The 68,997-nt window shown below is 50.7% G+C and overlaps 2 protein-coding genes and 1 non-coding gene across 3 annotated transcripts in view; all 3 read left to right on the top strand.

Moving 5' to 3' along the window:
* The window catches only part of HSPA9 (heat shock protein family A (Hsp70) member 9), a 24,979-nt gene extending 11,924 nt beyond the window's left edge, over positions 1–13,055 (top strand). Inside the window, exons 11-17 of the mRNA XM_054389154.1 lie at positions 1,514–1,741; positions 2,448–2,552; positions 3,936–4,053; positions 6,640–6,734; positions 9,302–9,394; positions 11,530–11,670; positions 12,262–13,055. Coding sequence (XP_054245129.1) covers positions 1,514–1,741; positions 2,448–2,552; positions 3,936–4,053; positions 6,640–6,734; positions 9,302–9,394; positions 11,530–11,670; positions 12,262–12,321 — 840 coding nt within the window. The 3' untranslated portion in view covers positions 12,322–13,055. The remainder of the gene's footprint in view (positions 1–1,513; positions 1,742–2,447; positions 2,553–3,935; positions 4,054–6,639; positions 6,735–9,301; positions 9,395–11,529; positions 11,671–12,261) is intronic.
* On the top strand, positions 1,977–2,048 carry LOC128973214 (small nucleolar RNA SNORD63). Its single transcript, XR_008489284.1, has one exon. It is a non-coding gene; the product is annotated as a small nucleolar RNA SNORD63 (small nucleolar RNA).
* Positions 13,056–19,699: 6,644 nt separating the features above from the next.
* Positions 19,700–52,810, top strand: ETF1 (eukaryotic translation termination factor 1). The gene is made up of 10 exons (XM_054389123.1): positions 19,700–19,785; positions 37,050–37,225; positions 38,271–38,410; positions 43,459–43,597; positions 44,499–44,689; positions 45,193–45,322; positions 46,659–46,814; positions 47,388–47,452; positions 49,006–49,153; positions 52,630–52,810. The coding sequence occupies exons 1-10, from the start codon at positions 19,700–19,702 to the stop codon at positions 52,710–52,712; spliced, it is 1,314 nt and encodes a 437-aa protein (XP_054245098.1). The 3' UTR covers positions 52,713–52,810.
* Positions 52,811–68,997: the final 16,187 nt, after the last annotated feature.

The raw sequence follows: 68,997 nt of genomic DNA, 5'->3' as shown, positions 1-68,997 counted from the left end.
TGGTTGTTTTCTTCACCCTGCTCAGATGGAACAGGCCTTCTTTGGAGCACTCAAGGCCAGTGCTCCAGGAAACCCACTGTGGGTGGTTAGCAGTAATGTTTCTTTTGTACTCTAAAATATGCCTCTAGAGGCAAAGGCTTGCACTTAATTATCTGCTCACACATTGTCTTCCTCTGCAATGAGTACTTCCAGCAGATGTCTCTTGGCTGAAGTGCAGAGGAGCTGGACATTTGCTTCCAGCACAGTTTTCCAAGCACATCACTCTGTGCCCATGTGTGCCTGGGGAGGGGCAGCAGCTGTGAGCAGGAACCAAATCCCACACCCTTCTGTGAGGAGGAGGAGGAGCAGCAGCAGACTACTGAGCTGCGCTCTGGAGTGGACACCTCACAGCTTTCCCATCTGGATGCTTCAGCAGTGAAATGTGTTGCAGTCATGAGCACGTCCTACCCAAAGGGCAGAGCAGGGCAAAGCTGATAACACAGCTCAGGCCAGCTGCTGGCACAGCAGATCTGCTGCTGTGGTGAAACAGCCCATTAAATAGAGTTCAAAAATGCTGTGCTTCATACCAGCTCCTTTTGACCTTTGTTACACACAGGGAATCACAGAATGGTGGGGTTTGGAAGGGAGCTCTAGAGGAGGTCAAGTCCAACCTCCCTACCAAAGCAGGATCACCTAGGGCAGGTCACTTAGGAACACATCCAGATAGATCTTGAAAGTCTGCAGAGAAAGAGGCTCCACAGCCTCTTTGGGCAGCCTGCTCCAGAGCTCCAGCACCTTCACAGTAAAGAAGTTTTTTCTCATGTGGAGGTATAACTTGATGTGCTCCAGTTTATATCCATTGCCCCTTGTCCTGTCCCAGGACACCATTGAAAAGAGACTGGCCCCTTCATGACACCCACCCTTCAGCTGTTTATAAACACTTAACAAGATGAACTGGCTTTCTGCTCTGGATTTTTATCCTCTCCCCTGTGCTCTGTCTCTGCAGCATTGCCATCCTGACAGCTGTGTTCTGCCCAGTGCTGGTTTGTACAAGTTCCCAGGGAGCAGTCCTTGACTCCTGTTTGATAAGCATGGAGTGATCCCTTCTGACTGTGGACAGGACTGACTTCTCTGGGGACTTGTAGCTGGCAAATGTGGCTGCAAGAATGTCTCCAGTGAAGGTTCTCTAGGCTGAAGCAAGTGTGGCTAACGGGTGCAGGGAAGCTTGGAAGCCAGGTTGGATGGGGCCTTGAGCAACCTGGTTTAGTAGGAGGTGTCCCTGCTCATGGCAGGGGAATGGAAAGAGATGGTTGTTAAGGTTCCTTCCAACCCAAACCATTCTGGGATTCTAATATGAAGGATTTGGGAGCAGCCACAGGCTTGGAGCTTAGTATTTCTATTGTGCCACAAGGTTTCACAGCAGCAGGAGCATAAAGATGCAAACCTTTAGCTGTGGCTCCTGTCTTCCTGTATCTACAGCATGGGATGGCAGTGGCTCCACTCAGCATCTGAGCTGTGCTTTCTCTCCATTCAGGTGCAGCAGACTGTGCAGGAATTGTTTGGCCGTGCTCCCAGCAAAGCAGTTAATCCTGATGAAGCTGTGGCTATTGGGGCAGCCATTCAAGGTGGTGTCTTGGCTGGTGACGTTACTGATGTGCTGCTGCTGGATGTGACTCCCCTCTCCTTGGGCATTGAGACACTGGGAGGTGTCTTCACAAAGCTCATCAACAGGAATACTACCATACCAACCAAGAAGAGCCAGGTACTCACTCTAGTTGGGTGGGTCTTCAGTGGGTTCAAACACCCAGTGAAGGCTACACAAAGCATCCTCATGGATAGTCTTGTCTCCTCTGGCAAGGAGGAGCAGCATAGAAATGGTTTCATGTCAGCCACTGAATACTTCTGTTAATTATTAGCGTGCCTAAGAGGGGGATAAGTTGTGTTTATGTGTGCCAAGGTACCCCAGGATGTTTGTGGCCTGGCCAGGATTACAGTGTGTGCCATGATGCTAACTGTCAACACATCATTCTGAAGAAGAATTGTGTGGAGACCTTCTGTAACTGAGCACCACACCCATCCCAGACCACCTTTGTTGGTCTGCATGATTGTTTTTTCCTGTTGTTGTAGACTTTCTGTCTTTGCCTTGCCTGGGTCTGCTCCTGTGTGCTCTTACTGACAACGCTTCTGGCTGGGGCATGAGGCTGGGACAGGAGCTTTGCTCATGGTACTGTGGCTGGGTGCAGCCTGCTGCTGCCATGGCACTGCCACTTTTCCTGTACTCAGTTGCATACAGGACAAGGTGCCAGTGAGCTTGGCTGTTGCTGACCTTGTTTTAACAGAGGAACAAGCATTTAATGGTTGTCTCTTCAAAGGAGCTTCTCTTTCTTCCTTGTTTAGTCAGCCTGTAACCACAGCAGTTCATGTGTTGCCCTTGACTGGCTCTCCAGTAACTTTCTGTTCTTCCACAGGTGTTTTCTACAGCAGCAGATGGGCAGACCCAAGTGGAGATTAAAGTGTGCCAGGGAGAGAGAGAGATGGCAAGTGACAACAAGCTTCTTGGCCAGTTCACATTGGTACGTTACCACTCAGTATGCATGACCTTAGACTTGACCTTCTTTGAGAAACTCAAAGCCTTCTCCATTTCATTTGACTCCTGAAGGCAATGTTGAGGGGGAGTCATCTTACAGAAGACATTTGACCCTGTTTGTAGTAAAAAAAGCAGTCTCCAAAGGCACAGCCTGCTTCTGGGATAGCCTTTTAGTGGCAGGGGAGAGCAATTAAAATTTAAGATGGAGCTCAAAGTTTCTGAGCAGTCTTATATGGCATAGGGAGTTGAGGGCCTGGTCACCTAGAAGGGCTCTCTTTACTCAGGAGGAGAAAGAGCTGCAAGAGCTCTGTAGCACCAGGCCTGTGCTGCAGATAACCTGAATCATGGCCCTTTATCCTGGGGCTGGAAAGAGAAAACTTGGGGCAGGCTCCAAGAGACCTTTGGTAACCCATTTCTGGCCTCATACGTTTTTTCCATGAATGCCTGTGGAACTGCCCTGCCTCCTGGAGAGCAGACATGCTCCAGGGATTCATCTGAACAGTGTGGCTGCCCAACCAGCTCTCTGCACAGAATTGGTTTGGTCAGTGTGGGCAGTGTCTGGCACTGTTACAACTGTTCAAGCTCATTGTTGCTAGCAAGAGCCCTGCAGAAGGGAAGGGCTTTGTGTTTCACAGATGCCATCGGATTGGAAGGGACTCTCAAAGGTCATCTTGTCCAACCCCCCCTGCAGTCAGCAGGGACATCTCCAACTAGATCAGGCTGCCCAGGGCCACAGCAAGTCTGATCTTGAATGCCTTCAGGAATGGGACCTCAACCACATCCCTGGGCAGCCTGTTCCAGTATTTCCCCACCCACGCTGTGCAGAGCTTCCTGCTGATGTCCAACCTAAATCTCCCCTGCTCCAGTTTCAAACCATTGCCCCATCCTGTCACCGCAGGCCCTTCTCAATAGTCCCTCCCCAGCCTTCCTGTAGGTCTTCTTCAGATACTGAAATACAGTTCTGTGGTCTCCCTGGAGCCTTCTCCAGGCTGAATAGCCCCAACTCTTTCTCCTGTGCTTTTGAAAGTAGCTGTACTGCCTGTGACTCTTAAAATGCCATTGAAACCTAGGTGTATCCAGAATTACAGCACCCTGTCACATCCATTGCCATGGAAAAGAGGCCTGCTTAGCAATAAAGCAGAACCTGTGTCACCCTGAAACCAAACTGGTTTTATGTGCAGTTGTCCTGAAATCTCTATCCTCTCAATTCTGCCAAGGTGCAACTCATTAACCACGGGGCACCAACAGGTATTTAGAGGACTCTGGGCTGTGGGTTGGTTAATGGCTGATTGAACTGCCAGATAAAGTGCCCAGCCCTGCTGAGCTCAATGCCTGTGGGAGCTAATGTCTAAGCACTTCTCATTCTCAGGTTGGGATTCCCCCAGCACCCCGAGGAGTGCCACAGATCGAGGTCACTTTCGACATTGATGCCAATGGCATCGTGCACGTCTCAGCCAAGGACAAAGGCACCGGACGCGAGCAGCAGAGTAAGTGCTCCGGGGTGCTGCCTGGCCATGAGGGGAGAAAGGTGGAGCAGTGATGGGGCTGTAGCATGCTGGGCTCCCAAGGTGACACTAGGTGACCCCAGAGCTAATGGGGTGCTGCCCCCATAGAATCATGGGATTGTCAGTGCTGGAAGGGACCTCAAGGATCATATAGCTCCAACCCTCCTACCATGGGCAGGGACACCTCACACTACAGCAGGTTGCTCACAGCCACATCCAGCTTGGCCTTCAAAACCTCCAGGCATGAGGCTTCCACCACCTCCCTGGGCAACCTGTGCCAGTCTCTCACCACCCTCATGGTGAAGAATTTCTTTCTAACATCCAATCTGAATCTACCCATTTCTAGTTTCGCTCCGTTCCCCCCAATCTTATCACTCCCTGACACCCTCAAAAGTCCCTCCCCAACTTTCTTGTAGCCCCCTTCAGATACTGGAAGGCCACAAGAAGGTCTCCTCAGAGCCTTTTCCTCTCCAGATCAAACAGCCCCAACTCTGTCTGTGTCCATAGGAGGCAGACTGATGGACATGCCGCAGAGCAGAGGTGGGGACTCTGCAGCATCTTAGTTGGTTAACAAGCAACCTGTTGCCACTGCAGCACAGATGGCAGCTGAAGTCCTCTCAGCCTGAGACCCTCTTCTGGAAAGGAGGGCTAAGTGTTACTGCAAAATGAAATAAGGAAGGGGAGGAGTGACAGCTGATGTGTGATTTTTTTTTTTTTAATTATTTTTTTTGTTGTTGTTCTGAGGAGGCCAAGCCTCTGTGAATACCCAGCACTCCTCTTAGCCTGCTAACAGATTGCCATCAGTGGATGCTCTCTCCTTGCACCTTAAAGATGAAGCAGCTGCCTATCCCAAGGTCAAGGAAGTCCTCACTGGCAGGGTTTCACCACCTTCCAAGTCATTTTGCACTGTGACAATCCTCTCTTGCTGTCTGCTGTGATCACCACAGTGATGGTTTATCAGGGTGTAGCTGTTTGGGGGTTTCCTGGATCAGCTGTGCCTCAGTCCCAGGGGAGGTATTGGGGTACAGGTGAGCTATAGATGGCTCACAGGAGTTTGTGGAACAGTGCTCGTCATGCTCTGTAGAAGTCACCTGTGTCACTGGAGGAGCTTGGAGCAGTGACATTCTGTCCCAAAGGGATAGAAATCAGGGTTTGGGACTCCAGGTTAATTGTTTTGGGGCTGTGCTGCTGGGCATGCTGTTCCTTGCTTAACACAGGGTGGGATTGCTGTGTGTCTGAGGCTGCCTGTGAAGGTGCCAGCTTTTAAGGAAGAAATCAAATTGGGGAGATCTCTGCTGAATCCAAGGCATGTCACATACAGCCAAACACATCAGCCCTGTGCCCAGCCCCTGCTTTGCTCCAAATTACTCCATTAGGAAGGGTTTGAAATTCAAGTATCATGCAACAGCAGGTATTTTGTGTAACCACCTTGTTCATTTCCAGCCATTTAAGCTGTAAACATCTCTAAATGGCAGGAGGCTTGGGGACTTCAAGCTGTCAGGAGATTCTGCTCTGCAGTGCAGGGTGTGGTGTTGTGGGGTAATTAACCACACAGCTGACATTTTCTAAAGCACTGCTGTGGGCTCACAAAATTAATTTGAAGCATTTGTAGATTCCCCTGCTGTAAAATAAATCTCTTTTGTGCCTCTAACTGGGAAGCCTCTGGACTGCCCAACAGTTGTTTCTTGGAGACAGGCACTTGAATGTGCTCTTGTTAAGAAAAATGTTGTTAATTCTGGCCTGGCACCTGGAAGGGGATTTTGCTGCCCTTCACCATCCTGCTTGGCTACTAGCATAAAACCACACTGCTTGTTACTCTGATTTCCTTGTGGGTTTGCCTTCTGTGGCAGCCTTCTACCTCTGAGTAAGCTGCTCCTGATAAGAGACAACCAGAATGCTTTAGCTGCCTGTCTGTATGCAGACCTGATGTTAAAGCTGATTTCCTCATACCACATCTACAGCCAGAGCACACACGTGGTGGTCCTCTGCCACTGAAATTGTTTCACTGCAGAGCTTTGCTTGTGTGTAGGCTCTATTTTTGGGAGCTTTTTGGCACAAATGGAGATGATTAGGGGACCTCTAAGACCACACCTGTAGAATCATGTCCTCTTGTCTTATCCTGCTACCAGCTTGGGCTGTTGTCCAACATGGACAGGAATCTGCCCTGGTAGAATGATTCCTCCTGTCTGGATTTTTTTTGTTGGTGGTGTTTTCTTTGTGCAACGTTTTTAACCTGCTGGAAGCCTCTTTGGTTTTGGAGCTTTGTGTCCTCTGTTTCCAGGAGGAATGACTGAAGCACTGTCAAAGTGACTTGTAGGCCAGTGGACAGGAAGAGGCTGGCAGAGCTGAGGAGCTCATAGATCTAAGATGTCAAACTTTTGTTTTGCCAGCAGCACCACTACCTCTTCAAAGCCTGGCTGCCTTTGTACTGCCCACAGGGCCCTCACAGGTGCGGAGCCTCCCAAGCAACAGAGGGCCTGGTGCCAGTGAGAGGCTTTGGGAAACAAAACTTTTCCTTTCCCCAGAGATGAGAGCAAGTTTGTAATCAATGCTTCTTCTCTACTGCAGTTGTTATTCAGTCTTCTGGTGGCCTTAGCAAGGATGAAATTGAGAACATGGTGAAGAATGCAGAGAAATACGCAGAGGAAGACAGGCGAAGAAAGGTAATGTGATCATTATGGGATGTTCCAGCTGGCAGTGACCTGCTGTTCTGTGCTGCTAGCTGGGCTCATCTTGGAAGGAGCTGTAGGCTCTGGTCTGTGTTGTTTGTGCAGTTACCCAAATACCTGCTTGCTTCCTACACTCCAGAGCTGCAAGGTGTAGGCAGAGGCATTTGGGTTTGGTGACCCTGTGTGCCCAGTGTTGTTATTCCTCCCTAAAGAACTCCTGGGATGTGGAGGCAGCAGTAAGAAAGTTCACCTGCCTTTTATCATAGAGCCACAGAATGGTTGGGGTTGGAAGGCACCTTAAAGATCCACTAGTTCCAACCCCCCTGCAACTCAGGGTGGACTTTTTGTCATCCATGCTCTTTACTGTCCACCTCATTATCTTGGATGTTCATTTGAATCACACAATCTCCCCCTGGTGGGGGATGGAAGGGACCTCTGAAGGTCATCCAGTCCAATCCCCTGCTCAAGCAGGGCACCCACAGCAGCTTGCCCAGGATCACAATGGCCAGGGGGGGTTTGGAAGCTCTCCACAGAAGAGTATTCCACAGCCTCTCTGGGCAGCCTGCTCCAGGCCTCCAGCACTCTCACACCAAGGGATTTTCTCCTTCTGTTCCAATGGAACCTCCTGGCTTCCAGTTCTTGCCCATTGCCCTTTGTGCTCTCCCTGGGCACCACTGACAAGAGTCTGGCCTCATCCTCTTGCCCCCCACCCTCTAGCTATTGATCAGATCCCATCTCAGGCTGCTCTTCTCCAGGCTCAACAGCCCCAGGGCTCTCAGCCAAGCTAACTGGGTTCTCACAGAGATGTTCCATTTAAGTGGAGGCAGAATGGGGATATTTAAACTACTTTTGAGTTTATTTTGAAACTTAATTTATAGAACCTGCCAAGCAGAGCTGCACCTGAGCCTCCCCTAAGTGGGAAGTTGCTTTCCACAGCAGTTAAATCTCAGTGTGTTGTCTGCAGTGCTCTATTCATCTGAGGACAGAGTTTGCCCTCAGCACAGGTCAGGCCTTCAGGAGGTGTTTGAAAGCCTCACTGACTTTGTCCACAAAAGGCTGGCACTTACTGTGGTTGAGTGACTGAACCTGTGATATACATAGGATTAATGGTTGGAACTAATTGGTTTAATCAGGGTAGTCCTAATGAATTGTGCTACTAAATATAGAGCATTGATTGTTAAGCAGACACAGCACAGGTCTACCTGGGGATGAGACACCAACATATGTTCAGTGATTCCTGAAACTGGCACACTGAATTGGTCCACTTGGTGTTCTCCTGGCCTGTAGAAATCTCTCTGGTGTTCAGGCAGCTCTGTAAGTCTCACCCTCAACAGTGAAGGGATCAGAAAGAGGACTGAAGGTGGGAATGCATGGAATAAATTCACATGAAGCAGCATCACCTTGCCTCAGAACCTCTCAAGCCACGAAGCATTGGCTCAGTAGCATTTGTAGGTCAGATGGAGAACCTTTGAAGACCTTGGTCTGGAAGTCCCACTGTTGAAATAACTACATTGTTGCCCTGAAGCATAGGTGGTGGCCTAGCATTTGAAGAGGCTGTACTGAAGACTCTTCCCTGTTGCTTTACTTTGTGTCTTAAATTGCTGAGGAATTTCTTCCCTCTTGGTAGTCCTCATCTCTCTCCAGAGGCCCATCAGGTGCAGGTGATTAGGTTGTTTTCCTAACAAACACTTCTCTACACCTGCTGTAGTTTTCAGCATTCCCTCATTAGACCCTTCTGGCCATGGTTTTCCTGCCATGGAAGTGTCATGAGTGCATGCACAGAGTTATCACTCTGCTGGTCTCTGCCTCCTGGTGTGAACTTTGGCATCCCCCAAAGATGTGTTGTAGAAGCAGCATTATTTGTCATCAGCTTTCCACTGTAGGTGGTTGGTGTCCTGAGAATGCTATCACAGCCTTGTTGAGGTAGACTTTTCTTTCAGGTGGAGAGGGCTGGGTGTCCCAGGGAGTGTTGCTGGTGACACTGGGTATGAATTATGTCCCAGTGAGACTCCTGCTCCTCTGTACCTAAGCCTGCCCTGTCCCCTGTTGTCTTCACAGCAGTACCATTAGGAACTGGTATTTCTTAGCTAGCACATCAGGGTTTTGCACTGTTCCACAAGCATTTGCAGTAAGGGCACATGGTAAAACAGCCCAGCACTTTGTCTCCAGTGCCCTTGTTGCTGGAGAAGCTGAACAGGAGTCTCCAGAAGCTCAGCTGCTTTCCTGAGGTGTGGAGCAAGCTGTGTTGTCCTGCACTCTCTGCCTTCTTCAGTGTGCCAGCACTCACACTGCTGTAGTTGCTTCCACTTCCAGGGAAGTAAGCAGGAAGTGCGAAAGCACAAGGATCACCTCACACAGGCTGCCTGTGGGGGCTTTCTGGTGCCAGAGCACATCTAGAATTGGTTTGCTTGCATTTCTTCTTGCCCTCCTGCTGTGCAGAAGGACCCTGGGTGGAAGCTGGAATGGAGTTTGGCAGTTGAATGCCAGCTGCTAGTTCATAGGTGGGCAGGTTGTGTCAGCAGTGCTGAGAGCAGCAGCCCCTTATGAGCTCTCTTCCCCAGGAACGGGTGGAAGCTGTCAACATGGCTGAAGGCATCATCCATGATACAGAGTCCAAGATGGAGGAGTTCAAGGATCAGCTGCCAGCAGATGAGGTAGGTCATTTCTGGTCCCATAACAGTGAAGGAGGTAAGATTCCTTACTAAGTTTGTGCTCAGATTCCTAACTCCCAGCTGGCTCTGCTCAGTGACACCAACTCTCTATTTCTGTGGCACAGTCATCAGCTCCTGGTTTTTGCACTTGAGTGGCATGAGGGTGGCTGATGGGAGGATGTAAGGACATGCTTAGAGGAGCACAGTGTGGATAATAGCAAATATCCTCTTTCAAAGTGTGAGTTCAGTGTCACTGAAGATCTAAGAGCCTGGGAAGCTGTTAATGAAAAGCCTTCTGTGTGAATTATGTCCTTGACTTGGCCTTGGTGGTGAGTTGATAAGGGCTGTGCTGTGGCCTGTGAGAGGAGAGTTTAGCTGGAGATTGAGTAGTGCCTGGCAGTGTTAGCAGAAGGACAGAGCTGCAATGCAGGCCCAGCAGTACAAAGCACCCAGGAACTTGGAGGCAGTGACAGTGATTCTGGCTACTTAACTCCCATTTTTCTTCTTTGGAGAGGATATTTAGCATCAGAAGAGTGCTTTTCCCATCAGTCCAAGGACAGTTTCATTTCTGCATTCTGAATACCAGAAGCCAAGTTTAAAACAGATTGCACAGCCTTCAAGTGATCAAGTCTTGGAAGCAGAATCAGAAGGCTACTTGGGGCTCTGTGAGGTGTTTGAAGGAACAAGGTGTAGCTTCTGACCAGTTCAGCTGCTCCTCTCTTCCAGGGTGCATATTGCCTGACTCTTGGGGGTTATGATCACTGCAGTTTCTCTCACAGGAGCACAAAGCCTAAAGCCCTGTTCCCTGTAATGTTTGGGGGTTTTTGGGGGTGGGGGGAATACCAGGGGAAGGTGGGGCAGTGCTGGTCCCTGTAATGTTTTTTGGGGGGGGGAATACCAGGGGAAGGTGGGGCAGTGCTGGTCCCTGTAATGGTTTTTTGGGGGGATACCAGGGGAAGGTGGGGCAGTGTTGGTCCCTGGAATGTTTGGGTTTTTTGGGGGATACCAGGGGAAGGTGGGGCAGTGGTGGTCCCTGGAATGGTTCTTGGGGGGGGGGGGGATACCAGGGGAAAGTGGGGCAGTGCTGGTCCCTGGAATGTCTTTTTTCGGGGGGGAATACCAGGGGAAGGTGGGGCAGTGGTGGTCCCTGGAATGTTTGGGTTTTTGCAGGGGGATACCAGGGGAAGGTGGGGCAGTGGTGGTCCCTGGAATGTTTGGGTTTTTGCAGGGGGATACCAGGGGAAGGTGGGGCAGTGGTGGTCCCTGGAATGTCTCTTGGCGGGGGAAATACCAGGGGAAGGTGGGGCAGTGGTGGTCCCTGGCATGTCTCTTGGTGGGGGAAATACCAGGGGAAGGTGAGGCAGTGCTGGGAGGGAGTCCTGTGGTGTCTGGGTGGAGGTGGTGACCTGGCCAGGAGGTGTCAGTCACCTTCCCCTTGCTGGGTCTGGACGAGAGCCTCTGCCTGCGGTTTGCCTGCAGACACTGCTGGATGTGTGCTGCCAGCACCACTGTTCCCCAGTCACCTCACTGCTCCAGGCCTGCCTCTCCCAGCAGTGTGTCAGTCTGAGAGGGACATGCCAGGCTGCATGGAGGCTTTGACAGATGGCTCCAGGGGTTGGGGATGGCACAGTCTTGCTTTTGTTTGCCTCTTCACTCCTTCTCCCACATGCATCAAAGGGATTAAACAGGGTGGTGAGCAACCTTGCTCCTTGGCTTTCTGACAGTGCCTTAAGTATGGATGCAAACCAGCTTTCTCTTGCCTTTACCCTGGCTCCTGGGGTGAGTGACTCAGTGGTTGAGGTGTGCCAGGGAGAGTGGCTCTCATCCTTGGCAGGCTGCTCAGTCTCTGCAGGGCTTTCTGTCCTTGGCGCCTCTGCTGAGCCGGCAAACAAGGCGACCGATTAATGCCAACTGTGGCACGTTTAGTCAAGTGGATAGGTGCCCAGTGGGATCTGAGCACAGTCCCAGCCTCTGCAGACTCTGTGGCTCAGTTGAGTCTCAAACTTCATGGCTTCTGGACAAGAAGAACAAAAAACAAAAGGCAGTTTTGCTGTGGCAAGTAGGTGATGAAATGACAAGGAGGAGACTGCCCGAAGTGCAGGATTTCATCCTGGCTTGTTTTGTGTCTTTACTTGCAGTGCAACAAATTAAAGGAAGAAATTGCCAAAATGAGGGAACTTCTGGCTCGTAAAGATACTGAAACAGGAGAAAACATCAGGCAGGCAGCAACCAACCTGCAGCAGGCTTCCCTGAAACTCTTTGAAATGGCATACAAGAAGGTAGGTTCACGGTCACCTCTGTGGTCCTCAGATGGGGCAGTTGGGACATCACCCATTGAGGCAGAGCTGTGCTTGGAAGTAGCACTGAGTCTCAGGGCTTTCCCTGTGGTGTGTAGAGTGCCTAAAGAAGTAACATGGACTTGTTTTAAAGGTGATTTTAAAACAGGCTACCTAAAACCACAGTAATAAGGTCATTGGGGCTTGCTTCTCATTGGTCTTCCCAGTGAAGGGCTTACCTGAAGGAACCCTGGCAGATGTGTGCTTCACCTCTCCAGGGAAGTCTCCCAGGATGGAAGTGGCACTCCCTGCCCAGGTGACCTTGGTATTGCTAAGCTCTCCTCACAGTGGGAAGCTGCTTTTCTGATAACAAACTGAAAACCTAGATGCTTTCCTTCCTCTTAGCAGCAGTCAGGCAGAGATGAAGATTGTTTCCATTCTCCAGTGGACAGTTGCTCTTTTCACCGAATGAAGGGTGGGGTTTTTTTTTCAGGCTACAACTAACCAAAACAGTTAGCTAGGGAAGGGAAAAAAGGAAAATGTCCAGGAAAGAGTTTTGTTGTTACAACAACTAACAAATCACCTCTTTCACAGATGGCCTCTGAGCGAGAGGGTTCTGGAAGCTCAGGGGATCAGAAGGAGGAGAAGCAATAAGAAGTCTCTGTCTTGCCTTGACCAGAGCATGAAGAGGTCGATTTTTCTTCTTGAAGCTTGGGAGAGAAGGGACCTTCCTGAGCAGCAGTGGGCAGAATTCAGACTTACTGTGTTTTTGCAGTATTCTATATATAAAATTCTTTAATGTATAAACTTAGTGATGTGTCTGCTAGATAAATTCTCACCTGATGAAAGCTGATTTCGTGCCAGACAAACTCATGAGCGTTTGGCACCCCCACACCCCCTGTGGGATTTCAACTGTGGCACTTGGGGACTTGCTGATCATTTTATTTCTGATACTTGACACAATGGTGTATTAAATCTGATCTCAGAGGTTGGAAACCATGTCACTAAAGGAAAGGGTGGAGATGGAAGTCCTGCTGGAACCAGGAGGAGAATGGCACCCGTGTGGATTTCCCCTCCTTGTGGATCTGAGTACTTGTGAATGGGTGGTGTAAGGCCTGTGAGCAGCAGTGCCAGGGCTGGTCGTGTTGCTGGAGAACATTCAGATCTGCAGCTGGGGGTAGTGCCCTTGTTGAAGGAGAGGAGGGGTTACTTCAAATTTAGCTGTAACATTATCTCTTACAAGAAAGGCTATGTGGAAGTTCAATACTTTGCTTGTCTGAGCCTTCTGCTCCATCCTGTGTCTGTTCTCTGCTATGGTAAAACAATTTCCTAAATAATAAAACTGTTACTGGATCCATCCTGGATTTTTTTAAAATAAAAGCAGAAAAGTGTCCAACATGGAGTTCTTGGTATCCTGGCCTTTGAGGGAGAACATCAGTGCCTTACCTGCCCCTGAGAGCAGAGAGTTGTGCTTCATTCAAGTGCAGGAAAAAGGTACCTGGTATCACATTAGGGTCCATCCTTCTGAGAGCAGCAAGGAGCTGCCTGGAACTGCACTTGCAGGCTAGCTGTGTCCTAGGCTGCATCAAAAGCAGCGTGGCCAGCAAATGGAGAGAGGTGATCCTGCTGCCTGGGGAGACCTCACCTGCAGTGCTGCACCCACCACTGGAGACCTCAACACAGGAAGGACATGGAGCTGATGAAGTGGGTCCAGAGGAGGGCCACGAAGATGATCAGGGAGTTGGAACACCTCTGCTATGGGGGACAGGCTCTGGGAGCTTGGAGAAGAGAAGGCTCTAGGGAGATGTAATAGCAACCTTCCAGTACCTGAAGCGGGCTACAGGAAGGCTGCAGAGGGACTGTTTGCGAAGGCCTGCAGGGACAGGACAAGGGGCAAGGGTTTGAAATGAGAGAACAGATTTAGGTTGGATGTTAGGAATGAGTTCTGTACTGTGAGGGTGTTGGAACACTGCAAAGGTTGCCTGGGGAGGTAGGTGAGGCCCTGAAGCTATTCAAGGTCAGATTTGACAAAGCTCTGAGCAGCCTGATCTAGTGGAGAATGTCCCTGCTGACTGCTGTGGGGTTGGACTAAATGACCTTTGGAAGTTCCTTCCACCCCACATCATTCCATGATTTGCAGTAGTCGTGGGACTTCATCTTCAGGCTGAACCTCCTGAAACAGGCTCTAGTTGCCCACTGCTGCTTCTAATGAGCAAGCCTTCCATGAAGGTGCAGTCTGCTTGCTACAATATTTTACCTGCTTCTCATTTATTCTCTCTGTGGGGTAAAGTGGAAAGAAAAAACCCAAACTTTAGAGAGGCCTTGTCCTGACACCTTGGATCCCGGAGACAGAAGAAAGGATTTCTTTTTAGTGGCACTCTGGACAGTTCCCTAAACAAGAGGAGCTGTTGAGGAAAGCTACAAGTCCTGATTCTGTGAACTTTTAAATTCTGGACAAGGAGGGACCGAGACTGCTTTAGACACTGAGCTCTCCCCAGCAGTCCTAGTAAGAAGGATTATGAGGTGGTGGAGAGGGTCCAGAGAAGGGCAATGAAGCTGGTGAAGGGTGTGGAGAACAGGGCTGGTAAGGAGCAGTTGAGGGAACTGGGCTTGATTAGTCTGGAGAAGAAGAGGCAGAGGGGAGACCTCATTGCTCTCTACAGCTCCCTGAAAGGAGGTTGGAGTGAGGTCTCTTCTCCCAGACAGCCAGTGATAGGATAAGAGGAAACAGCCTTAAGTTGCACCAGGGCAGGTTTAGGTTGGGCATGAGGAACCATTTCTTCCCCCAAAGGGTTATCAAGCCCTGGAACAGGCTGTCCAGGGCAGTGGTGGAATCCTCATCCCTGGAGGAACTGAAAAACCATGGTGCTGAGGGACACAGCTTCGTGGTGCCCTGGCACTGCTGCATTGATGGCTGGGCTCAATGATCTCAAAAGCTCTCTTCCAACCAAATGATTCTCTCCTATGTCTGGAAGCAACTTCCACTTGGGAGCAAATCATAGACTCATAGAATGATAGAATTATCAGGGTTAGAAGGAATCTCAAGGATCACCCAGTTCCAACCTCCTCAGCCATGGGCTGGGACACCTCATACTAGATCAGGTTGCCCAGAGCCATAAACAGCTGAGTCAAAAGCCAGAGCCAAATCAGCTGAGCCAGCTGACGTGCACAGGGACAAAGGAGTGAGTAGTGAGTGACCTAATGGTAAAGGGAGGGGAATCTTGGAGTATTTTGGCCTGGACATGAAGAAGGGGCCTGGTGCAGCCATAGGAGGAGGTCAGAGGCAATGCCTTGGGCACTCAGCCTGCAGCATGCTTGGTGTGCTGTGGTGGAGGAAGCAGAGGGCTCAACAGCAGTTCCAAGGGTTGAGCTGTCTGGCTTCAGGTGGGCTGAGGAGATCCAAAATTCAGTGCTTTGCTTTTGCCAGGGGAGTTAGTGGGGTTCTGGGGATCCTCCCTGCTGTGGCTGTAGGGAGGAGAGCAGAGTGCAGTGCAGCAGGTCAGTGTGTGGGGCTGGTGGTGTGACCACAGGTCTTCCACAGGTGGCCAAAGGACACAAACAAATGGATTGTGTGTGGATCCAGCTGCTGGTTTGTTGGACTGCTAAGTGGCAAGGCTTTGTCCCAGGCATGTAGTGACAGGCTGTGTGACCAGCATGGTTCCCTGAAAGTTTTGAGGAACATCTGGCCCAGGATGTTCACAGCAGCTGCTGCCCCCAAGAGCTGTTGGTGCCATCCAAGTGTCCACAGCATAACCCTGCTCCTGCCCTACCTGTGGGTTTGGTAGTGGCAGGGTGCACTTGGCTGTGCATCTCCTGAGAGCAGTCCTCACCAAACTCAGCTGCAGGTGACTTCTGCCCTGCATTTCCCCTGCTGCTGCTCCTGTCAAAAGTGACACCCTGTGTAAAACCACAGTCTGGAAAAGAGGAGGAATTCTTCCAGCAAAGGGATTTGGGTGATTCAGGAGCTGAAAGGAAACATCCTTAAGTGAAAGGTTAAAAACTCATCTTTTCCTATTGCCTCCCTGAAATTGCCACCAGATGTTGGTGCAGCAGAGCTGGGGACAGCCCAGGACAGTGCTGCTGCCCATGGGGGCTGCTGTTCGCATGCTCTTACCTCTGCTCTTGGCCTGTAGTGCTGCCATGGCCAGTGGGTCATCACCTTGGGGTCTTCAGGCTCCTGAATCATTAATCAGAGTTGGCTTTTGCTTCTCCAATGAATTCTTTTCACTGTCGCAGCTTAAATACAGCTCTCAGAGATGTTATCTTTTAATGAGCCTTTCTTAGCTCCTCCTTTGTAAGATAAATTATTGACTTGGGGAGGCAAAAGTGAAATTAGGTGATGTGTGTCATGCTGAGAACAGTTTCCTGCTGTGAAAAACTACCAGGAAGGCAGAAATGAGGCAGCTGGGCTGTTACCTCTTGAGCAACTCCTGTCCTGAGAAGTTAAGTGCTGCTGTCCCACCAGGGAGGTGTCTGTCAGCAACAGGAGAGAGGGTGTTTGGGCTTCTTTGTTGTTTTCTGCCTAGGCTGACAGTGATCTGTAGCCTCAGCAGTGCTGCAGCTCTGGAATAAATCACTGGGCTGTCCATGAGAGTAATTAAGGCAAGTTTTGCACATATTCTTTTGGGGGAAAAAGCGATGGAGTGAGGTTTGTGCTTCCTCCTGCACACATCCTCTGGCAGTGTTCTCTGTGGGCAGGAGCAGGTCAGTGGAAGGCAAAGCCTGCTTGGTTCTGCTTTCAGATAACAACATCCCATCACAAACAGCACAGGGACAGCAGATTCCAGCAGCACAGCTCCTGCCTGGCTTGAACGGGGAGGGGGGAGGCTGCGATCTCAGGTCAGTGCATGGCATCTTCACTTGCTGCAGTGGATTGTTTTCTTCCCTAACAGCATCTTCCCTCCATTCAGGACAGCCACAGCTGTGTTTGGGGAGCATGCCTGCTGTGGACAGAGACCTGCTGTGTTGGCTCTATGGGCAGGAGATGCTCAACTTCCTTGGAGACTGAAGGAGGAAAATGAGATGGAGCCTCCCAATTCTCCCCAAGACAGCGACTGCCAGCAGGCTGTGACAGTGCAGGTCTGGTTTAAATGGCCTCTGTCAAGAGCAGAGTGGTGGATTGAGAAAGTTCTCTCTGATTCAGTGGCTCTGCCCCTATAGCTGCTCTCAGCTCCCTCCTAGGTCCCAGAGGGATGTGGACATGGGCACTGCTCAGCATCTCTGCCAGCTGGCCATGGGCTGCTGCTGGTGGCACCTGTTGTGTTGAGAAGGCTGGAGCAGAAAGTGCCACAGCACAGTGGGTGCATCCAGCTGGGAGCTGGCAACTGGGATACTCAGCAGGCAGGTTTTGGAGCAGAGTCTCTGGATTGACCTGGAAAGGCAGGGAAGGTGCATGGGGTAAGCTGTTGTTGTCCACTTGCCCATCTGCATACACTGTCCTTGTCATATCAGGCACAGAAACTTCCATCTCAGCAGATCATCTCCTAAAGCCAGGCACAATCCACTGTCTTACTGTTCTGAGGAGGATTATAAAGGGCTGTGTGGGACCAGATGCCCGTGGGAAAAAAAATACTGTAAGGGTTGAAATTGCTACTTGCTCAGCCCTCAAAGAGAAACAGGACCTTAAATCTAGGCAGGTAGTTCAGAAATGTACAGTGTCTCCTTGGAATGACCCTGTCAGTAGAGAAAGCCAGCCTCAGGCTGAGCCCCAACCCAGTCTCTGCTCAGCTAACCATGCTGCCCAGCTGTGCCCAGTACCCAGCTCCTGGCATAGCTTCAGTGAGCCAAGGATCCAAGAGGCAGCACAGGAGGGAGAGGGGGCTGCAGTGGGCTCAGAGCAGTGGCAGCACTTGTCCTGTGAGCACAATCTCCCCACAGCACAGCACGGCACAGCACAGTGTGGAGGCCTGGCTGCTCCAAGGCAGGACAGGGCTGGAGACCAGGCTGATGGCAAACATCAGAGCTGGTTTGTTCCAGGGAGGCAGAAAATTGGGCTGGAAGGACACCACAGCCACAAATCACCACAGCTTCCAGCTGTTGGTGCCTACTCAGCATCACCAGGAAAGCATCATCCCTGCTGCCACTTACTAAAACAAACAAATAAATGGCTTTGGTGCCATTTTGTCACTGTTTCCAGCAGGTCCCATTTCAGGCCATCCTGGAGGCAGACCCAACAGGCTCCCTGGGCTGTGGCACTCCCAAACCCACTGCCTGGCATCTTTGGGGCAAAACAGGCAGGTTGTGGGTTAGCAAAGCTGGACATGGAGGTTGTGGGTGTGCTTAGATGCAGTACTTGGATGTGTGCTCAGATATGCAGAGCTGGGTTGGCTCCTCACAGCCCTGCTGTCCTTGCAGGCAGTGGCACAGGGGTGGCTTTGATGGCTCATCAGTGCAATGTGCTCTCCCAGAGCCAGGAATTGCTGGCGTGTATCACCTTAAAGATGCAGTAATCCAGGAATAATGCAATAAGATGAGAAGCCCCAGCCCACGGGTGCAGTGGGGGCACCCAGGGCACTCTGCTCCCCATGCCGAGCCACCACTGTCCTGGGGAGGGGCTGCATTGCCCCCTGCTTGTCTGACAGAGGACAGCCCTGGCCAAGCAGGGCTGCAGAGCCAGGCTACGGCCACACCGTGTGGCGGGGAGGTCTGCGCCCCTCGCCCAGGGACACCAGGCAGCCCGGTGCTTATCTTCGCCGTGCAGGACCGGGCCGCAGGGGCACAATTTCCCCAGCCAGGCACTGCCACCTCCACCCTGGGCTCGCTGGGACCCATTTCCCCAGCCTTCCCTAAACCTCTGGCCAGCCTTGCTGCCCTTCTCCAGACACCGACCAAGTCATTGGTGCCTTCAGAACAGCAACCTGAGTGCACCACTGAGCCTGGCCAAGACCTCTGTGGGCATCACAAGTTGCTGCAGCTCTCAGCCACCCCCGGCGCCGATAAGGACAGCACAAAGGTGATGTTTCCAGGGGAAGGGAACATGTGGGATAATCCTGTGGCTCCATAGAAAATTCCATGTGCCCCATCTCCTTTCCTCCATGCTTTGCTTCCTCCAAATGTTTACGACCAAGGGACGGGAGGGACCAAGTGTTTCCAAACCCCAGGCGGTGGGCTCTAGCCTCAACGTGGGACAGCAGCGGCACTGGGACAGGATGGAGAGCCCTGCCTCTGTGAGGAGGTTGGCCGCAGACCCCCAGAGCAGCGATGTTGGGGTTGGGGGCTGGCCCAGGAGACCCCGAAGGGAGGGAGAACACGCTCTGCTCCCTGCTCAGGTGGCCTGCCGGGGTCTGTGGAAGGGGCAGCGAGGGTGGCACGGGGTGTAAAGCAAGTGACACAAGGCCCAGAGGATGATGCCGCCAGGGCGGAGAGGGGGTAAGGTGGTGTGTGTACCAGCGTCAGAAGCCAGGCCCGGGTGGGGCGGCCCGTTCGGGAGCAGACCCGTTCCCAGGTCGCCACCACAGACTCATACCCTAGGCCATGCCGCTCCCGCCCGCTGCGGGCCCTTTAAGCGCGCCCGGGGCCGGCTGCGTAGCTCTCGCGATACCGGCCGCAGCGCCCCGCCCCGCCCCGCCGAGCGCAGCGGCCGGGCCGGGCGGGCCGCGGACTACGCGCCCCATAATGCCCCGCGCGGAGCCACGGGCCAATAGCGGCACGGGAAAGGGGCTGTGGCGGCGGGTCGGGCGGCCTATGGCGGGGCACCCCGCTCCCGCGCGGGCGGGGCGGGAGGCTGCCCCCCGCCCCGGTCCCCCGGAAGTGATGTCACAGGCCCCATGTGAGCCGATTGCAACACATGCAGCGCGGAGAGGGGGAGCGCGAGCAGCCGGTGTCCGACGTCAGCGCCGCCGCCAGCCGCGCGCCGCCGGGGGGGACCGGGCCTGAGGTGAGGGCGCGGCGGGCAGAGGGGCGGCGGCGGGGCCGGGGCGGGCCGGGTCTGGGGCTCTAACCGCTGTGTCTGTGCTGCCGGCCCGCCGCAGGCCGCCGCAGCCGCCGCCGCAGCAGGAGGAGGAGGAGGAGGAGGCGGAGGAGGAGGGAGAAGATGGCGGACGATCCCAGCGCTGCCGACCGCAACGTGGAGATCTGGAAGATCAAGAAGCTCATCAAGAGCTTGGAAGCGGCTCGCGGGTGAGCGGCGGGGCCTGCGCCGCCTTCGGGGAGGCCGCGGCGGGAGGACGGCCGCGGGGCGGGCCGGCGGGCAGCGGGGTCGGCCGCCCCGGGGATGGGGAGAGGAGGGTCCTGGTCTTAGCGGGAACCGGAGCGAGGGGTTGGCCGCCCGGCCCGGCCGGCTCCGGGTCCCCTGCCACGGAGGCGGGAGGTGGGCGAGGCTCAGTCTCGGCCCGACTGGCCCCTTCCCGGGCCCCGGTGCCCTTTTGTTTCGCCGCGTGGTGAAGCGGCCAGGTTTCTGCGGCCGCTCAGGGGTTTGGGCTTGGAGAGAAATGCGGGTTTGGGGTTCGGCAAGAAGGGCCGGGACGGCCTTGTCCCCCGCCCGGGGGCACAGGGGAAGGCTTAGTGGCAGAAAGGAAGCGTAACCGTATTTCCCTCACGAGAAAAGGGCAGCGCCTGTCGCCGAGCTCGGCCTGGCTGCCGCTCGTCAGCTGGGTTTCCCTCCACTCCCCTAAGCGGATGAGTTCCCTGCGGGGGTGTCACAGGTGTGTGTCTCTGTCCCGGCCGGAGGACAGCGGACGCGGGCCCATGCTGCCTGCGGAACTCCACGTCGCGCCCGGCCTCGCTGTGCCCACTGGCTGCTCCGTGCCAGCTGGCACCGGGGAACGGCGGATTCCAGCGGGAGTAGACGGCTCCTCTGCCCCCCGTGCAGGCTTGGGTTCTTCCCAAGGGACCAGCTGGCTGGGGATGGCAGGAGGAGAAGGGCAGGAGGCAGGGGCCCAGGCAGCAGTTACTTCATTACTTCTCGTACTGATACTTATTTGCTTTTTCTCATCCCCTCACCTGCCAGTGAAAGTGCTTAGCTCCCTTTCCCCAAAAGCAAACTATTCCAAAGTTTGGTTAGTATTAAATTTAAGGTCTCTGATCCCGCTTTTATCATCCTTGCACTATGATCTGGGTTTTTTCCCCTCCAGAAGTAAAACTGCTGGGTGTTCTTCTAGCCTGCCCCATGCCAATGTTGACACGGTGTCTGTCTTGGTAACTTGGCAGCTTGTTGCATGGGTCAAGAAGCCACTTGAGTTTGAGTTACTGTACGAGCTCTAGGTCCCACATCTGTAAAATAGCAAAGAAAGTGTCTTGTTCTGCCACACAATAAAATAAAAATGAAGTGTGCCTCCTTTAGCTGCCCTTGTGGCTCCAGTTTCCATGGGCTCATTTGACCCACAGTTCCTCTAGCTGGGGCAGTGCTGGCATTGTGCTCTGGTCACCCAAAAGGCAGGTTGCCTTTGGACAGCTTGCATGAGCCAAGCTGCTGTCTCGTTCTGTCCTTAGTGCTGGCTTCTGTTCTGGGGTGTAGAGTAGGTCAGGGAAATTGTTCAGCTGAAAACTCACCCAGTCAGGAGGAAGAATGGGAGGAGAACACAAGCCACATTAGGTCTCCCTAGTTTTATTTTTTTTTTTAAATCCAGCTTACTGTGTAGCTCTGTGTGGGATGAGGGTGTAGGAAAAGGGAGTGGGGAGCCAGAGCTTTCCTTCCCTGCAAGAGTGGACTTTGGCTGCTGAGGCTGATCATTCAGCTGTGCCTTTGCATGGCACTGACAGCAGGCACTGTACTCACAGGGAGGTCCCAGCAAGCAGGGGAACGTGTAAATGACTCGTGCCATGAAGCTGCAAGGCCTTGGGGAGCTGCAGGTAGCTTGTGGAAAGTGCTGTGGGTCTCTGTAACAGCACTGAGAGAGCTGGGCTGTGGTTTGGAAATGTACAGTTGGCTTTTTGGGTCTCCCTGATTGGAAGGTGCTAACAGAACCATGTCTACCTCTCATGTTGGATGGATGCATATTGCAGAGAGCTGGGTTAAAACTGGTGTTGGAGAGCTCCAATGAGAGGTGAGGCTGAAGGGCTAGCTGGGAGTTGGTGGCTGTTAGGGCTAACTGCTTCTTGGGGCCACAGCCTAGCCTCATCAGTGACATCTTTACTTAGTGACAAAGAAGCTGCAGGTGCAGTCAGATGCATGTAGGAGGTTCAGCCGAGCCCTCTGTATCCAGCATATCTCCTTGATGTTGTCATAACTGCTGCTCCTTAATTTAATGTGTGCTAGCTGCTCAACCACCACCTGATGAAGGCTGCTGATGCCAGCAATCCTTGCTGTGAGCAAGGTTATGCTGGTTGTGTGTAAATGCGCGTCGTGCTTCCAGGGAGTCCTAGCTAAAATTATCCTAGCCTGGGTTTCAGGCAGGGGAAGGGATGCTGCAGCTTCTGCCAGCAGAAGCCTTGGGCTCCCTGGCACCCGAGGTGTGAGGCAGTGGAACAGGCTTTTCCGGCCTTTGGGAGAGTCGCTTCCTCTTCCTGCCAAGTAGGAAGACCTGTTCTGGGGTGGATGAGGGGGCAAAGCCTTTAAGCAGGGTGATGTGGAGGGCCAGGGGCTCCTTGGCGTCTCCACCTTCCCTTACTCATGTACTCCTGATAGTGACCCAGCAGCAGTGCTCCAGTTTTGTGTGCCGCTTGTTTCTGCAGCGGATCAAAGGGATGGGAAAGGGAGGAAGCTGGAGCTAGGCGTTCAGTTCACGTGTGGTGCTTGGGGCACCTGTGCTGCTAGCCTGCTGCTTGGGTAGAACCTCAATGAAACGTGCAGAACGTTATCAAAGTGTTAAGTGAGCACAAGGACAAGGAAATGCTTTTGTCCTGTCTGAGATAGATGAGGTAAGTGGCAGTGTCTGGTCAGAAAACCAGGGGGGAAGATGAGAGCTTCAGCTATGCCAGAAGCTGATCAGCTAGAGGCCAGCAAGGGTAAGACCTCTTCTCAAACTTTCAGGTGATATCCTAGCAAGGATGTCCTGTGTTATTTTTCCAGCCCTGCTTAGGAGTGCTGGCTTTATCACTGATCCCTGGATAGCAAGAATCTGGCACATCAAAGCAATGAAAAGTTATTTTTTAAATGCCATCAAACCCATCCTAAAACCTTCTCTGCTGGCAGAGAGTAGAAGGAGCTTTTGTCTCTGTCTTGCTTCCTAAAACAGAAATGTCTCTTATTTCTTTCTGGCTCTTCCAAAGTTGGGTTGCAAACTGTCTGACACTACAAAGTCAATGAGTTGATCCTTCTGATTCAGTGAGAATGGAGGGAGAAATAGCTGAGTGTGTGAGTGAGAGCAAACGGGGTCCAACTTCTGTTCCACAGGCAATTAACCTTTCTAGCCAGAAGACGAGGGTAAAAGGCTGGTGATAAGGATGTTAAGCCCTTGTGAGCACTCTAGCCTTGTCATTCATCTCTGGTAGCTTGAAGTGCTGAGGCATTCATCAAGCACCTCCCCTACAAAGGCATTCTGCTTCCAGTCCATCTAGGTTTTCTCAAAGAGTCTTGGTGAAGGCTGTGCCTCCCAGAAGCTGCAGCTGTGTCTTTGCCTGTGGGTGTTGCAGCAGCACAAGGAGAAAAGTGGTATCAGCCACTGTGTTTTTTCCCTTCATCTCTCTCTCAGGGCTTTTCTGCTGTTGCTTCACACAGTTTTCCATGTCAGTGTTGAGCTGACAATCACTCTTTGTTCCTTTGGTCTCTGCAGTCTGAGTAGTTAGCCGAGCTATGGTCACTTATTTCTGCTATCCTAAGTTGTAAATGCTTGGTGAAATCAACTATCAGCAGCAACTGGCAGGCTTCTTCCAGGCTTGGGCCTGAGAGGTCCCATCTGAATCACATCTGGGAAACTTCTCCATGTCTTGGAGATGAGGGCTTGCTTCCTGCCAAGGGCTCTGCTCAGGAACAGTTGACTGGCACCTCTGCTGGGCAGATGGATGTGCTGACCCCCAGTGAAAGCCCAGCAGGTGCTGGTTCAGGGTGTGGAGCTGCTTTGCAATGGTAAAACCTGCATGGTAAAACCTTCAGGAACCTGCTCTCTTGAGACCTTTTTCCTGGCTTGAAGTTAAAAGCAGGGCTAGGCTTCAGTTCAGAGCAGTAGCCCTTATGAGTTGTTTGACTGAGGCAGGGAAGGAAGAGGCAAAGAGAATGGTGTCTTTGAAGGCTCTGTAAATACAACTGAGGTTGGCTGTGATGGAACCAGGGCATCAGCAGCTACTGAGCAACTGCAGAAACAAAGTCTCAACAAGTAACTGCTTCTGGTTGTAGCTGGAAGGAATATGTCAAGGTGGGAGAATGGAGAAATGGCAAGAGAAGAGGAAGTCTTGGTGTCTGCAGAGCCATGGGAAAACAAAGCAGTTTCCTGCTGGGGTTTGGGTTCTGCCAGGCTGAGACTTCCATCTGCTATATGGGAGAAACCAAACATGAGACAAGTGAAAAGTCACCAGAAAGGACAGAGGCCTGAAAATGTGTGGGAATTCCTGCAAAGTGAATCACATAGTAGTTCTGCTTGAGGGTGGAAAATCTGACCTGTTGTTTAGATGTGAATGATTTGCCCAGCTTGTGTTGCAGAAAGCATCATTTGCAGCTGGCTTCTCCTGCAGTCCATCTGGAGCCTTGCTGGTCCTGATGGAAGGGCCCAGCTTTGGAATTAGCTTCAAGCTGCTGCTGTTTCCCAGTCTTGTGTGAGAGGAGGCTGCTGGGGAGAAGGTGGGTGGGAGGGCTGTGCATCTCTACACCTTGTTCTGGGTGTCTTGGGATGGTGTTGCTGTTGTGATTGGACAAGTTGGCATAGCTGAGATGTGTTTGGACGACTTGTGGGTTCTGGAGAATGAAACAGTCTTGTCCTGTTCTGTTGTTTAGCATGGTAGGCCTTTCCAAACATGACCTGAAAGCTCACCTTCTTCACACTGCAGCTGTGAATGCTGCTGTGATGCATGTGGGGAATAACTGAGGTAACTTACAAGTAGATGTCCTGTATGAGTTTTGCCTTGTTCCTGATTTCTTCTGAACAAAGTGCTGTGGAACTGGTGGTTTTGGGGTTATCTTGTGCTGCACCCATGAGCTGTGTCTCTCCTGAGATGAGCAGTGCAAATACTCAGTTGCTCCTGAGAGTACCTGCAGCACTTGGCTGTAGGGGGCTTGTTCTGTTCTGCTGATCACAGGTGCTGCACAGCTTTGTTGCACTGAGGTTGCACCTGTGCTGGGGTAGCTCTTGGATTGTTGGTTCTTAACTCTGGTATACTCTACTTTGTGTGACTGTAAGGACACCACCATGTCTAGGCAAGTGCCAGTAAAACTGTCTTGTCTTCAAGTGATGTCACAGCTCAGGAGGAGGGTTTGCTGTGGTCTGTCATCACTGGAACTGGTTTCTGGCCACACTGCCAGAGATGTGCTGGTTCAGAGGCCTCCTCCTGGGCTCCCAGGCTGGCAGCAGATCTCTTTCCCTTCCTTTGTCACTGGGATCTGTGGTTGTGGCTGTGCCTCTGGGAAGCAGTTTAACCACTGATAGAGGATGTGTTTCTGCAGAGCTGAAGCTTTCACCTTAGGAGCTGGTGTCTGATGGAGACCTTGAGCTGGGCCTGGGTGAGCTGCTCTGTCTGTGAAGGGCCATAAGGTACAATTTGGCTTTTCAACTTGTTAATTAGGTTGCAGTGCTGATGTGTCATGCTAGTGCCAGTCATGGGGTAGGCTCGAGGATCTCTCCACAGCAAGCTGATGTCTCCAGTGGACCTCCCTCTGCTTCTGCTGGAATCTGGTCTGGGCCAGTTTTTGGATAAAGGACTGCCTTGCACTCTGCAGGGAGTGTGAAACGTGAGTGGGACAAGGACTGGAAGGGCAGTGTCTGCAGGGTGGCACATGGAATTTTCCTGACAATGAGTTTTCTGCTTTGGCTTTATGATCCATCATTAAGATGTGGAGTGTTTAGGGAAGGGGGGAGGGTTTGTGTTCTTACCTAAGCTGAACTACTTCCTGGAAGTTAATGCTTTGTCAGCCCACTTGTCTTAAGGGTAGTTTCCAAAAGAGGTCATGCTTCTGTTACAGAAGTAAAGGCTGTAATATTAATGCTGCCTTTTGCTGCTGCCTTTTGCTTCTGGGAGTGTGAGGAGGAGGAGGAGACATTCACAGAAGCTGGAGTAGGAATAGTCCAGGGTAGAAGTGATACCTGAGGGCTCCGTGGCAGGTGATCATGTAGGATGTGCTGTAGCTCCTTACATGCTGATTCCATGCTTTTGCTATCAGAGTCTCTCCATAGTGCTGGGGTTAGAAGCTGAGTGTAGATTTGACGTGAACAGCCTGCTCAGACCTCTCAGATCTGAGACAGAGCCTCTGCAGAGCTTGTGCTCTGGTGGTCTCCTGGGTAGGTGGTCTGAGAAAGCTACCCTTTCCCTGTGCCAGCTGAGAAGACAGAGGGAGCTGGGGAGGATGTCTGAAGGGTTGTGATGTCCTACTGGTTGCCTTCATCTAGTTGTAAAACATTTCCAAGGCTTTCTCATCTGCCTGCTCTACCTGTCCCTTTTTGAGTTACAGCCATGATTAGGAAGGGCTTTTTGAGAGCACACACTAGCAAGTGGCAGCAAAGGACCCAAGCTGGCAGGACAGTGACGTGTCAGCCAGCAGCTCAGGTGCTTTATAGCCCTTGGTAGTTAGCAGCCTGATACCCTCCTTTACAACTGCCTGAATCATTAGTGAGCAGTGTGATTCATACACAGATCATCATTCACACAGAGCTAATGAATGAGCCCTTGCCTGCTGGAGACAAATGATGTGGTAGAAGATGGCAATGAGCACCTCAAAACAGGACAGACTTATTTGGCTTTGTGGCAAGTGGATTTCTTTCCTCCCTCCCCCCCTGCCAACTCCTCTCTCAGCTCCCTATTCCCATGTAGCTCTGAGGCATTAACATCTTAACAAGCAAATCTGGATTTGTTGCTTCCAGTCCCTCAGTGTACATCTTGTACCCAACTGGCCCATTAGCATAATGCAACAAGTCTTTTAAACTTGGAGCATTAATAATTGGAGAGGGAGAGGGGAGGGCAGGGGAGCTGTGGCAAAAGCAAGCCTCCCAGTGAGTCACAAACATCTGAAGTGCAGCAATGTCTGTGCCACTTACTGGTAATTGGGCATCCAGGCTTTCTGCATGAGGTCAGGCCCAGCCAATGGGGCCTGTTCAAAACATGCCTACGCAGTTGTGTTTGCTCATGTCTTGCCTTTGATCCAAGGATTTCTGAGTGGCATTGATTCACCTTCCCAGTCAGGATCTGCTCCTGCCACTGCACCACCAACTTGAGGTCTGGGTGCTGGTGAACACCAGCTGGTTCCAGTTGGTTGGGGTTGGGATGGGACTTGCAGTATGGAGCTGCTTGTGTTGACCTCTGTGCAGGTAGCACCTGCTGGACCAATGGGCAATGTTACCTGCTCCCTGTGCAGCTTTTGGACAGGTGATACCTGGCCAAATTCTGCTATGTGGAGAAATGGAGGGCTGTGACCTGATTATTCTTCCACCTCCTTTCTGTCCCTGGGGAGAGATGCATGCAGAGCTCAGGAGGCACATCCTGGCAGCAGGCCAGCAACTGCTGAGGGAGGGGAAAGCACTACCTTGCCTGACCCTTGGTGAAACACTAGGCAGTCTGGCCTCTGCTCCTTTGCTGAAGCAGCCATTTGCTGCCTCCCTGTGGGAAGCTCTCCCTTGCTGCTGAAGCAGGAGGTGCACTGGGGAGAGCAGCCTCACTTCTCCCTCCCAGGGTGGGTTCTGCTTTGGTGCTCCACTCCTCAGCTTGCACTTGATAAGCCTCCTTGGCATCTGCAAGCTTTTCCCCATGGAGAAGGGCTCTAAGTTAGGGTGGGAGGGCAGAGGACCTCTTCAGGACACTCTTAATGTCTTAACAGCTTCCAAACTGTTTCTGGTTACACAAAGTGTTTTTCCCATCTCATCTGCTGGTATTGCAGGAAGAGGATATACAGGATTGCTGTCGCAGGCTCTGAGACACAACTGCAGCACTAGAGCTTGGCTATGGTGGCAGTGGCTGCATGGCCTCATGCTGTGCAGCTAAGTGATGCTCCTTTGTCCAGGGTAGAGGTGACATTCAGAGACTGATGGGGGAATTAGCTACCTGGAGTGTTTCCCCTCAGGGGAGGGAAGCTCACTTTCTCCAATGAATGTTTATGCTGGAAAAGACTCTTAAGGAAAGAATTATTTGGTCTCCTGGCCCTGCTGTCATATCCACCCTGCCTTCATCTTGTGCTGCTTCTGTGCTGCTGAGGTGGCACTGGACCCAGAGAGGTCCTCTCTGCCTTATTTTGCTTGGGAACAGCTCTCTTCTACATCTTCATACCCTTCCTGGGAAACCTTTGGGGAACAAGTTATGTTGATGTCACCTTTTAGCAGCTGCTCCAGAGTTGGTGTATGATGTGGTGAAACGCAGAATGCCCCAGATAGGGGTTGTGAGGTTCTTGCTGCAATGATGCTGTAAAAAGTGCTGCCAACAGCATGGCTTTCATCTCAACTTCAACTCGAAGGGGCTAATGGTAGGTCCCATTGGCAGCTAACTGGTATTGTATGCTCAGTCTAGGTGTCTCCAACTCAATCTATGCTTTGAACCTACCATCTGAACAGGTGATGAATCACCTGCTTGTGATGGAGACCTCACCAAAAGCTGTTGCCTCTTGAGCAGCAGCAGTTAGATTGAGGCCTGTTGGCTGTGTTTATTGCAAAGCATTCAGCCAGTGTTCTCAGAGGCTAGGCTTCCAGATGACATTGCCTCTGAAGGGATCCCAGACTCTTGTCTCTGCTCTTTCCTAGCAGGCTGACAGGATTTCCAGGAAAATTTATGTAGCTTTTGCATCTGCCATCGTCTCTTTAGATTTAGTGTCTCAAGTGGACTCGAGCCACTTCCTATTCGATGAAGGCTTTGTCATAGTAAAAGACATGAAGTCTTTAAAGGGCAGAGCTCTGACCTGTTGGTGTACTTCACAGCCATAATTCCTAAGCTGGAAGAGCCTGTGCATAGAGCTTCCCTACAGCAAGGTCAGTGCTGTTGCTTGCAGGGCTTCTCTGAACAGGGAGTGCCTAATGGCCTGCCTTTCGCAGAACCCGAGCCACCAATTTCATCTCTGCCTGTACCAGAGGACACTTGGCCTTTTGTAGCACATCATTCAACATCTCTGCTCAGACACAGGATCAGAGACCCCTCCAGTGTTCTTTACTTACACCACTGCTTGTGTGGCCTCTGCTCTCAGCTTAGACTTTTGCAGGAGCGTTGTGTGCCTGCAGCCTCCTGTGGGTATTCGTTCAGCAGCAGCTCTCTTCTCATGGACCTGTGGTACATGCCTGGTGAAGTTCTGCTTTGGATTGCACAGCTATTGCTGCCATCTGTCTTGCAGCTGGCAATATCAGTGGTGGAAATGGCCTAACTTCAGTAGCCTTGGCTGTTCAGGCAGCTTGGGCTCCTCGGCACACATGATGCCTGCCCAGTAATCCATGGTCCTCTTGGCTGGAGACCAGCAGGTTCTACCTTGGGAAGGTAACATTGCTTGAAGCAGTATGTGGCAACAGGTATTTCATAGAAAGCTTCCTAGCTGTGGCATGTGGTTCAGATCAGATTATCTGAAAGCTGTTTGCTGCACTCTCCTGCTGCTCCCTGGCAGTCACATATAGGCCTCGTGCTGCCCTTGGTTGCTGGGGAAAGCAAGAAGCTCTTGAAGCCTGTGCCCTGTGAAAATAAGCTCATTTTGAGTCAGAGGGAATGAGTGACCTTCCTCATGTCTGTGTGTCCTCCACATCACACAGTGTGCTGGTAGTGTGAAATGGTTCACTGTGGAACAGCCACAGCTCAGCTGCTGTTTGTCAGCTCTCCTCTGATCCCACAGGATGGGCCAGTGACTACTATTTATATAGCAACTCCATGGAGCTAATGCTCTCCCTTGCCAGCTCATTTCCCAAATTCCAGCAGACAGGTTGAGTGACTGTGCCTCCCCAGACTTCTGGTTGGGATTGCCAAGTCAAGGGTAGCTACAGTTGGTGCTTGCTGGTTTGCTGTGTGGTATGTGGCTGTGCAGGTAGCTGTGTAAGATGGCAGGAGTCTTGGAGAAAACCCCTAGACCAGTTTCTGGTTACAGCTGAAAGCCTGAGGATCTGCTCAGCTGTTCCTTCTGATGGGCAAAAGAGTAGAAACCAATTCCCTGTAGATGAAGATGGCCACCCAGAGCAGGAGGCTTAACTGCCAGCTGAAAGGCAAACTGTCCATGGGGATGTACTTGGCAGCTGACCTCAAATGTGGTACACTGCTTGCTTTGTGCACTTGCCCTCTGTTGTGGTGGCTTCCTCGTGCTGAACCACGGAACGTGGATGCAGTGGGCACTGCTCCTGGTGCCAAACATGGCTGAGGACCTGGCACAGCAATCCAGCTGGTCTCAGTGTCCTCTGTGAGATCCCTTTTTTGTGCTTCTGGAGAGAACCCAGCAGTTCTCCTCTTGGTCTGCAGCACCACAGCAGTGTGAGGCCTGGTGAGATGCTGTTTGGTGGTAACCTCTTGGGCTGTGCAGGAAGAGCTTGCAGGGAAGATCTTGCAAAAAGTAGGTGCAGGCAAGGAGGATTCAAGGGTTTGCAAAACCTGTAGAGTTATTGACTGCTAATAAAACCTGAAAAATTAATTTGAAGAATTAATGTGAAGGTGTTTTCCCCATCCCTGTCTGCATCTCTATCACTGTGTTTTCTCACACACCTGAAGAACTTCCTGCTGCAGCTGTGCTAAAGCCACCTGGCATTGCTGGCACCTGGAATTGCCCCTTTCCCAGTTCCACCATGGTTCTTACCTGGAAGGTTCCACCTCAACATGAGGAAAATCTTCCCTGTAGGGGTGCTGGAGCTCTGGAGCCGGCTGCCCAGAGAGGTTGTGGAGTCTCCTTCTCTGCAGACTTTACAAACCCATCTGGATGCGTTCCTGTGTGACCTGCCCTAGGTGATCCTGCTTTGGTAGGGAGGAGGTTGGACTTGATGATCTCCAGAGGTCCCTTCCAACCCATACCATTCTCTAAGTCAAGCTGCTTGGATGCCACAGTACCTGCTTGCAGGGACATTGGCAAAACTTTTCCCTGCAGCTTTCCAGGGCTGGGTTAGTGATGGTTCAGCTCTGCACACGCTGCCACTTGCTGTGAGAACTTGTTAATGTGTGCTCTTAGCCTCCCTGACAGGGAAGGCTGCTGCTTCGTGGTGCAGGTGTCTGGAATTCAAGCTGTAGTAACAATGCAGTTTTAGTTGCAGCACAGGCTGTCCTAGCCACAAACCTCCCTTACCAAAGGAAATGGCTGTCTCAAGAGAGCGAAACATCCTTGGGTTTGCTTCCCTTTCCCCCTCCAAACAGCTTGCTGGCGGGTTGTAGGAGCAAGGTCAGAGCCCACCTGCAGTTCAGAAGCAGAACTGGAGCTGTGATCATAATCTTTTATCCTAGAGATACCTCCCAGGCCATGTTAAATCTGAGCTAATTGCAGTGCTGGCACAGTGTGAGTAGTAACCATAGCACCCAGACAGCCAAGGGTTTCCACCTTCCCAGAGGTTGGCACTTCATTGCCCCCTTGTCTCTCTGTATTGCATGGACAGGTGCCCTTAATGCTTTTGTTTTGTCTCCTTCAGACCCTTGAATAGTGGCACGTGTTGTGCCCAGAGATGCCTGTGTCTTACCAAGCCAACATCTCAGAGCCTTTGGGCTCTGGGTGTGCACACTTGTGTTGCAGCAGCAGGTCCTTGGCTGCTCTGCAGGCCCTCCTTAGCCCAGAATGAGGACAGCAACTGTCTGGAGCTGCTTAAAACTTCCTGGCTCAGCTTGGTCTGAAAGCATTAGCTCCCAGCTGGTCTGCTGTAATTTGTCTTGGGCCCACTAAAACCAGGGAGGGGAAACCTCTTAGGAGGGCTGTGTTCTGCAGCTGGGATCCTGAGGGAAGGGAGAAATTCTTTAGAGTGAGGGTGGGGAGACACTGGAACAGGTTGCCATGGGGGGTTGTGGATGTCCCCTCCCTGGAAGTGTTCAAGGCCAGGTTGGATGAGGCCTTGAGCAGCCTGGGCTAGTGGAAGGTGTCCCTGCCCATGGAGGGTTAGAGCTACATGATTTTTAAGGTCCCTTCCAATGCAAACCATTCTATGAATCTGGGGTGCTTTGGGTCCATCCTTCCTGCTGGAGCCCTGGGAATGACACAGGGAGGAAGCAGCTCATTGCCCGTTCGATCCTGAGCTGCCAGCGTGAGCCCTGCCCTTAATCTGGATCGATCTCGTAATTGTTGACTGTAACAGTCCTGTAATGAAGTTCTGTCTGGCAGTGTGCTCACCAGGAGATTTGTGGCTGGCAGCAAAGGTCCCATGTGCTTGGTGTGCAGCAGAGCCTGCTGGGTTTACAGAGCTGCTCTTTTGGAAAGGCCCTTTTGGGAGGTTGTAGTCAGCATGATTTGTCCTCCATCATCCCCAGAGCAGATGTACTCTAGAACATGATGTGCAGCTTGTCAGCAATCAGGGAGGTTTGGCATACAGAATTGTTAGGGTTGGAAGGGACCTCAAGGATCAGCCAGTTCCAACCCACCTGCCATGGGCAGGGACACCTCACACCACAGCAGGTTGCTCACAGCCACATCCAGCCTGGCTGCAAAAACCTCCAGGGATGAGGCTTCCACCACCTCCCTGGGCAACCTCTGCCAGTCTCTCACCACCCTCATGGGGAAGAATTTCTTCTTAACATGCAATCCGAATCTCCCCACTTCTAGTTTTGCTCCATTCCCCCCAGTCCTATCGCTCCCTGACACCCTCAAAAGTCCCTCCCCAGCTTTCTTGTAGCCCCCTGCAGATCCTGGAAGGCCACAAGAAGGTCTCCTGGGAGCCTTCTCTTCTCCAGACTGCACAACCCCAACTCTCTCAGGCTGTCTCCAGAGCAGAGCAGCTCCAGCCCTCTGCTCATCCTCATGGCCCTTCTCTGGACACCTTCCAGCACCTCTAGACCTTTCCTGTACTAGGGGCTCCAGAACTGGACACAGAGCTCCAGGTGGGGTCTCACCAGAGTGGTGTAGAGGGGGAGAATCACCTCCCTTGCCCTGCTGGCCACCCTTCTCTAGATGCAACCCAGTCACAAATACCTGTCCTTGTGCAGGCAGAGTGGCTGCAAAGGCTGACAGGAGCTCTGGAAGCTGTGTTGCTATGCAGAATAACCTGGTTTGCTTCCTAACTGGTTTTGCACAGCAGCTTTCTTAGAAACTCTTTGCTGTGTTTTGTCTCAGTTGTGGTGAACTCAGCAGATGCAACCACAGGGATTTCAGACCTTGCCAGCCTGCAGTAAGGTCACATACAGCTTGCTTCAAGGTAGGGTAACGTGGTCTTGGTGTGTGAGGGAGCTCTGCACCATCCTGGTCACTGGTATGCACGTCTGCTTCAGCTGGTGTCTTGCTAGGTCTCAACCTCTGTGGGACATGATCCAATTTAGTGATCAGATCTGGCTGTGTGCTTGTCTAAGGAAGAGGGAGAAGTGCAGGGGGTGCTGATGTTACCTTTAATTCATGGCTGCCTAATGAACTCCTTGGTTGGGTGGATTGGTACCCAGCAGACAGCAGCATGGCTGGGGCTGCCTTCCTTTACAGAATCAGAGAGTGATGGGGGTTAGAAGGGACCTCTGAAGACCATCTAGTCCAGCTCCCCTGCTAGAGCAGGATCACCTGCAGTAAAGCACACAGGAACATGTCCAAGTGGGTTTTGAATAGCTTCTGAGATGGAGACTCCACAACCTCTTTGGACAGCCTGTTCCAGTGCTCTGCCACCTTCAAAAGGAATAATTGTTTGCTTATGTTTACTTAGAACCTCTTGTGTTCCAGTTTGTGTTCATTGCCCGTGGGGTGCTAGGTGCTTGGGGGCACTGTGGACAAGCTGGCTGACTCTTTGAGCTCCAGGCTCCAGCAGCCTGAGATGTTGTTGAGGTGCTCCTGTGGCAAGCTGCACCCCAGCTGTTGTGCTGGATTCTGCAGCAATTAGGTAGTGTCTGACATAACTTTGGCTGAGCAGCTAGTGGTGAAAGCACCTCAAACCCAAGAAATGCACTTGGTGTTGGGAATGGAAGGTGTTCCTAGACATAAATCCAGGCTCAAGGGATGGACCCTGCCCAGTACTGTGCTGTTAAACTAGTTTGAGACTTGAGTGAGGGAGAACGCATCATCCAGGAGACCCTTTCCACTTGTTTGTGTGCAGTGTTCCAGCAGGAGGGCTTGTGAAGGCTGCTGCCTTATCTCAGGTAGGGTGCTTTGGGCAGAGTGCTCCTCAGGAGCAGTGGTCTGACTGGCACTCGTGACTGCCTTGGAGGTAAGACACTGTGTCATAGAAGTAACTGCCAGGAGTGGTGGCCCCTTCAAGGTGTGGCTTTGGCACATTGCAGCCAGCTCACACCATGCAGAGCTGTGCTCTGGCCAGAGGCTCTGCTAATGCAGTGGAACACAAAGCCAGGAGCTGGGATTTGTCCTGCACCTGGGGAGGAATAACCCCCTGAAGCAGTACAGGGAGGGGCTGACCTGCTGGAAAAGAGCTTTGGGAGAAGGATCTGGGAGTGCTGGTGGAGAACAAGTCTGCCACAAGCCAGCACTGTGCCCTTGTGGCCAGGAAGGCAAATGGTCTCTTGCAGTGCATTAAGAAGAGGCCAGCAGGGCAAGAGAGGTTCTCCTCCCTACCTACTCTTCCCTAATGAGGCCACAGATGGAGTACTGTATCCAGTTCTGTGCTCCCCAGTTCAAGAGAGACCAGGAACTGCTGGAGGGAGTCCAGTGGAGACTACAAAGCTGCTGAGGGGCCTGGAGCAGCTCGGTGAGGAGCAAAGGATGAGAGCCCTGGGGGTGTTCAGCCTGGAGAAGAGCAGCCCCAGAGGGGAGCTGAGCAATGCTCAGCAAGAGCTAAAGGGTGGGGGGCAAGAGGCTGGGGCCAGACTCTGCTCAGTGGTACCCAGAGAGAGGACAAGGGGCACTGGGCACAAACGGGAATCCAGGAGGTTCCCTCTGAACAGGAGGAGAAAATAGTTTGGTGTGAGGGTGCTGGAGGGCTGGAGCAGGCTGCCCAGAGAGATTGTGGAGTCTCCTGCTCTGGAGTGCTTCCAACTGCCCCTGGCCATTGTGCTCCTGGGCAAGCTGCTGTGGGTGCCCTGCTTTAGCAGTGGGGTTGGGCTGGATGAGCTCCAGAGGTCCCTTCCAACCCTGCCATGCTGGGATTCTGGCATTCAAGGGATGGCTTGCGTTTGAAAATTGAAGATAGCTTTACAAGATTTTTTTTTTTGGTTTTTTTTTTTTTTTAAGAACTGCTCCTGGCAGAGCACACCCAAATCTTCCTCCTGGCTGTTCCCACCTGCTGCCCAAGCTTGCTCTCTGCTTTATCCCCTTTGTCCTGAATACTGGAAAAAATGCAGGAAATCTCTTTCCAGCAGGAGAGCCATGGGTTGCCAAAGGGCATAGCACTCCCATCTCCCACCTCCAGATGCCCTTAGTTCATACAGCAAGCTAGGCCTGATGTGCAGAACTTTCACATCTCTGGGAAGCCTGAGAAGCTCTCCTTTCAGAGGAAGGAGTCACCTATGTGAGCTTGCCTCCAGTGCTGCTTTCAGAGAAGCCAGGAAGAGCTGCTTTCATTCTGCTCAGCCTCTCACTGACAGAGCCTGCTGGGAGTGATGGGCCATTATATCTCCCCTAAGGCTGCTGCCATTCACAGGAGGAGCTAACTGCTGTCATTGAGTGGTAGATGGAGTATTCTTGGCTGGTGTGACCTGGAAGTCTGATGGGTGTCAGCATGGCTCAAAGCTCCTTCTGGGAATCATGTCTGCAAGTGTCTCTGTGCAACTTTCTTGATTAGTGTGTATGGGGATCTTGGATATTAAACCAAATTAGTTGTTAATTCTTTAAGGTCAGGGACTTGTCTGACCCAGCAGCATCCTTTTCCACTTGGCCTGAATTGGAGATCTTTGGAAGAGGGCTGCATAACTTTTGTAAAGAGGCTAATGAAGTGATGCTTTTTAAAGCACTTCCCTGCTGTCTCTGTAGCCCAAACACTTCAGGCAGGATGCTGGTGCATGACAATCTGAAACAGCAGCAGGCAGGTACTGTTAGTCTTCTCCTACTGCAGGAAATGTAAAGGAGAAAACTCCTTTTTCTTTTTTTATGGCTGCAAAGCACTTTGTTGGTGCTCTGGCTCAGAATCCTGAGTAGAGCTTTTTTTTTTTTAGAGAGCTTTAGCTGGTTTGCCCTTGAGAGGGCTAGAGGACATGATGAGGTATTTGATTTTTATGCCATTACTCTAATGTGAAGTATGAGGTCTGGGATAAATCTGAGACAATGCAGAAGCAGCACTTCAGACATCTGGGATACTTCAGTTGCAAAAGAGAGGTACCTGCTGCCAGGCAGATGGGAACTTCCCTGATCTTCAGTTTGGCTTTGGATGGATTTGAACCATGAGGCTGCTTGGGGGATTAAGCCTTCTGCAGGATCTACCCTAAACCCATAGGAAAAAAAAACTAATATCAAACTTAACTTTTTTTTTTTTCATTGAACTTAATCCATTTCTGTGATTTGTGGGGTCTTATCTCCTGACTCCATGCCTGGGGTTGACATTTGTGAACTCAGCCATGTACTTTATTTAAAGCAGCTGCCAGAGTTGGTGAGCTGCTTCATAAAGCAAAGCCCCAGCAGGGCAGTGGGAAAGACTGACTGCCACAAAGGCATCCTTCCAGTTGAGCCTTCAGCATTCATCTGAGGAAAACCAAGTGTTAAATTGGCACTTGGGCTGGCTAGAGCTCCAGCTGTCTGAGAACAAATGGAATGGGCTTAAAAATGTCCTTAAAATATGTGGCTGCATTGTTTGAAATAATCTCTGCTGGAGACAGCTTACATGCCTTTAGCTTGCAGCCCTTGGCTTGTACATAAGTTCTTGTTTCCAGAGCAGTATCCTGGGTTAGACAAGCAACTTTTGGAGGACTTGCTTGACAGTGGCTAATCTGAACATTGGATTGAGTCAAACCTTCAGAAGAGCTTTAAGCTTGAGGAGGGAAGATTGAGACAGGATATTAGGAAGAAATTCTTTCAATGAGGCTGGTGAGACACTGGCACAGGTTGCCCAGGTAGGTTGTGGCTGCCCCTTCCCTGGAGGTGTTCAAGGCCAGGTTGGATGAAGCCTTGAGCAACCTGGGCTAGTGAGGGTTGGAACTGGATGATCTTTGAGGTCCCTTCCAACCCAAACCAGTCTGTGATTCTAAGAGTCCATTTTGCTTTCTTCTCTCTCCCATTATTGTCCAGCAGCAGAGGAATTGCACAGCTGACAGTGAAGTGAAGCATCCCTGGTGGGGCGGGAGGGAGCAGAGACAGCTGTGTGCATGGAATATGGCATGAACCCACTTGTTGCTTTGGCTGGTGGCTGCTCACAAGCCTTCTTTTTTTCCTTTCTCAGCAATGGTACCAGCATGATCTCGTTGATCATTCCCCCCAAAGACCAGATCTCACGAGTGGCAAAAATGTTAGCGGACGAGTTTGGCACAGCCTCCAACATTAAATCCCGGGTGAATCGCCTTTCAGTACTGGGAGCCATCACATCTGTACAGCAAAGACTGAAACTCTATAACAAAGGTAACTTCTACCTTCTCTGGGTGCTGGCAAAGCTCCCTTAGCTGGGAGCAGCCTTAGGTTTTGCAGCATGCAGTTTGCTGCTAACCCAACCTGCTGGCTTGCATTGATATTCCAGGCGTGTTGCCCATGGGTGGCTGCTTGGGACTCACCTAGCAAGCTTGCCCACGTGAGTGGGCTCATGTAGAATCACATAGCCATAAGTAAGATAAAGCTAGAAGTATATGGTATTTGTGAGGAAGTTTGGGTTTATAAGCAACTTTTTTCCAATGAGGGCTAACCAGTACCCTGTTTATTGTCAAACTCTCAATTCATGCCTTCTAGAAGTGGCAGAATAAGAAAAAGATTTCAAGTAATAACATAAAATGCAATAGAAATTCGTATTTTTAATATAAATACAAAAATCTGTCGAGTAAATGAAGAAATTCAGTGCTTCTGATTCTATCCTTAGCAGTGCTGATTCTTCTAAACCTGACCAGCCTTAAGAGCTGTTCCCCAGTAGTTCAGCTGCATTAAAGCAGTGGGTTTCCATCAAGCAGAAACTCATGTCTGCCCTATGCATGCTACTGTGCAGCTGCCAGCATTTTGGGAGGAAATAGACCCAGGCCATCCAAAATGAGTGCTGGGAAAGAGTTCACCATGACTGTCTTTACACTGGCAAGTGGCCTTCATTGTGATGGTCAGGCTATAAATCACTGAGTCAGAACTAGGAAAGCTTCATGGGGTTGTTCAGCCTTCTTCTGGGTTCTTGGAGGTTGCAGGCTCATGGTACATGTTCTTGCAGCTCTCTTGCAAGTCATACCAAAGCTGATACTTCTGCTCCAAACTGTTCACCATAGGTGCACTAAATTACTTTGGTTTTCATTGTAGAGATCTGGGAGGGAATGAAGTGGGGGAAATGAGAAGTAAAAAAAAAAAAAAAAACAAACCAACCTTGGGATCTTCAATTTCAACTCTGCCTTAAGTCTTATGGCTTAATAGTGAGTTTTTGATGGGTGCAGCTTGCAGTGTTTCTCAGTGATCTAAAGTTGCATTGTGTCCTTTGTAGTACCTCCAAATGGTCTGGTTGTTTACTGTGGAACAATTGTGACAGAAGAAGGAAAGGAGAAGAAAGTCAACATTGACTTTGAACCTTTCAAACCAATCAATACGTCGTTGTATTTGTGTGACAACAAATTCCACACGGAGGTAAGAAGTCTCCTGTTGCCTGCTGGTCTTGCAGAAGTCAGACTGCTCTGGAACAATCCCTGGTGTGCTTGAGCCTATAGTCTGTAGAGCAGCAGGTTTTGCTGGAGATATCCTGCTGGTGAAGCCACTGGATGGCTGTGTGATATTTGCCTCCTGATGAGGCTTCATCTGGAGTACTGTGCCCTCTTCTGGGCTCCCCAGTTCAAGAAGGACAGGGAAGTGCTTGAGAGGGTACAGCAAAGGGCTACAAAGATGATCAGGGGACTAGAACATCTCTGATATGAAGAAAGGCTGAGGGATCTGGGGCTGTTTAGCCTGGAGAAGAGAAGGCTGAGCTGAGGGATCTCATCAGTGCTTAAAAATACTTACAGGATAGGTGTCAGGAGGATAGGTGGTGCCTAGTGACAGGACAAGGGCTAACAGGCACAAGCCTGAACGTAAGAAGTTCCATCTAAACATGAGGAGGAACTTCTCTGAGGGTGGCAGAACACTCGAGCAGGCTGCCCAGAGAGGTGGTGGAGTCTCCATCTCTGGAGTCATTCACAACCCACCTGGATGCTGACCTGTGCAGCCTGCTTTAGGTGAGCCTCCTCTGTCAGGGGGGTTGCAGTAGATGCTCTCCAAAGGTCCCTTCCACCCTGTCATGATCACTGTGTGATTCTGAGGTATTGTCCAACTCCTCCTACAGGTGACTTTAAGCCCCAGCTAGTAACTGCAGGGTTTGTGTAACCCACAGATGTGAGATTTCCTCTGTAACTGGAGGCAGGTTTTGTTCTTTAGAGGCCCATAGATCTTGTTCCAAGCCAGACCTTAAAGCAATGCCAAGACAATATTAGCGTTGCCAGGCTTGATGTCAGATGTCAGTGTTAACCCAGCCCCTTGATGGGAGAACTGGCAAGTGCCTAGTCTGTCTGAGGTAAAGTGGGAATATTTTTACCCAACACAATCTTATCTGAGTTAAATGATTGGTTTGAGGCATATTTCATGTGTATTACTCTAGTCTTGACTGAACAAAGTCAATTCATGGCATCTAATTCAGTTTTTGGCTCTGTTGTCAGTTGCAGAGGTTTCCATATTTGTAGTAGATGACTGACTGCCTTTCATGTCCATGGTGTTCACCACCATAAATGTGTGGACTGAGAGTTAATTGCCTGTCACCAAACTTGTGTCATGGGTTTGACAGGACTTCAGTGTTGTACTTCTGCTTGTTTGGTTGGCTTTTGGGAGACCTGATCCATGGTTTGGTTTCCAAGGGTAGGAAGACTACAGGAGGGAAAGGTGTGCTTGTTGCACAGGTGGGGTATGTCCCTATAATTGTCTCCTCACAATGGATGAATTCCCAATAGATCTTTCACCTACCAGAATAACCAAACTTCACCCAGGGACAGCTCTTGAGTTCTGCTGAGCCCACATGTCCATAGGCAATTGAAAGCAAGAGGTAAATAAGACAAACCAGGCAAGAGCCAGAGGTGCAAAGCCAAGGGAGATGCATGTCCATGCAATTGTTGACACTGGGTGGCCAGTGTTGGGTTGCCCTCTGCCCTACCAGGAAGGGCAGTAATTTGGTCTGCCTCAAGGTGCTGATGGAACACCAAAAAAGGAGCTCTTGCCCTGTGGGCTGTTCCCAGGAGGCAGCTGTGAATACATTCCTGCTGGTGGGGAGCATTGCTCAGCAAGAGAGTGGCCATGACTTGAGAGGACTTTGTGGTAATTGCTGGCAGTGATGTGATTGCTAACAGTGCCTTTCTCCATGGGCTGTTTGCTCTCAAGTGTGGTATCACTTGGTATTGTCTGTGCTGCAGAACCCCATCCAGCTGGCAGAGCTCTCCTGAGCAGTGAGGTGATACTAGCACTGCAGTCTTGATTTGCCCATTGATGCTGTTTGGTTGTAGAGCTGTGCTGTTAACCCAGTGCTTGCCCTCCACATGCAATTAGAACTCAGCAGCTAAGGCATCTGGCTTGGGACATGAACAGATGCCCTCTGAAGGAGAGGGCATGTCAAGGAGCAGAGAAGATGTGATCTTCACTTCCCTCTTTGCAGCTTCAGTCTAAAACTTCATCCCAGGCTAAAGGAACAGGAGGAAAGCAATAGCCCTGTTTTTGTGTTTGATGGCATTGTAGAATGGTAGGGACTGGAAGGGACCTCTGAAGATGAAGTCCAACCCCCCCTGCCAAAGCAGAATCACCTAGGGCAGGTCACAGAGGAACACATCCAGATGGCTCTTGAAAGTCTCCAGAGAAAAAGACCCACCCTTTGAGCAGCCTGCTCCAGCACCCTCACAATAAAGAAGTTTTTCCTCATGTTGAAGTAGAACTTCCTGGGTTCCAGTTTCCATTGCCCCTTGTCCTATCACAGGACACCGTTGAAAAGAGCCTGGCTCCTTCTTTTTGACACCCACCCTTCAGATATTTATAGCGTTCATCATATCCCCTCTGGGGCTGCTCTTCTCCAGGCTAAACAGCCCCAGGGCTCTCAGCCTTTCCTCATCAGACAGATGTTCCTTGCAGCCTCTGTTGAACACTCTCCAGTAGATCCCTGTCCCTCTTGAACTGAGGAGCCCAGAACGGGACACAGTACTCCAGGTGTGGTCTCACCAGGGCAGAGTTGAGGTGGGAGGAGAACCTCCCTTGACTTGCTGGCTTAATGCACCCCAGGATCCCATTTGCCTTCTTGCCCACAAGGGCACAGGGCTATCCCATGGCTAACTTATTGCCCACGAAGGTCAAACAGTGGAATTGCTGACATAGAGCCAGTGAAGGGGAATCTGAGGGAATTGCTGCTCATTGGCTACTTCATTAAAACAAGAGGGAATGAGGAAGATCAGAGCTGTAGTCATCTGCTGCCTGGCAGGAGTATCTGATAAGATTTCCTCCAGATATTTTATTGCCTGTGTGAAACCAGAGTAACTTCCCAAGAGGGATATGAACCCCTGACATGTGTCTGGAGGGTGGGATTTACAATGACTTATTTTGATACCTTGGCTGGAGCGTTCATTCCAGTCACAGGATTTGCTTGGCTGTGTCCCAGTTAAATAGATTGCGATGTAATATGGCACTTCCTCCTCTCATTCATCCCACTGCTGAGGAATTAATACAGAATATTTATTTTGGCCAGTAGATTCCCTTAAACCTGAGAGTCTGTTTCTTTTAAGCTTTGAAAGCTGTAGCCTTGGTGGTGTGGATTTGGGGTGAAGATGACTGATGGGTTTTAGCCTTTCCGTTCAGCACAGTAATCAAGCTGGCAGGCGTGCAGGCACTTAAAGGTCCTCTGCTGTAAACCCAACACCATCACTCTTTCAGTATTAAACTGGTGACTTAAAACACTCTGGAATTTGACAAGTCCTCCTTCCTGCTGAAGTGGTTTTGCCAGCCAGGAAGAGGATTCTGGCCATTACTTTTATTGGGCACGTTGAAGTGAGCAGGAGTGTGTGTGCTGAGTGTGCCTGACCCACTCAGGCTGCCCCTGGGGGAGCAGTAGCTGGTTCCCTTGGGAAAGAAGTATGGGGTGTGAGTAAGCTGTAATGTTCCACACCACCAGAACCAGGGCTGGGCAGGAAATTGGACTGAAGTAGCTCAAAAAACCTTGATACTAAGCTCTAGTTGTAGTCAACTTAATGACCCATTACTGTGCTCTTGTGACACCCCTCCTCAAATACTGCACCCTGTTCTGGTGTCCCCAGCATAAGGACATGGAACTCACATGAGTGAGTCCAGGGGAGGGCCACAAAGATGATCCAAGGGCTGGAGCACCTCTGCTATGAGGATAGGCTGAAGGAGCTGAGGTGGTTCAGCCTGATGGGAAGACTGCCTTGCAATACCCAAAGGAATCCTCCAGGAAGGATGCAGAGCGACTTTTCATGAGGGTGTCTAGCAAAAGGACAATGGAGAATGGTTTTAAGCTGAGGGAGAGCAGGTTTAGAGTGGATCTTAGGAAGAAATTCTTCAGTACAAGGGTGGTGAGACTCTGGAGTAGGTTGCCCAGAGAGGTTGTGAATACCCTCTCCCTGGAGGTGTTCAAGGCCAGGTTAGATGATGTCTTGAGCAACCAAGCCTAGTTGAGAGGTGTCCCTGCCTGTGGCAGAGGGGTTGGAGTAGCTGATCTCTGATGTCCCTTCCAACCTAAGCCATTCTGTGACCTTACAGGATGAAGTTAGCTGCCTAGTTTAAAGGGAAGAAAATGGAAAGACAACTTCATTTGCCAGCAAATGTTGTGGCTGTCTTCTCTGTAGGCAGTTGTGCACAGGACATTTATTACTGCTGTCACTTGGCTCTGCTTTGTAAGGCTGAGTTTGTGAAAGCCACTGTAGATTTCATCATTCTACCTCTGGGACTTGAAGCCAGCAGGTGCTGCAAACCAGTGTTTGTGGTAGTGGGCAAGCTGAAAGGTGGTCTGTATAAAACTGACTGAGCAGTGAACCAAGCAAGTTAGAGGAGGGGAGATTTAGATCAGACATTAGGAAGATGCTCTTCACCATGAGGGTGGTGAGATACTGGAACAGGTTGCCCAAGGATCTGGTGGAAGCCTCATCCCTGGGTATTTTTAAAACCAGGCTGGATGTGGCTCTGGGCAACCTGATCTAGTGGAAGGTGACAGGGTTGGAACTGGCTGATCCTTGAGGTTCCTTCCAACCCTGACAATTCTGTGATTCAGTGAAGTTCTGCCTTCCTGGCTGGAGTGCTAGGAAAGTCTCTTGCACTTTTGCCAACCATAGAGGTGAGATCTGTTTGCTTGAACACTTAGCAGAGCTGATCTTTAGGGCTTGGGTGTTCTACCTACCTGTGATGCCATGGGATGAACTTCTCATGCTCTGAACATAGTTATCAAGCATAACCATGAGTTTCTTTCCTGCCCTTGGCAGCATATTGTGAGACGGCCCTCAGGGCTGGTCTCACCTCCTTAATCTGCAGCTATTCCTCTGGTTTAGTTGTTAATAAAAGGCAGTGAGCACCCCTGAACTGAAATGTGGTGAGGTGTACTGTACCTGGTAGCCTTTCTGGGTGCTTAACAAAGCAGTGCCTCCTGCTGACAGCATAATTTTGTGTTGCAGGCTCTCACGGCGCTGCTTTCCGACGACAGCAAGTTTGGCTTTATAGTAATAGATGGTAGTGGTGCACTCTTTGGAACCCTTCAAGGAAACACACGAGAAGTCCTGCACAAATTCACTGTGGATCTTCCAAAGAAGCATGGTAACACATTAGCCTGCCTCCAGACTCTTGGCTGCAGAATGCCACGGGGTGGGATGTGAGGGCAGAAGCAGGGAATTTGGCCTGTAGGTGTTTAGCTCGACTCAGTTCTTTGCTCCCCTGAAATCTGACAGCAAAGCCTCTCCTCTGAGCCTTCTGTCAAAATGAATGAATCACTGTAATGTGCAGCTGAGCTTCTTAAAGTGGCTCCTCTTGGGTTTTGGGGACAGAAAACCCTTAACTTGGTTTTCTGGGACAGTCTTCAGTAAATTAGTGGCACAAGGAGTGATACCCGCTCAGTAGCATCTTTGAAGTGTGCATCTGATGTAGGGAGAAGGAAGAAGCACAGAAGCCTAAAACAGAGTGAGCAAAATTCTACTGCCACTACAGGATGCTGTAGTATAGTGAGCCTCTAATTAATTCAGTAAATTGGTAGCTACTCCTGGTTTACCTGTTAGCTACTCCTGTCCTCTATAGATAAAGAGGGGACAAAATTGAATGGAAGCATCTCCCCCAGTAAGTTTCTGCAGCAGAGACTGCCGGGATGGGTTGCATCAATAAGAAAAATGCGTGAGGCAGTGTAAGAAAGGAATTAGCTTTAATGAAGGTGCAGGCTGTGGAAGATGTGCTTAGATGTTCAGATTTTCTATAGGGAGTTGTGAGTCTGTGTACCTTTAAAGACAAAAGCCCCAACATATTTCCCTCTGTGGAACAACAGCGAAAAATCTGTTGCTGCGAACGAGCTCTCTCGCTGTTTGAACGAGTGCCTCTGGCTCTGCTTGTGGCAAACCCATTCTGAAGGCTTCATCTGCCCTTAGCTTCAGTTACTTGGGGCCCAGTTGGGACCATGTGCTACTAATCTTCCTGAAATGCCTTGCCAAGTGGTCCCTGTGCTGTGGTGCAGGTAGAGGAGGCCAGTCTGCCTTGCGCTTCGCCCGCCTGAGGATGGAGAAGCGACACAACTACGTGAGGAAGGTAGCGGAGACGGCCGTGCAGCTCTTCATTTCTGGAGACAAGGTCAACGTGGCTGGGCTCGTCTTAGCTGGATCAGCTGACTTCAAAACTGAACTAAGTCAATCTGACATGTTTGATCAGGTGAGTGGCCTTCCCTGAGCAAAGCCCAAACGTTTCAGCTGTCAGCGTGGGGATAGCAGTAGTAGCTGTGCTGTAAAATGCATCTCTGTGTCTGAAGTTGATTGGATCAAAACGTGGGATGGGTCCTAGAGAGGCCTCCTTTTCCTGTTGCCTCCTGCAAGGAGGTAAGGTCTCCTTTTCTTAGTAACAGTGCTAATAAGAAATCCATCCTCCCTGATTTGAAGCCACTGCTGAAGTCCTTCGTGTTCCTAAATCTGAAGCAGAAGCTTTATTGGAATTAAACTCCACTAAACCTAATCTCCGTGGCCCTGCTGCCTGAGACCTGTGCCTCAATATTAAGCATTCTGAGGTTCCTCTGACTCAGAACCTCCACTTGCAAGTGAAGCAAAATAGATTAATGCTGTGACTCTTGCCAGGTACTTACTCTTGTGGCATTATGAAGTGGTCTTGTGGCAGTGCTGTGTAATAGACTCTTTGTCATGTCTCCTCTCTTTCTTGTGCAGCGGTTGCAATCCAAAGTGCTCAAACTAGTTGACATTTCATATGGAGGAGAAAATGGATTCAATCAAGCAATTGAACTGTCAACTGAGGTCCTCTCCAATGTGAAATTCATTCAAGAGAAGAAACTAATAGGTATGTGGCTACGTGCACAGCCTTCTTCAGAGCCAGACGTGCTTGATTGAACGTGCTGATCTTTCTTAAGAGCTCCTGGTAATGCCTTTGTGTCCTGCCTCAGCCCTTAGTGCATTCTGTCTTGTAGTGGTCTTCTTTGTGGATCACCATCTGGACACCTCAAATGCTGCAGCACTTATTGAGAATTTAAGGAGTGGAGTTTTTTGGTTTGTGGGTTTTTTTTGTTTGTTTGTTTGGTTTGGTTTGGGTTTTTCTGGGTTTGTTTGTTTGTTGTTTTTTTTTTTTTTGTGTGTGTGTGGGTTTTTGTTTTTTTTTTTTTTTTTTTTTTTTTTTTGTTTGGTTTGTTTTTTTTTTTTTTTTCCCCCTCAACAAACTTCTCAATCTTTTGTCTCTTTCTTCATCAGTGATCATCTTAGTTTCAGACTAAGAGGAAAAATATCCTTGGATTGTTTGCATCTTCAGCAGGATGAGAGTTGAGATGTGCTTTGCTTTAAGATGGCAGTTGCAATGATCCCTTGTCTGGCTGTCAGCAGGCATGTAGCTCATTTGAAAGCACAAGAGGGCAATAGTAAAAGTATCACAGAATCATAGAACAGCTTAGGTTGGAAGGGACCTTAAACATTTACTCCTACCAACCAGTCATGAGCAGGGATGCCTCTCAACTAAGCTGCTCAAGGCCTCATCCAACCTGTCTGACCTCCAGGCATCCACCACCTCCCTGGGCAACCTGTTCCAGAGTCCCACCAACTTTGTGGTCTTCTTCTTAAGATCCAGTCTAAACCTACTTTTCCTCAGCTCCAAACCATTCCCCCTTGTCCTGTTTCTAGACACTCTTATCAGAAGTCCCTCAGCAGCCTTCCTGTAGGATCCCTTCAGGTTTTGGAAGGCAGTTCTAAGGTCCCCCCGCCAGAGTCTTCTCCAGGCTGAACAACCCCAGCTCCTTCAGCCTATCCTCATCACAGAGGTGTTCCAGCACTTGGATCATCTTTGTGGCCTCCTCTGGACTTGCTCCAACTGTGTCCTCCTTATGCTGGGGACTCCAGAACTGGAGAGAGGTTAAGTAGTGCCTACTGCTGGATTAGTCTGAGTGATTTTTTTTTTTTTTTTTTCCCCACAGTGAAGGTAACCTCACTCCTCATTGGAGTGAGATTCCTGACAGGGCAGTGTTGGCTTCCTGACAACGAATGTTCTGAGTTATATATCCCCATATCCCTGACTTCCTTCAGCAGCACTGCAGGCTGCTTTTCCAGTTTCTTGGTGCATTCAAATCAGGCTTGTTAAAAATCCACGTGGCTTGATCACTGCTCCTGACAACCTCTTTGTACCCTGGCTGCAGGACGATACTTCGACGAGATCAGTCAGGACACGGGGAAGTACTGCTTTGGTGTTGAAGATACACTAAAAGCTTTGGAAATGGGAGCAGTAGAGATCCTGATAGTCTATGAAAACCTGGATATCATGAGATACGTTCTGCACTGCCAAGGCACAGAGGGTAGGTAGCACTTTTGGGGGTTTAACACCTAAGCCGTCGTGCTTGGATAGATCACGCTGGAGGGACTCCTTACAGAGATCTTTAAGGACTTGCTCAAGGAGATGCTGTGTAGGCAGGTCACTAACTTGCAGCTTCTCAGATACTCTGGGGGGAAGTCTGAAACTAGAAAGCTTCCACTGTGCAGAAAGATCTGCAGTGCTGGGGTGGCAGTTTGTTTTGCAGAGACAGCCTGAAACCTGCCTGTCAGTTGTGTGAGTATAAATTGTGCTACTAGGGGGTTACAGAGGGGACACTGACTTCACCTTTCTGGCCAAACCCAGAATTCTTAGTGACTACAGACAAACCCTACAGCAGGGCCTCTGCCTTTTTTGGTGTTCTCACTACAGCTATTCTCTACTGGCAGGCTCTGTTTGGTTTCTCATAGAGCTTTGGCTAGAAAGAGGCACTGTCAGTGACCAAACCCTCTGTGTTGTCATTGCTGCCTGTTGTGAGTCTCTTGCTGTCTTTAACCTGATGGTCTTATCCAGCCTCATTTGTTTTGTTTTGTTTTTTTCTTTCTCTCTCCCTTCTCAGAGGAGAAGATCCTGTATTTGACACCAGAGCAAGAGAAGGATAAATCCCACTTCACAGATAAAGAGGTATTTCAGCTTTGGGGCTTGTAGATTTATTCTCAGTGTACTGATGCAGCATTCTGAACATGTGAGCTTAGCTGGTCACGAGCATGGGAGCCTGATGACCTTTCTGGCACTCAGATGAGACTTCAAGCTGGTAGCCTCTGGCTCTTCCTGTTCACCTTCAATATAACCCCTGGATTCTAGACTTGCTTTTTCTCTAATCTTTCCTGCTGCCAACTCCAAGACTGTGTAAAACACTTGAAGTGAGAGGTAATATGGGATCTTTGACCACCATCAAACCACCTGCTAGAAGAGATTGGTAGCTACCATACAGCATGCCAGGCTAAGGTTTCAAACCATTGCTCTCTGCTTATTGTGCACTGATTTGGTCAGCACACAATAACTGTGAGGGTAGGAACTGTGCCATTTAAGGGCAGAGGACTGTTTGTTTGTAGATATATTGACAGTGTGGACTTGTCAATCACTGCCTGTGCAAATCAAAAAACCCTGGTGGGGTGGGGGGATGAGAACTGGGCAAAAAAAGTCTGTCCTTAGCAAAAACATCTCTGTCCCATACTAGGACTGCCAGGGAGGCCTTTTCCAGCTGCTCTCCTTCCTGGAGGGGTAATTGCTAATTCCTTCTGTGCATGGAAGGTTCACAAAGCTACCTGCCATGCTGTAATGTTTCTATGCCAATAATCACTTGACCTTCTCCCCACAAAACCAATGCTTTTTGCCTCTGTTTGCATAGATCAGGATTTCCTGGAGTCAACAGCACCATGTTTCTAAAGAATCACTGAGCCTGAGTGTAGCATGAGCTGAGCAGAAGAATGAACAAGGCATTTCCTCTTCTGCTTCTGTAGTGTAGCAGACCAGAACAAGGCTTGTCAATAGTTAGCTTCTTAGCACCAGGAGCCTTCTGTTTGTGTCTTGTCTGATAGAGATGTGTCAGGAGCATCTACCACCCAGTCCCTGCCAAGTGTGCCAGGCTGCTCTGGACATCACAGGATCACAGGTGTTAGGGGTTGGAAGGGACTCCTGGAGATCAAGTCCAACCCCCCTGCCAGAGCAGGACCACAGAATCCAGCACAGGTCACACAGGAACACATCCAGACAGGGTTTGAAAGTCTTCAGAGAAGGAGACTCCACAACCTCTCTGGGCAGCCTGTTCCAGTGCTCTGTGACCCTCCCAGTGAAGAAGTTCCTCCTCATGTTGAGGTGAAACCTCCTGTGCTGGAGTTTCCATCCATTGCCCCTTGTCCTACCCCAGGGTGCAAGTGGGCAGAGCCTGTCCCCTGCCTCTTGACCCCCAGCCCTCAGGTATTTATAACCATTTATTATATCCCCTCTCAGTCTTCTCTTCTCCAGACTAAAAAGCCCCTGGGCTCTCAGCCTCTCCTGCCACTCCATGAGGGCTGCTGTCTCTATCTTAGGACTAGAAGGACAGTGAGGATGTTTAAGCCAAAGACAAACTCTTTGGCATAAAGTTTCTCTACCTAACATGTAGTGACCACAACATTTTTATTTCCTGTCTTTTTTTTTTTTCCCCCCCTTTCTCCTCTCAAATATCTGCACAGACTGGCCAGGAACACGAACTGATAGAAAGTATGCCCCTTCTGGAGTGGTTTGCAAACAACTACAAGAAATTTGGAGCAACATTGGAAATTGTTACAGACAAATCACAGGAAGGATCCCAATTCGTGAAAGGATTTGGAGGAATTGGAGGTAACTGCAAGGTGGGGGGGAGAAAAGGAGGATTGGGTTGTTTTTTTTTTTTTAATGGTTGGTTTAATCTGGGGACAACACAAAGGGGATTAATCTTACTCCTATTAGTCATGATGCCAGTTCAAGTGACTGCTGTGCTCATCAGGGGTGTCCAGGTGAATTCACTCAAGCTGCATGTTAGGCAGCTGTCACTTTCCAGCTGTGTTGCTTGGATCCCTTTGTCCTTTGGGGAGAGCTCAGAGGGTAGAGTGTCCTTCTTTCCAGCTGCTGACTTTCAGAAGGGCTGTGAACTGCTTCAGTGTGTCCCTGCACAGTTGTTGTCTTGTGGCAGACCATGCCCTGCTGTGTAGAAGTGGTGTATGACAAGCTCCAGCCTAGTTTCTGAAGCAGCTGGATCTGTTCCTCATCTCTCAGAACTTCCCTGTACTTTGCTCCCCAGTCTTCTGCTTCTTTTCAAACTAGAAGTATTTTTAGCCCAACTTCAGGGAGAAAGAAGGCTTCTGAAATCCTCTTGAGCTCACTGACCAGTTTCAGTGAAGTCTGGCAGAGGTGCAAATAGCTCCTGTGCTTCAGTCCAACAAAATCATTAGCCAGGGTGGAGCAAACCCACCTGCCATGCACCTTGTTCTACCCAGACTTGCTGGTCATTCCAGGACAAAGCTGTTGCTTATTTACTGCTAAGCCAGCTGTGGCTGATGGGTGCCAAACAGAATTGGTTTGGTTGAAGAGACCTTTATGACTGAGTCCAGCTGTTGACCCAGCACTGCCAGCTCACCACTAAACCGTGGCCCTCAGCACCACATCTGCATGGCTTTTTGTCCCTCCAGGGCTGGAGATTCAGATTCCATCACTTCCCTTGGGCAGCCTGATCCAGGCTCTGACAAACCCTTTCAAGGAATAAATTGTTCCTCATGCCCAACCTAAACCTCTTCTGGCACAACTTGAGGCTGTTTTCTCTCATCCTATCCTTTGTTACCTAAGAGAAGAGACCAACCCCCACCTGGCTCAAACTCCTTTCAGGGAGTTGAAGGGACCCAGGTGGTCTCCCCTCAGTCTCATTTTCTCCAGGCTGCACAACCCCAGTTCCCTCAGTTGCACCTTTCCAGACCCTTCCCCAGCTTTGTTGCCCTTCTCTGGATCTGCTCCAGCTACTCTATGTCCTTCTTGGAGTGAGGGGCCCAAAACTGAACCCAGTATTTGAGGTGTGGCCTCACCAGTGCTGAGTCCAGGGTCATGATCACTGCCCTGGTCCTGCTGCCCACACTTGCTGGTGCAGGCCAGGGTGCTGTTGTCCTTCTTGGCCACCTGGGCACATGCATATTTTCCCATGGCTGTTAACCAGCACCCCCAGGTCTTTCCTTACAGCCACTCTTCCCCAAGCCTGGAACCATGCATGGGCTTGCTGTGACCCAAGTGCAGGACCCAACACTTGGCCTTGGTGAATCTCATCCCATTGGCCTCAGATCATCCATCCAGCCTGTCCAGGTCCCTCTGTAGAGCCTCCTACCTTCAAGCAGATCATTGCTAGATGACTCCTAGTGTCATCTGTCAGTCTGAGTCTGACTTGCTAAGTCAGCTTCTGGAGTTGAGAAGCTGATGGTGAGCAGACAGGGCTCAGTGAGCTGTGTGACTGCCTGAGCAGCTCTTTGCCATGTGGAGAATCACAGAAGCATTCAGGTTGGAAAAGATCCTCAGGATCACTGAGTAAAATCAATGACCCTGCTCTACAAGGTTCACCCGTAAACCATATCCTCAAGCACCTCATCCAAACCACCTTTAAACACAACCAGGGTTGGCAACTCAACCACCTTCCTGGGCAGCACGTTCCAATGGCTGACCACTCTTTCTATGAAGAAATTTTTCCTACTGTCCAATCTAAATCTAGCCAGTGGCAGCTGGCCCTCCCGTTCACAGGGTGTCAGGGGTTGGAAGGGACTCCTGGAGATCATCAAGTCCAACCCCCCTGCCAGAGCAGGACCATAGAATCCAGCACAGGTCACACAGGAACACATCCAGATGGGTCTTGAAAGTCTCCAGAGAAGGGGACTCCACAACCCCTCTGGGCAGCCTGTTCCAGTGCTCTGTGAGACTCACAGTGAAGAAGCTCCTCCTGATACTGAGGTGGAACCTCCTGTAATTGTCCCAGATTAGTTGGGGGGGGGTAATTTCAACCCACCACAACATCTATTCTTCTGTGATTCTACCATGCATAAGGTCTCTGAGTTATAAGGATATTGCACAACTCCCACTCTAAAACTAGATTTCTATCACTAATTACCTGTGATGAGAGCCCAGCACCAGCCTCTCTACAACATCCTTTCAGGTAGTTGTAGACAGCAATGAGGTCTCCCCTCAGCCTTCTCTTTTTCATGGAATCAGTCATGGTTGAAAGGGACCACAAGGATCATTCAGTTCCAACCCCCTGCCATGGGCAGGGACACCTCACACTAGATCAGGCTGCCCAGAGCCTCATCCAGCCTGGCCTTAAACACCTCCAGGGATGGAGCCTCAACCACCTCCCTGGGCAACCCATTCCAGGCTCTCACCACTCTCATGGGGAAGAACTTCCTCCTCACATCCAGTCTGAATCTCCCCACTTCCAGCTTTATTCCATTCCCCCCAGTCCTGTCACTACCTGATAGCCTAAAAAGTCCCCTCCCAGCTTTCTTGTAGCCCCCTGCAGATCCTGGAAGGCCACAATAAGGTCACCTTGGAGCCTTCTCTTCTCCAGTCTGAACAGCCCCAACTCTCTCAGTCTCTCCTCATAAGAGAGGAGCTCCAGCCCTCTGCTCATCCTCATGGCCTTTCTCTGGACATGGGTTAGCACCTCCAGATCCTTCTTGTAATAGAGGCTCCAGAACTGGATGCAGTACTCCAGGTGTGGTCTGAGCAGAGTGGAGCAGAGGGGGAGAATCCCCTCCCTGGCCCTGCTGGCCACACTTCTCCTGCTGCAGCCCAGGCTCTGCTTGGCTCTCTGGGCTGCAAGTGCACACTGCTGGCTCCTGCTGAGCTTCTCATCCCCCAGCACTTTCAAGTCCCTCTCCTCAGGGCTGCTCTCCAGCCAGTCCCTGCCCAACCTGGATTTGTGTTTGGGATTGCCTTGACCCTCATGCAAGACCTTGCCCTTGGTCTTGTTGAACCTCATGAGGTTGGCTTGTGCCCACCTCTGCAGCCTGTCCAGGTCCCTCTGGATGGATCCCTTCCCTCCAGCCTGTCAGCAGCACCACACAGCTTGGTGTCATCAGCAAACCTGCTGAGGGTGCACTCAATGCCACTGTCCATGGCACCAACAGAGATCTTGAACAAGCCTGGTCCCAGGGCTGATCCCTGAGGGACTCCACTTGTCCCTGGCCTCCCCTGGGACACGGAGCCATTGCCAGCCACTCTTTGGGTGCAGCCATCACCTCCACATGTCTCTTGTGTTGAGGTGCCCCACAGTGGAGCCAGTGCAGCTAAAGCCTGTTGTTTTTACCCAGGTATCTTGCGGTACCGAGTGGACTTCCAGGGCATGGAATACCAAGGAGGAGACGATGAATTTTTTGACCTTGATGACTACTAGGTAGTCGACCTGGGTCCGGCAAAACGTGCCTCGCCCCTCCAGCATCCAACCCAAGGAGCAAACTCACGGTGGAAAACACAACAGATCCCTGCCTTAGAATTGGAACATTTCCAGAACTTGATCCACGAGCATTGGATTTAAAAAAAAAAAAAAAAAAAAAAAAAACAACCCCAAACACCACCACAACTACAAAAAAAAAATCCCCAAAACAAACAAACAAAAAAGCAAAACTCCACACTTTGATTTGTCATAGTGTCAGTACAGCAGCAAGCTACTAAGTTCCTCTATGCCACTTTGGACTAATTTAACAAAGAAACAAACAAAGAAATAAGAATCCCAGTTTTTACTTTTACTCAATGGTGAAATTGGTTGCTCTTGTATTTTATGGAAATGATTTTTTTAACCTTCATGATACATTAACTGCTGTAAAAACCTCTTCCTTCCAAACAAGCAAACAAAATAATTAATTACTTAGAAGTAAGATCCTACTGGTTTCTTTTTACTTTGATTGGAGAAATCACTCGCTGCGTTTTGCAGCACCCTTGACCCATTTACATGGCATCCTCAGCTTAAGCCTGCAGAAGGAGACATGCAGTGAGGTGGGAGCCATCCATTCTCCTCACAGGAAGGAGAGAAGGCACTTGCCCAGAGTGCTAGCTTAGAATGTGTGGGGCTTGCAAATTCAGATGGTCTGGGGAGGCTTTATCAGCCTCAACATCCTTTTCTTTGCAGAAGCACTGCTCTCACAAAAGAGAAACATGCAGCTCTTTTGGCTTGCAATGAAACTGCTGCTCGAGTCTTGGGCTTAATTTGGTTTGGAGCAGCCTTCAGAATTTATTTTGGTTGTTTGTTTTTTTTTTTTTAATTATTATTATTTTTTTCCCCCAGTCTTGATTAAAAAGCAAATAAACAGATGATTGAAAGTGAAGTAAGGTAAACTTTGGTTTGTTCCTTAGTGCTTTTTGGTGTAGGACTGTGTAAGGTGTCCTTGATGATGTGAATTTGAGCCCACAGTTCTTTAGTGGAAGTGGGTGTTTGGCAGGAATAATTAGGCAGTGGAGCCCTTGCCTGAAACCTTGGTGCTGGTGCATTTGGAGCATTTCATACTTAGCACAACCCCCTGGGGATATCCATCTCCCAGCACTAAGGCAGTCTGTGGTGGTGGCTCCCAAGTGTCCTGTAAATCTGGTGATAAACTCTCAACAGGCCCTTAATGGGTTAAAACTCCTGGTGGCACCAAGGCTGAAGACAGCTTTTTGTCATGCTCTACAGAATGCATTTCAACCTGCCCCCGAATGGCAGGGGGGAGGTTTCAGGAGGTCTCACAGGCAGAGAGGGTGGAGTGACCACCAGCATGAGGTCATGCACAAGTCCTGCTTCTTTTTTGGTTGCTCTCTGGGCACTCTGACATCACAGTGCCTGCTGGGTCTGTCCTCCACTGGCTCTCCCACTCCTGGTGCATAGCTCCAAAGCAGCTCCTGTTCCAGTTGCATCCCTGCCTCTTGTTCCAGTAAATCCTGTTTCACTTGAATGGAGGGAGGGAGCTCGTCTTCAAACTTCTGCCACGCTCTTCTTTGAGGTCCAAAATTACTCTGCTGGTGAGCAATAGAATTTGTACTCCTTCTTTCTAACCTGGCAGATGGCTTTGCTGTCGTTCTCACATCCAAGCTGGAATCTCTCACAGAAGGTGTGACTGGGCCCACCACAAAATTTGCACAAACTCAGGTTTTTGGGGCACAATTTGTGGCTTTTTTCCTCTCCCCCCTCCTCCGTGTTCCCCCTGAGTTTGGGCACAGATTTGTGGTCCCCCTCGGCTGTATGTGCTGGATTTTGCCATTGTAAATGGGTCTGATGTGACAAGGCCAGAAAAAATTGGGTGTAAATTTCCATTCTTTTTGTTTTCTTTTTTTTTGAGGGGGGGGGGAGTATACTGCTTGTTGTTTCACATGATACATTTTAGGGTATGCAGCTTCTTCTTTTGTTGTTTTGGTTTTCCCTTTTTTCCCCCCCACCTTTTTTTTTTCCCCTTCTTTTTTATTTCCCCTTTTTCCTTCCCACCTTTTTTTTCCCCTCCTTTTTTGCCCCCCCTTCCTTTTTTGCCCCCCCTTCCTTTTTTGCCCCCCCTTCCTTTTTTGCCCCCCCTTCCTTTTTTGCCCCCCCTTCCTTTTTTGCCCCCCCTTCCTTTTTTGCCCCCCCCTTCCTTTTTTGCCCCCCCCTTCCTTTTTTGCCCCCCCCTTCCTTTTTTGCCCCCCCTTCCTTTTTTGCCCCCCCCTTCCTTTTTTGCCCCCCCCTTCCTTTTTTGCCCCCCCTTCCTTTTTTGCCCCCCCTTCCTTTTTTGCCCCCCCTTCCTTTTTTGCCCCCCCCTTCCTTTTTTGCCCCCCCCTTCCTTTTTTGCCCCCCCCTTCCTTTTTTGCCCCCCCCTTCCTTTTTTGCCCCCCCCTTCCTTTTTTGCCCCCCCCTTCCTTTTTTGCCCCCCCCTTCCTTTTTTGCCCCCCCCTTCCTTTTTTGCCCTTTTTTTTTGGTAGTTTTTACTATTTAAGTTTGGAAATGATGCCAAATTTTTTTTTATTTCTTTAATCAATGTGTTTCTCTTCAGTGATATATATTGCATTATATATTGATGTGTTTATCAATATATACTGATATGTATTACACTTACACATGCAAACACAGTCAACGGGGGTGACAAATCCTAGCCTTTGCGTACTATATAGCCTCTGCAGAGAGATCCCAAGCAGTGATATCTTGGTGTTGTGATGTACAGAAATGGAGAAGAGTATTAAACCATATTTAAGAATATACTTTGGACTCCTGACTTGTTTTCTTTGCTCCAAGAAATGGTTTTTATTCACAGCTCGGTGCCACCTTGAGGTTGCTGCTGCACCAGTGGTGGTGTGTAGCTTGCACTGGGTTGGAAGGGAGCTTCAAAGGGCATCTTGTCCAACACCCCTGCAGTCAGTAGGGACATCTCCAACTACATCAGGCTCCCCAGGGCCACAGCAAGTCTGATCTTGAATGTCTCCAGGGATGGGACCTCAACCACATCCCTGTTCCAGTGTCTCACCACCCTCGTTGTGCAGAACTTCCTCCTGATGTCCAACCTAAATCTCCCCTGCTCCAGTTTCAAACCATTACCAGTTCCAGTGCTTGACCACTCTTGTAGTGGAATTTTTTTCCTAATGTCCAGCCTCAATCTCTCCTGGTGAGGTGAGGCTGTTCCCTCTTCTTTTATCACTTGTGAGAAGAGACCAGCCCCCATCTGGCTCCAACCTCCTTTCACAGGGAGCTGTAGAGAGCCAGAAGGTCTCCCTTCAGCCTCTTTTTCTCCAGGCTGAACAACCCCAGCTCCCCTCAGCTGCTCCTCACCAGCCCTGTTCTCCAGACCCTTCACCAGCTTTTTTTGCTCTTGTGTTGCTCTTTCAGTGCTCTCTGTGATGGGCTGGAGAGCCTTCAGCACACCAAAGTGTTGCAGCTTGGAACTGGGGAGGCTCAGTGGGGCTGAGCCTGACAGAAGCGAGCAGAGGCCATGAGTCTGCCAGCCAGGCAGGATGGTTTCCATCTGCCTGCTATACTGTGGGCTCTCAAACACTGGTTTCCCCAGCAGGGATCCCATCCTGATTAACTGGAATCAAGAGAATAAGTGAAGTGTCATTTCCAGTATGCCCCAGGGAGCTGCTTGGGTGCGTCTCGGGCAGGTTTTAGGCACCGCCACAGCTGGCTGCGTGGAGCCTCACCAGAGCGCTTGTGGCTTCTGCCTGCTCTCTCAACCTGATTTTTCACCTTCTGCCAAAGGGCTTCAGCTCTTCTAAACACTTCACTGTGCCTCACACCCTTGGAAATGCCTGCTGAGGGTTTGTTTGGTGCACGGTGAGTCCACTCAACGCCACTCCTACCATGCGCCCCGCTTGGGTTGGGAGTTGGCGCTGCCTGCTCAGGTGCTCGGATAAAGCCCTTTCTAAACACCACGTTTTGTGTAGCTGTAATGAAAGACAGAAACTGCCCTTTAGAAGTTGTTATTTTGGGAGCTGGAGCCTGGCCCGTGCTGTTGTTGCTAGCTGGCTACAACTGCCATTGTCCCGGGAAGCCGAGCGCAGCCGGCAGCGCTGGGAGGCAGCTCCGGAATTTCACTCAGCTATTTTTAGCCAGTGGTGAAAAATTGCACTTCCACTACTTTTACGTATTTGTCAGTGCTTAAATAAATCAAAGGTGACCTTAGGTAGCTGCAGAGGCTGAGCTGGTGGAAAGGTGAAGTGAGGATGGGGAGGGGAAAAGAGCCTCAGCTCTGCCTGGCTGGTCGCTGCCTTGCTCAGAGGGTGGTAGCCCATTAGTGTGCAGCCATAGCCACTGCTTTGCGCAGCTGGGCTGTGGCCATTGCTGCACTGGGATGGCTCCTGGTACCTGGTTCCTTGCTCTTCATCCTGTGCCCCCTTTGAGGTCGATCCCCCCTGATTTCCCTCTGCCTCCCTGAGTCTCCTCCTGTGTAGTTCCATGTCTGCAGGTCTGCTCTATGCAGAGCCACAGTGGTGACCACCCTGGATGTGTCTCTGCAGAGCCACAGTGGTGACCACCCTGGATGTGTCTGCAGAGCCACGGTGGTGACCACCCTGGATGTGTCTCTGCAGAGCCACAGTGGTCACCACCCTGGATGTGTCTGCAGAGCCACGGTGGTGACCACCCTGGATGTGTCTGCAGAGCCACGGTGGTGACCACCCTGGATGTGTCTCTGCAGAGCCACAGTGGTCACCACCCTGGATGTGTCTGCAGAGCCATGGTGGTGACCACCCTGAATGTGTCTGCAGAGCCACGGTGGTGACCACCCTGGATGTGTCTCTGCAGAGCCATGGTGGTGACCACCCTGGATGTGTCTGCAGAGCCATGGTGGTGACCACCCTGAATGTGTCTGCAGAGCCATGGTGATGACCACCCTGGATGTGTGTCTGCAGAGCCACGGTAGTGACCACCCTGGATGTGTCTCTGCAGAGCCACAGTGGTCACCACCCTGGATGTGTCTGCAGAGCCACAGTGGTGACCACCCTGGATGTGGCAGCTCCTTGAAAGCCAGAACCTGCAGGCAGGAGCTGCTGAAGGATGCTGCTGTGTGTAAATCTGTGTGGCTGCATATCAAGCTGTTACGTGTTGGACTATTGCATTTAAGCCCAACCACCTCTGCAGCTGTAAGGCAGAACCAGCTTCTAACCCACAGTTTCTTCTTTTTTAATGCCAGCACAGGAGGTTTCCAAGGAACTGCTTCACCTGTTTGGCCACATTGGCACAAAGCCTCCAGTTTCTTGGCAGCAAGAGTCTTGCATGCAAATCTCACTGCAGTGTTTGCTGCCATGAGCTTGGAGAACCCTAGGTGTCTGCTTTGCTGCTTGATTTCCCTGTGCTCTGACTTCAGGACTTGGTTTGAATGAAGAAACCTTTGACTAGGCCTGGTTGAGGCTCCCAGTAGCCTCCAGTTACCTGAGAGCTGCTCTGCATATTGTCCAGGCTCCAGCAGCCCATGCAGGTAAGAGAACAGTGAGGGCAATAAATAGCTTGTGGAAGTCTGTGTGCAGTGAACCTGTGCTTAAACTCCAACTCACAGCGAGCCCCAGGACATCCTGAAGTGTCCCCAAGGGAGGACACCCATGGCTAGCTCCAGTGGTGCTGTGGACAGGACTGATGCTGCCCACGGTGCTGTGCTGCTGAGAACCCCAGGGCAGCTGCAGTGTGCCTGTGCCAGCCACTGCCCATCCCTGCTCCAGCCAGCTGTCAGAGCTGCTCAGCTGGAGGAAGCTGCTGGGGAGTAAAACCCTCAGTGTCACAGCATGAAAATAGTGTCAAGAGAAACTGGGGATGGTGATGGCTTGCTGCAGGATGATGCTGATCTTGTTCCACCGAGGATGATGTGGTTCCCCTGCACCCTCAGCCCACCCTGAAGTGCTCACCCTGTGCCCTTGCTCTGTCCCCATTCCCAAACTCACCCCATGAGGCTGAGGGGAAGCTTTGTTGCTCTCTACAACTCCCTGAAAGGAGGTTGGAACTAGGTGGGGATTGGTCTCTTCTCCTGAGTATCAGGTGCGAGAACAGGAGAAAATGGCCTGAAATTGTGCCAGGGGAGGTTTAGGTTGATTAGGAACAAGTTCTCCATTGCAGGAGTGCTCAGGCATTGGCACAGGCTGCCCAGGGAGGTGGTGGAGTCCCCATCCCTGGAGGTGTTCAAGAAACCTGTGGCCATGGCACCTGGGGCCACGGTTTAATGGCCATGGTGGTGGTGAGCTGACTGTTGGACTGGATGATCATGGAGGTCTTTTCCAACCCAAACAATTCTGTGATCTTTGTGAGCTGCTTTCAGCTTTAGGGTGCTGTAATTTAATAGACAGCTCCTGAATTCTCCAGTGTTGCCACTCATGCTGCTCCTTCAAATCCCCCTGGGAATGCTCAGGATGCCTCAGCACACCAAGGAGCACTGCAGCCCCAGCTCTACAGCTCCACAGCTGAACAGCTGCAGCCATACAGCCCTACACTCCTGTAGCCCTGCAGCCCTAAATCCCTACAGTATCACAGCCCAACAGCCCCAGCCTCACAGCCCTACAACCCCAGCACTAAAACCCTAGAGCCCTACAGCCCCACACCCCCACCCCTACAGTAATACAGCCCCACAGAAACATGGCCTCAGCCCTAGAGCCCTACAGCAATACAGCCCCAGTCCTACAGTCTCAGCCCTAAAGCACTACAGCTATGGGCGAGATAAAGGAGGGGAATAGAGAGAAAGAGAGGTGTGCAGTGAGCTGAACTCTCCAGTGCAATGCCTGCCGCCGGCCTTCCCGTGCCGCTGTTGCATTGGCTTTGGAACCAGGAACGAGGGAATTCCCTCCCGCGCAGGAATCATCTCCCCTCGTCAAGCCATCTGCCTGGGCTGTTCAGCAGGTCGGGAAAGTCAGTAAAAGTCATCAGCGAGACCTTGCTACACTCATTGTTTTGAGACGGTAGAGTCATTAAGAGCTCACACACCCTACAGCACTACAGCCCCATAGCCCTGCAGCCCCAGCCCCAGTCCTACAACCCCAGATCTACTGCCCTACAGTCCCTCAGCCCCAGATCTACTGCCCTGCAGGCCTACATCACTACACCCCTATAGCCTTACAGACCCACAGCACTACAGCCCCAGCCTTCAGCCCTACAAGTCTACAGTCCTACAGCCCCAGTCCTAATGCCCTACAGCCCTATCCCTACAGCAGTACAGTCCTGCAGCCCCTCAGCCCTACAGCACTGCTGCTCTATAGCCCTACAGCCTTGCAGCCCCTGCATCACTACACTCCTGTAGCCCTACAGCTCCACAGACCTACAGGCAAACAGCCCCAACCCTATAGCTCCAGAGCCCTACAGCCCCAGCCCTTGAGCTCTAGAGCTCTACAGCCCCAGCCCTATAGCTCCAGAGCCCTACAGCCCCAGCCCTATAGCTCCAGAGCCCTACAGCCCCAGCCCTTGAGCTCTAGAGCTCTACAGCCCCAGCCCTATAGCTCCAGAGCCCTACAGCCCCAGCCCTTGAGCTCTAGAGCTCTACAGCCCCAGCCCTATAGCTCCAGAGCTCTACAGCCCCAGCCCTACAACTCCAGAGCCCTACAGCCCCAGCCCTTGAGCTCTAGAGCTCTACAGCCCCAGCCCTATAGCTCCAGAGCTCTACAGCCCCAGCCCTATAGCTCCAGAGCCCTACAGCCCCAGCCCTATAGCTCCAGAGCTCTACAGCCCCAGCCCTACAGCTCCAGAGCCCTACAGCCTGCTGGACAGGTTGCCTTCCTGTTGCCTTCTGCGTCTTTGCTGTAAACTGACCATTTAGTAACACCAGGGAGAAGTGACCTTGTGGCCACATTGTCCCAGTGGAATTAGTAGATGTCCCTGACAGGGTAATCAGTGAGCTGGTTCGCTTGCTGCTCAAGTCGAGTGGCTTAACAGGCAGCAGTGTGAGAAAAGTTTTACTTCATCCTGGTGTGGAAGCAAATGATTAGCCAAGAGCAGCCCAACAGAAGGAGCCTTTGCTGCTCAGCTGCTGGTGGCCAGGTGGATATTTGGGTGGTGATCTTCTCAAACATCTTCAGCTGTGCTGAAGTGAGGGTGCATCCTTCTGGAAGGAGTGCTTCCCTAGAGCTCTTGCGTCGAGAGTTTAGTCTACAGCTCATTCACTTGGAGTCACAGAATCTTTTATGTTGGAGAAGACCTTCAAGATCACTGAGTCCAACCATTACCAAGTCCCCCACTAAGCCATATCCCCAAAGACTTTCCATAGCCATGTGATGACTGGGGAAGAATATTCAGTGCTGAAGCAGGGCACAATTTTCCCTGTTAAGCACATACCACATAGAAAAGGAGAGACCCCCCTCCCCAAGGAGCCCTGCGAGCTGCTCTCCCCAGGGGACAGCGTTCCAGGTTAATTACCCTGACCCCTCCTCCGTACCTCCTCCTGGGCAGGGCTCTCCCCGCTGCCCTCCCAGGCTCCGAGGAGCTCCGGCAGAGACCAGGAGAAGATCCCAGTTCGTACTGGAGCTGCGGGGATGCTCTGCCCGCCACAGCTGGCCCGGGGGGCACCAGGTAACCGTCAGCCGGGCTGGGGGGATGCTGGGAGGTGGCTGTGGAGGAGTCCATAGCCCGAAGTGAGGAATTCTGCTGGGGGTAGTAGAGAAACGATGCTGATTTATTGCTTCTAATTAGAGGAGCCCAGTGCAGCCGGCTGGAACTGATTCGCCTTTGCGCGGGGGGGGCGTGGGGTGTCTGGAGGTGAACGATGCGGGGCGGGAGGTGGGGGGGGGATGGGTCCGAAAGAAATGGATGGTGAGGCCCGGAGGTGGATGATGGAGGGGTCCAGAGGTGGGTGATGGGGAGATCCGGACGTGGATGGTGGAGGGGTCCGGAGGTGGATGGGTTGAGGAATGCTGGGGAGGGGGAGGAGGAAAAGGAGTGGAAACAAGCGAAGCGCTGCAGCGGCAAAGCCAAAGTTCAGCCAGCCCTTGGGATCTTTGCAAAGCTTCACAAAGAGGCGTTTTGCCCGGCCTTGGTACTTAAATTGCAGCCACAAAGTCGTGTGGCCTGTGCCTTGCAGCCCCCTTTCTGCTTTTAAACCTTTACGGCTGAAAACGGAGGGGGTTTGGTTGTGTTTCTTCGGGCCGGGACTCCTGCCGGTGCCTGTGCGGTGTCCAGGGCATGCTGCCAGCTAACTCCTATTGTCTGCTGAGAACACAGCAGCTTTAAAAGTGATTTTATCTTACCTGATGCTATTTCGGTGGTAAAAAGCATTCTTTCATCGTTCAAAATTGCTGCACCAAAGGAGTTTTGATGTGTAACAATGTGCTTTATTTATGCTGTCTTCAGTGGGAGGGCTTTTAATCTTTCCATGCATTTAAAGACCTCAGCTACATAATTATTTCCAGCAAATAATTGCCTGGCCCCTGGTTTATTGTTTTGTTTTTTTTTTTTCCTCCCTGTGTACCTCTTATCCCGTGTTAATGGGATTTTTTCTTGGGAAGAAAAGTCTGCTAAGCAGCATTTACTGTCCAGAAAGCAGCAGTGTCAGGTAGAAACTGGATGTGGATTCCAGTGAAGTGTGTCCTAAAGAGTTCCAAACTGAACTCTGGAGTGTTCAGTGTTTCACAAAAATTCGTGAAGTGATGCAGTTAAAAAGAAGAAGGGGGAAGGGGGGGGAAGGTTTGTGCTGAAGTGTAGAAATTAATGAATGTTTAAAACTTGCAGAGCAATCTGAGAGTGCTTAGAAAATGGAAATCCAGGTTGAATAAGTAGGGGAGGTGACAGGAAAGTGGTTTCCAGTGTGTGTGGGAGGGAATCCCATTTTCCAGCCTTTTCTACATGGTGAGAGAATATGGAAATGTGTGTGTTTGAGTTTGCCTTGAAGGGGGCTGTAGCTTGATGCTGTCTCTTGTTTGGCCTTATTCAGTGCTAAGGTTCAAGCCCAAACATGCCAAGGGCCAAGACTCATGCTAAGGAGGCAATTCAGGCCTGCCAGGACCTCTGGCTGCACCCAGAGTGGGCCAGGGAAACTGGGAACCACCTCCAGCATTCAGGGGAAAACTTCAGGATATGGCTGGAGAGAGACTGGGGCATGGGCTGAGCATTTCTGCCTGGGCATCCATGAGCCCTGGAGCTGCCCTCAGCCCAGGAATAACCTCTCCATCTCCAGTTTTGGTCTGATGTTCCAGCCCAAATCCTTCTCTGGAAGAGGAAGGATGAAGCACTGGAGCATCCACGCTGCCAGGTGTTTGGTACTTCCAGCTGCAGCACACCTGTTTCCTCACTCCAACTTTGTGCTAGAGCTTTTCATCTGAGAATCTGCATTCTGCTTGGTGGCTTTGCCCAGAATTTTGGGAAGATGGGCTCAGGATGAATCCCACCTTTTGAAGAAGAGCTTAGGGAGCTGTCTTGCCTAAGTTCAGTCCTTCTGACCTGTTGCTGCACAGCTTTGTTTCCCACACTCTGGAGCAGGGAACTGCATTTTGGTTTGCATGAATTTGCATCTGGGATGTGCTTTTTGCTGTTCCCTCTGAAAATCTGCCCAAGTCTGGCCAATTAAGTCTCTGAAAAATGCCAATGCTTTGATTGTTTTGAAGCTTAAACACATCGAGAGTCTCTCTTCAACATACTGGAACCTGATCTGTGCTGGATTCTATGGTCCTGCTCTGGCAGGGGGGTTGGACTTGATGATCTCCAGAGATCCCTTCCAACCCCTAACAACCTGTGAGCCTGAGACCCTCCAAGAGCTTCCAGTTGTGGCTGGGCTGGCTCTGTGCCAGTCCCAAATCATGAATGAAGATGCTGCCTTTCACCTGTGGCCTCTGATGATGAAGCCAGATTGTCACCATCGTGGCTGCTTCCACGAGAGCTGGCCATGGCTGAGCCCACTGTGCTGACCTGGCACTCTGGGACATGGTCATGGAGATGTTGGGCAGAAGGTTGGACTTGATGATCTTAGAAGTCTTTCCCAGCCTTAACAATTCTGTGAGCCTATGACCTGAGAGGAGAGTTGTTGGCATACAGCAGTGAAAAGCAGCACAAGTCCTATGAGGAGAGGCTGAGGGAGCTGGGGGTGTTTAGCCTGGAGAAGAGGAGGCTCAGGGCAGACCTCATTGCTGTCTACAGCTACCTGAAGGGAGGTTGTAGCCAGGAGGGGGTTGGGCTCTTCTCCCAGGCAACCAGCAGCAGAACAAGAGGACACAGTCTCAAGCTGCACCAGGGGAGGTTTAGGCTGGATGTTAGGAAGAAATTCTTCACAGAAAGAGTAATTGGCCATGGGATGTGCTGCCAGGGGGGTGGGCATTCCATCCCTGGAAGTGTTTAAAATAAGCCTGGCTGAGGCACTCAGTCCCATGCTGAGTAGGTGGTGTTGGGTGATAGGTTGGACTTGGTGATCTTGAAGGTCTTTTCCAACCTGGTTAATTCTGGGATTCCGTGACAATGGATTTGTGCAGGGTGGGGCTGGCACAGACATGGAACAGGAGACCTGTGAGAGTTCTTCAACGTAGTTCATCTCAGTAGAAATTTAATACAGAGTGAGCAGAAAGCAAAGGGGAGAGGGGGTAAAAAGAGCTAAGCATAGTTAGCTCCTCTTTATGATGTTTGTGGGTTTTTTTCCTAATCTCAGTTATTAAAATGAAGCTTTAATTCCTTTTAGAAGTCATTTGCAAAGGCAAAACTCTGTTGGCAACATCCTTGATGTCAAATTTGAATAGATCTGATAAAGTTTATTCTTTGAAAGGTTCCCTCTCATTTCTATTTACCTGAGTTTCCATCTTTGTGGGGTTGTGACAGCAGCTCAGTGTTCCTGCAGAATATTCTGGAGAGCTGGATTTGCGCTGCCTGTGCTGGAAGTGGAAGGCAGAGCAGATTTCAGTGCCTTGAGCTGATCCCAGCAGCAGCAACAGCAGAGTGCTCCCAGCTGAGGCTCTCTGCATCCCCTTCCCACCCTGCTGCTTTCAGCAGAGCTTTTGGCTCTGTTTTTCCAGCCTACCATTTGCACACTCAAACAAGAGAGGGCAAATGTGACCTCTCCTCAAACAAGGGATGTGTTTATCTCAAGGGTAAGCCAAAGAGTCCTTGCTTTGGATGTTTCCTGCCCATTTGTTTGGGTCTGATTCAATATGACCAAATCCAAGGTGCCATTTACTTGAGTGAGGCTTGAAAGAAAACTTTTTGAAAGGTAGCAACAGAACTTCAGCTTCTGTCAAATTAAATACACATTTGAGGGGGCATTGATGTACTTAAATATTCCATGTGCAGCCTCACAGATGTATTTTCTGGCCACCTAGAAGATCCTTCATTATCAGGAGGGTGATAATTATGACTCAAGGGGTATTTAATTATTGGCATTGAGTGATGTGGGGTAAGAATGAACCTCTGACTGTGACCTGGAAGTGAAATGAGTTGCACCAGTACTGAGGATGAAGCTCCAGCTGATCCTGGGGGTTTGCTGGTCCTGTGGTTGTGTGCTGCACATCAAAGCAGAGTGGGAACCAGGTGCAGAGGTGTAGGCTCTCTACTCTGCCCTAGTGAGGCTGCAGCTGGAGTGCTGGGTCCAGTTCTGGTCTCCCCAGTTCAGAAGAGACAGGAAGCTACTGGAGAGAGTCCAGTGGAGGCTGCAAAGCTGCTGAGGGGCCTGGAGCATCTCTGTGAGGAGGAAGGGCTGAGAGCCCTGAGGGTGTTGAGCCTGGAGAAGAACAGCCCCAGAGGGGATCTGAGCAATGCTCAGCAAGAGATAAAGGGGTGGGGAGGGGGAGGGCAAGAGGCTGGGGCCAGACTCTTCTCAGTGGTGCCCATGGACAGAACAAGGGGCAGTGGGCACAAACTGGGACCTAGGAGGTTCCATCTGAACAGGAGGAGAAACTTGTTTGGTGTGAGGGTGCTGGAGTGTGGGCAGCTGCAGGCTGCCCAGAGAGTTTGTGGAGTATCCTCTGGAGAGATTCCAAACCCCCCCTTGCCATTGTGATCCTGGGCAAGCTGCTGAGGGTGCCCTGCTTTGGCAGTGGGGTTGGACTGGGTGATCTCCAGAGGTCCCTTCCAGTCCCTACCATTCTGTAATCCTGTGATTCCATGTATGGAGCTACAGAAGATAGCTTCCAGCTTCCAGAATAGGGAAGGAGTGTGATCAGAATTTGAAAATATTGGGTTTTCCTGTACCAATCTGTCCCAGTGCTATGCACTGGGCTGGGCACTAAGCCTGTCTCTGGTACAATTTCAACCCTGGTTTGAAGCAAATGTTTCTTGTTAGGTTGTTTTTGTTTGTTTGTTTTAATGATAACAAACAAGAATCAGGTTTGTTTTGTTTGCTCTGAAAAGTCACTTCTGTAAAAGTGACAAACAAATATTTGGGGTTAAATCATCAACAAACTTTCCAGGAGTCATAAAACAAAGGATGAGAGGAAATGGCCTCAGGTTGCTCCAGGGGAGGTTTAGGTTGGACATTAGATGAAAATTCTTCACTGAAAGGGTTCTCAAAGCCTGGCACAGGCTGCCCAGGAGGTGGTGGAATCCCCATCCCTGGAGGTGCGTCAAAGAGGCAGAGATGTGGTGCTGAGGGCCAGGGTTTAGCACCAGCCTTGGTGGAGGTAGAGACTGGTTGGGCTGGATGATCTCAGAGGTCTTTTCCAACTGAAACAATTCTGTGATTCTATCCTATGAAATGGCTTAGCTGCTGAACACGCTCCTGGAGCTGAGGGTTGTGGTAATCTTGGAGCCTGCAGAACGTAAGGGTTTGACCCCAGGGCTTGTCCAGCTCCTGTGCCTAATCACTGTGAAGCTAATCTCTGGGTTTGCACTGCTCTGTCTTTGAAATGCTCACACCATGTTGCATATTCATTGCTAGAGCTTTCTGAATTTTCTGGTGTTTAAAACATCAGAAGCTGGTTTCCCAGGACCATTTGTAGAAGGCTCAGGAATGGTTGGATTTCATCTCCTGCATAGCAGCAATCTAAGATCAGTGATACAATGCTGCCTGGGTGTGCCTGGCACTACCCAAGCTGTCCTGAGGAGTCACCAGGGCCTCAGTTCTTTGCCCAATCAAACCTTTCAAGGCAACAATATCAGCAGCACAAGATCTGATGTAGGAGATTTAGGCAAGGGCTAGACTGTGGTGCCCACCCTGCTTTGGCATGCTGAGAACAGCTGTGGTGTGATGCTCCAGGATCTCAGAGCTGAAATTCTCAGCTCCCCTGAATGCTGAGTCTGACTCTGAAGCTTGGCTTGTGTCAGGAAGGTTTGTGGCACCCAGGCTGGAAGCAGATCACCTCTGCTGCTTCCCCACCACAGCCATGCACACACATTCCCCATTGCTGAGGGATGTAGACACTCAAGGGTCCTCCTAGCTGAAGAGCAGGTGAGCTCACATGGTTTGTAGTTTTGTCTAATGCAGGCATGGAGAGGTCTTTCTGCTCATGGCAACTGTGTGGTGTGCACCTGTCCAAGCCTCCCTCCTCATATGCCTTCCCCTGTCCTTGCTGCTAAAGACCATTTGTAGAAGGAGGATAGAATCATTTTGGTGGGAAGAGACCTTTAAAGCCAACAAGTCCAAGCATTAAGAAGCTCCCAGAGGATTTAATTGTAAGACTGGAGGGCTACCAGTGCTGTCCTCACAGCATCCACTGCTTTAGCTGCCTCTGGTGCTGCTAGGAGACCTCAGTAGGAGTTAGCCACCCAAGGAAGTGTCCTGATTTCAGGTGCCCTTGCCAGGTGGCATGCTGGTCAGTTACACTGCTGACCATCTCCACAGGATGGTGGTTCTTGGATGGCTTTGCATGTCCTGAATGCCTTGAAATGACATGCTGAATTTGGGGTGGAATTGGAACCTTTAATGTGGCACAGAAGGAAAACTTTCACTCTGAAGGGTTTTTTTGTAGACAAGCCAAAAAAGTGATTTTTTTTTTTTTGGGGGGGGGTATGAACTGAAGCAGTTCTTAACCAATTCAGCTGTCAGACTGAAAAGATCTCTGATGGGACAGTGCCAGGAAACTGTTCCTGGCAGATCTCCCCTGGCAAGGGGCAAGTCTCTGATGCTTCTTGAATGAAGTGTTGAGTTTCCAGCCCCAACCTCATGAGAATTCCATTGCAAACCTTTGACTGAAATAAGTTAGCAGGAGGCTGTGACTTTCTTCCTGAGCAGCATCTGTTCCCCAGGAAGCTCAGCTGCTGCTTCTGCCATGTGGCATTTTCCAGCAGGGCTGAGGAGCTCCACAATGCAGACAGACAGATGCAGAACCATAACTGAGCTTAGAATTCCACAGGTGGGAGCAGCTCTGGGATGTGTCACTCCCTCCCTGCCCTTCCCTTTGCACCAGCTGCTCTCCCTTTCCACAGCAGATCTTATACAGTAATGTTGAGGTGGACCTAAATCCACACCAAGGTCCCTGGTAAGCAGTGTGGCTTTCAGGATTGGCTTTGGGGGGTTCCAAAGGCAGCTTGGGAGGTGTTTCAGAAGGGTTTTGTAGAACCTCTTCTAGCTTCCTACTGAAATGAAACTTGTACAGGTACTCTTGGGTCTGTTGAGCTTAAGGAGTTGAGACCACAGCCTGAAGTGAGCTCTGGAAAAGCATCCTCAAAGCTTGCCTGGTGTGTGATTGTCTGGTGAGGGAAATCTGGGACAGGTGACAGAGAGCAGGGCCCTGGCAAGCAGGAGATTTGTTCTGCTTCCACTTCTGCTGTCACCTTACTGCATGGATGTGGCTGAAGTGCTGTGTAGCCCCAAGTCTGTCCTCTGGATAGCTTCTGTCAGCTCCATGCCCCCTCCCTGGAGGTGTTCAATGAGGCCTTGAGCAATGTGGACTAGTGGGAGGTGTCCTGCCCATGGCAGGGGGGTGGGAACTGGATCATCTTTGAGGTCCCTTGCAACCCAAACCATTCTGTGATCTCTGAGAAGTGTCACTTCAAAGCAGCTAAACTATGTCCCCAGGTGCCATGTCCCCATGTGCTTGAACACCTCCAGGGATGGTGACTCCACCACCTCCCTGAGCAGCCTGTGCCAATCCTGACCACTCCTGCAGGAAAGCAGTTTTCCTGATATCCAACCTACAACTCCTTGTTCCTTGCGTTCCCTGGTACCCTTTTTTGGCTCTCCCTGCTGCCCCCTTTTTTTGGCTCTCCCTGCTGCCCCCTTTTTTTGGCTCTCCCTGGTGCCTCTTTTTCTTTTTTTTTTTTTTTTTTTTTTTTTGTTCTCCCTGGTGCCTTCTTTTTGCCTTTTCTTGTGCTGGGGTTACTTTGTGAGACGCTGATTTTATTCATGTGGGTTTTTTTTCCCAAAGCTGCATTCAAG

Source organism: Indicator indicator, chromosome 18 (genome assembly GCF_027791375.1).
Source record: "Indicator indicator isolate 239-I01 chromosome 18, UM_Iind_1.1, whole genome shotgun sequence".
Lineage (NCBI taxonomy): Eukaryota > Metazoa > Chordata > Aves > Piciformes > Indicatoridae > Indicator > Indicator indicator.
This window is presented reverse-complemented; position numbering and strand designations above follow the sequence as displayed.

What these genes read in the sequence shown, in the direction of transcription:
- ETF1 (XM_054389123.1), top strand. Translation starts at nt 19,700, where the DNA reads ATGGCGGACGATCCCAGCGCTGCCGACCGCAACGTGGAGATCTGGAAG. An exon ending in AATCTGACATGTTTGATCAG is followed by an intron (nt 44,690 to 45,192) that starts GTGAGTGGCCTT and finishes TTTCTTGTGCAG; the next exon opens with CGGTTGCAATCCAAAGTGCT. An exon ending in AGGATTTGGAGGAATTGGAG is followed by an intron (nt 49,154 to 52,629) that starts GTAACTGCAAGG and finishes GTTTTTACCCAG; the next exon opens with GTATCTTGCGGTACCGAGTG.